At 35.2% G+C, this 72,089-nt stretch overlaps 5 protein-coding genes, 1 long non-coding RNA gene and 2 other non-coding genes across 8 annotated transcripts in view; 4 read left to right on the top strand and 4 right to left on the bottom strand.

Moving 5' to 3' along the window:
- Positions 1-5,976: 5,976 nt before the first annotated feature.
- Positions 5,977-7,607, bottom strand: LOC120083423 (flavonol synthase/flavanone 3-hydroxylase-like). Its single transcript, XM_039039181.1, has 3 exons — positions 7,040-7,607; positions 6,627-6,948; positions 5,977-6,549 (listed from the first exon to the last, which is right to left on the bottom strand). The coding sequence occupies exons 1-3, from the start codon at positions 7,489-7,491 to the stop codon at positions 6,283-6,285; spliced, it is 1,041 nt and encodes a 346-aa protein (XP_038895109.1). The 5' UTR covers positions 7,492-7,607; the 3' UTR covers positions 5,977-6,282.
- Positions 7,608-9,966: 2,359 nt separating this feature from the next.
- Positions 9,967-15,617, bottom strand: LOC120083718 (NAP1-related protein 2-like). Its single transcript, XM_039039567.1, has 10 exons — positions 15,377-15,617; positions 14,573-14,695; positions 14,388-14,438; positions 14,141-14,212; positions 13,879-13,992; positions 13,722-13,783; positions 10,980-11,037; positions 10,706-10,762; positions 10,547-10,591; positions 9,967-10,380 (listed from the first exon to the last, which is right to left on the bottom strand). The coding sequence occupies exons 1-10, from the start codon at positions 15,503-15,505 to the stop codon at positions 10,297-10,299; spliced, it is 795 nt and encodes a 264-aa protein (XP_038895495.1). The 5' UTR covers positions 15,506-15,617; the 3' UTR covers positions 9,967-10,296.
- Positions 15,618-20,291: 4,674 nt separating this feature from the next.
- On the bottom strand, positions 20,292-22,270 carry LOC120082468 (protein PHYTOCHROME KINASE SUBSTRATE 3-like). The gene has a single exon (XM_039037651.1). It carries the CDS (start codon positions 21,923-21,925, stop codon positions 20,630-20,632), a length of 1,296 nt encoding a protein of 431 aa, XP_038893579.1. The 5' UTR covers positions 21,926-22,270; the 3' UTR covers positions 20,292-20,629.
- Positions 22,271-22,898: 628 nt separating this feature from the next.
- LOC120082886 lies at positions 22,899-29,435 on the bottom strand. Its single transcript, XM_039038273.1, has 4 exons — positions 28,889-29,435; positions 23,933-24,613; positions 23,743-23,841; positions 22,899-23,498 (listed from the first exon to the last, which is right to left on the bottom strand). Exons 1-4 carry the CDS (start codon positions 29,036-29,038, stop codon positions 23,136-23,138), a joined length of 1,293 nt encoding a protein of 430 aa, XP_038894201.1. The 5' UTR covers positions 29,039-29,435; the 3' UTR covers positions 22,899-23,135.
- Positions 29,215-30,199, top strand: LOC120082887. Its single transcript, XR_005483328.1, has 2 exons — positions 29,215-29,353; positions 29,432-30,199. It is a non-coding gene; the product is annotated as an uncharacterized LOC120082887 (long non-coding RNA).
- Positions 30,200-30,964: 765 nt separating this feature from the next.
- On the top strand, positions 30,965-31,045 carry TRNAL-CAG. Its single transcript has one exon. It is a non-coding gene; the product is annotated as a tRNA-Leu (tRNA).
- A 5,800-nt stretch (positions 31,046-36,845) lies between these two features.
- On the top strand, positions 36,846-36,949 carry LOC120084286. Its single transcript, XR_005483651.1, has one exon. It is a non-coding gene; the product is annotated as a small nucleolar RNA R71 (small nucleolar RNA).
- A 34,964-nt stretch (positions 36,950-71,913) lies between these two features.
- Positions 71,914-72,089, top strand: part of LOC120082851 (tyrosine decarboxylase-like) — a 3,870-nt gene continuing 3,694 nt past the window's right edge. The window contains exon 1 of the mRNA XM_039038189.1: positions 71,914-72,089. This exon is cut by the window's right edge and continues 591 nt beyond it. Within this exon, the coding sequence (XP_038894117.1) occupies positions 72,041-72,089 (49 nt within the window). The 5' untranslated portion in view covers positions 71,914-72,040.

Below are 72,089 nucleotides of genomic sequence, written 5' to 3' on the forward strand. Positions count from 1 at the left end.
GGAACTAGTTTCCTAAGTTAAACATAGATACGATTAGCAACACCTGAATCTATTATCCAGGTCTTTTTTTATCATTTTTCCACTAAGCACGTTTTAATGACAAGCAAATCATATTTACTTTGTCATCCTACTTTCGTATCCTCATCTATGAAGTTCAAAACTTTTTGATTTGAAGATGAATTGGGAGATAGAGGACATTCCTCTGCTAAAACAAATTACAAATCATCGTCTGCTGGTATATTTGATTTCCATATTGAATAATTATTACCGTTAATTAAACTAGAATCGTGTAACTTTGAAGAATTCGGCATGTTGAAATTTTAAACAAATTCTAATTAGTAAATTGCTTTTAAACTCAATTCAAGTTTAGCAAAAGTAATAATGTACTAAAAATTCATTATTTATTTACAATGATACTATAGTGAGTTAGAATAAGTACTACCGAGGGGCAGTCAAATATTCCTTCATTAAAGCAAGACATTCTTGACTAAATACTATCTCCAGAATAACTCTTATTCCTATAGTCGTTTAGTTACTGTTTTCGGTCAAGAACTTACTAACACTTATTAATTCTATAAGTGTAACACTCCATTTTCAGACTTTAGAGGTCGGCCCCAATGATGGTACCGAATTGGAAAGTCAAGGTTGGGAATGGACCTAAGAAATCCTATCCATTTCTGAAGTTTGAGTTGTTCCGAATCCTATGTTACAACCCTCCAAGGTGATAGTCGTGGTTACCAGCTAATGCCGCTTAAAAAACGACAACAGACGTAACATAGTAATCTCACGGTCCAAACTAAAGGAAGAGACTGTAAGACACGTTGACACATATCCTTCACCCACTTACTATAAACTATTTCCCTCATCACCTTGCTTTTGACTTATACAAACACTTTCTAAATGAAGGTCACTCCCAATATGACACAAAGTTGAGCATGAATCTCATGGTGTGAATTCTTGAGGGATATGAGAGTTAAAGATCAATATATTGTATATATTTAATTTTACTATGAACTACTTCCCCTATTCACCTTGATATTGATCCATGCAAATGTTTTCCAATTGGAGGTCACTCCTAGGGTGACATGAAGCCAAACATGAATCTCACGGTATGAACTCTTAGGAACGTGAGAGCTAAGAACAACATATCATATATGTTATTAATCTCCCACTGAAGTGTTCTAATAACATATCATATATGTTATTCATCTCCCACTAAAGTGTTCTTCTTGTTTAGGTATACTTTTACTTAGGTTTATTCTGACTAAACAAACAATCTAAGTTTATGTGGTTTATCCAAGTATAACATTTATAATTGGATTTAACCTATGATGTCTAGATGAAAAACCAGCCTCACATCGCTCATGCATGCTCATAAAACCGGTTAACAATGCTCAATTATTCAGCCATAATCCTCAGGTAGGAGGTGTTCCATAGACCGCTAACTTAAGTGCCCCCAATCTTAGACAGAATTATATAACGATTGAGTTTGTAACTTATCTTTGTTGCGAATTTTAATGTCTAATCCTATTTTATAACAACTTATAAAATAATAGACATGCTTTGCATTCATAACATACATCAAAGGCACTCATACTTTAATATAACACCTATATTAAACTATAGAAACCCTAAACATGCATAATATATATTATAATACTTTATAATATATTCTCAATGCATGTAACATGCTTCCTATGGTGGGATTTTAAATCTACATGACATACATTATGCACATACATATTTCAATTTAAATATAACATACATCACATGTATAAATATTTAAACACCACTAATATAGTTCAACTTTGGCATCCTAAGCAAGCAAAAAATAATTAATTATTACAAATAATAATAATAACAGCTTAAAAAACAATTTGGACCGTTCGACCCGACCAAAATCGTCTGAATCGGCTCTCAAAGGCTCCAAATGAGGCTGAATCAGACCAAAGGAGGCTGAACCGGACCAGAAACCAACAAGATTAATCGAATCGGCTTCACCCGTGCGAATCGGCTCACGAACGCGGCTTTTTGGGTTGAGATGAATAGTGTCACGATGTTGCATCCTAGCGTTGCAAAGCCTCAGGCTCCAGAATGAACAGCGCCGCGACGCTGCGAGGGTAGTAGCTCTTTTCCAGTTTCTATAGCTGACCATGCTTGCTTCGATCTTCAATTACAACCTAATTTTACTCTATTGACTCCAACAAAATTACAGACTCTAGAGCACACATATAAGCTCGTCAACCAAGAGCCAATTACAAATTAAACTTCATAATCAAAGAGAAATCTAATGCCAAAGTTGAATTTCAACCATATCAGCCAACCAAACATGCATCCATAGAAATTCATCCAGCAAACTCAAATTAACGTTAATTGAGTACTTAAATCATGCTCTGATACCAAAGATAGAATGTACAAGCATACAACAGAAGTAATTAGAATCAATAAGCACTCTAATTATACTTAATTTGAGTTCTAAAAGCATGCATGAAAATATTATTCAAAGAAAACGGTTTCAAAACTAATACCTTTGAAGAAATCCACCAAATCTAAGATGCTCTCCACGAATTTGAGCTACCAATCAACAGTGGACCACCAAGAGATCTTTTCTACTATTCTCTAACTTGGATTTGAATGGTGGAACCCTAGATGGAGCTTAATTAAGAGAGGGAGTAGAGGGTTTTAGAGAGAGGATCAGAATTTCTGCAGAATTTCACAAATTCAACAGCCTCATTCTCTCATCTCAGAAAAATTAAAGGTTTTAATTATCTCATACATGCAAGCACTCAATGTGTCAGCCATATGACACTTCAAATGGTATTCACATGAAGAGCTAGGTGTTGATTTTGTGTTTAATCCACCAAGCAACAAAAAATTGTGGATTTTTCCACTAACCAAATCAATTTTCAATTTTTTCAATTGATTTAATTTAAAAAATTTAATTTATAAAAATTGAATTTAAAATTGAAAAGTAACTTGATTTTTAATTAATTAAAATTAAATAACAATCTAATATCAAATATTAAATTAATCAAACACCTAATTCATACATGAATCCTATTCATGTAATTTATATTTAAATCATCATTTAAATATTTTTAAACTCTCTAATTACGTTTAATTTCGAGAAATTAAATGTTAATTATATCGAATATAATTATCCAAACCCTAATTTGAAATTGAATACTTCAATTGAATTTGAACGCTTCAAATTCACTCAATATACTAATCCAAGATTTACGAACTAGTAAAGGGATCTTATGGACCTACAGATCATGAGCTCCAACAACTTGAGATTCATTGGCTAAACTTTTTAAATTGAATTAATCCATATTCGTTAACTACTGAGACACACCACTATAGTTCAGTAGTTGCACTCTCCTCACTATAGATATATTTTTGTCTACTTGTTTTAACCATAATCAGTAAACCGACCCTTCATAGATTGTTCGTCATAACGGTTGGTGTTTGTTGAATTTGTGATGCGAGCTTAGGAGTGTATAGAATAAGGTAATTGAAAAAAATAAGTGCAAATGTTAATGATGCGTTGATGCGTTAGTGATGTGTAAAGTAACGCGTGACACTCCTCTATATGCGTTCAAGTTTTTCTGAATCAGATCCAAGTATAAATCCAACTCAGGTTCCTAGTAAGTCCAGGGTCGAACTCAGGGATTCAGATTAAAGCTAACGTAGAGCTTGCATTGTAGCTGATGTAGAAGTATCCTAAGTGAATATGAAATGAGTTATTTACACTAAGTTTGCTGTGTGCATGCAAGAAGATACAAAAAGGATCAAGTAGAAAACAGGGGGGTCGTGTGAAAATGGAGTTTAGTGCAGGGGATATGCGTTGATCTAAGTGAGATGTACACGAACAAGAATATGATGCGGATGAAATGACTTGCTTATCTCTGTTTATGCGTTAGATTTCTGCTTACTTTCTATTCAGCATTTCTCAATGCGAATGTCATACAACTCCCTATCTCTAGAATGTATGTGTTAGTCACAGAATGCAATAAAACACTAGTGCGTCTATCTCTAAATGTACCAAGCGTTTCTAACTTAATGTTTGCTTACTTATTCTCTCAAATAATTCAAACTAAAGTGACTTTTACCAAGAGATTTAGTTGGCTTAAGCGTTTAGAAATGGATTTTGCATGAAGTTATAAATGCATCTAATATAAAGCAAGAAATAAACAGTGGCAAAGTGAAGTAGATCAAATATGTGAATTCATAAAGGAACTGATTGTCTTTACAAGATCAATACTCAATCAAATGAGTGAAGAGAATTATAATTCAGATGAAAAGAAAGGAGTCAAATCGCAGAGTACAATCTCTTGTCCTCTTTGGCTCAATTCTAATTCGTGTACAACCAATTTATAGAAGGAATGGAAGAAAATTCTCTCTCAAGCTCAGCTTTCTCTACTCCTTGATCAACGGTGGGGGCGGTTCTCTTCCCTCTTGTGTTCTTCTTGTCACAGTAGCACAGCTCTAAGTCTCTAAATTTCAGAATATACAATTGAGCTAAGATCCTCTCATTTGGTGGGATCTCTTCTATTTATAGGCGTCGTTCTTCACCAACTTGATGATAAGGCAACATTAAATTCCATACCCTAGTCAACTGCCTGACACTTGGATGCTTTTCAGACGCCGCCAACTGCAGATGGCCATGCTTGCAAATGGTGATTTCACACAAACAGCCTGAATCAATGAATCATCCTTGCGTTGAATCCCTCCGACGCATGCCTATGCGTTGACATAGCCTACGACACTTGGAATCTTTGTTGAAATCCTGTAATATTATGCGTTAGTGCCATAGTATTTTAGTAATAAATACTCTTTTGCATGAGTTTGATAGTGTTTGAGTAATTTCATGCGTTTTCTCTAAGAATGATGAGATTTTATCATTAAAGATCCTAATTGTTCCAACTTTTGAGTCATAATAACTTGTATTTCTACAAGTTATCAGCTGGATCAAATGTTGTTTTACCCAAAATTACATCTTGCTCCTTAAGTCCCACTGATTGGTTTGCGATCCAATCACTAAACCAAGTCCCTCTCGGGCCAATGAGAGGGTGGAACCCTTTTGTTCAAGACCTGGATTCAGTATTTAAAAAAACAACCTTTCTACTATCCTTAAATCAGGTAGGTGTGAGTTTCATTTGCACCCTATGTCCCTAGCTATCTACCCGATCTTACCCTTGAAATGGGAGGCTTATTGAGCCGGCTCTGTTGAGCCAATTCTCACCTATATAAATCTAGGGATAATCTCGAATAAACAGGAGTTCATAGTTAGCTCAGGACTAAGGTGAAATTACTTAGATCATCGATTTGAAACAATCAGTCTTAAACAATAAACAATTTTATAAAGTAAGAGTGACTTATTTCTTGGTCCGATCTTATGCAAACTCATTGCATAGGACACCCTTGCTCCTCATATCACTATATGAACGAATCAGGATCACTTTGTTTGTAGCACTTTACAACAAATTGTAACAACTACAGAGGGGTCGGATCCGATAGTGTTACTAGAATAAGACACCCAACCTTATTCATATACTATAGACCGTTTGGCTATTTACTCGAGCTTGATCCATCTTTATATCGCTACATAAAGTTCAAGTATTCATATAATAATCATGGATCTTAAGTTTATTGGATTTAGTCTTTACAAGTGTAGTTTACATATTCAACAATAGTTTTATTAAATAAACGTCAATAATATCTTTATTGACAATAGAAAAAGTTGTAACATTACACACTTCGAGTTTTAGGACATACAACCCAATAAGATGAATATAGATAACAACTATATTCAAGGAAAGAAAGGTTGAGAATGCAACAAAAACCCACATATTGGTATAAGTGGTCTCTTCTAACTTGAACTATAAAAAAAGTCATGACTTATGTCTAAAGGAACAATATCATATTATTGGATTGTTAAGATATGTGGAGGGATGATTGTAGACCCAGAAATCGTATTCGTGAATCTAAGGAAGTGGTGTCTAATTAAATTGACAAGAAAGCAGGGTGAAAGGATATAACAATTTAAACTTCTATTATTCTCTCTTCATACAATTGTGATACTAAGAGAGAATATGATGTAGGATGACGAAATGAAGACATTACAAAACAAAGTAAGCTTAAAGGACTCTCCCAAGTACACAAGACAGTAAAAGAAACAAACAGAGACCAACAAAAGCACTTAGCTAACTTGTACTACATTCTTTTTCCCTGTGGTTGAAACTGAAAGAAAGGGTTGGTATATATATTTACATATATATATCAACTGATCTCATAATGTGTGATGTGAATCTCATCCTCCACTCTAGAAGGTGGATGAGTTTTGTTCTTCAATCTCAAGGCTTGGTAATCTTTAAACTGAAATCCTCTGTATTTTGGTTTCTCTCCGATCTCTTCGGTGAACTGTGGTAATGGCTCAACCCATTTGTCTCCATGCAAGTTGTGGAAAAATGCATAAGAAAATCTCTCTTTTCCCTTTTGCCTCACAACTCTGTGTGTTGCACTCTTGAATTTCTTGTTGCTCAGCACCTAATTACATAAAAACCCCAATTGATTTCAATCATCCAAAAACAGATTTTGATTCAGAATAAAGTTTGAAAATTTACCTGAATAACATCTCCAATGTTAACTACTATAGCTCCTTCAACAGGAACCACTGGAATCCATTGTCCATCTTTCCTTACTTGAAGGCCTCCAGTATCATCCTGGATTACCAAAGTGATACAGTTTCCATCTTCATGGTGAGTGAGTCCATTTTCACCTTCTTCAGCTGCAGAGAAGTAATAAAGAGTAGTCATGAAATCCCAGCTTCTGTCATTGTTGTATTGTTTCAACAGATCAGGAGGAAGCCCCAAACTCTCATTCACAATGCTCTCTAGAAGCGAGCAAACCTTGCTTAGTTTCTTGAACATTTCTTCCAGCACTTCCCTATTAACCATACTCAAGATCGTGAATCAAAAAGGCTTAAAATCCAAAAGGGAAGGTAGAGAACTAGACGAAAATGAAACTACAAGCTTACTTGAATTGTGGTGGCTCTTGAGGGTAAATATTGAAGTTGGATCCAGGAGGAAACACAAGAACATACTCATTCTTGTCTACACAATTTTTCTTCTGCTTGTTGAAACCAGCAAGAAGAGGTGCTCCTGGCTTGGAGCTATATTTGAGTTTTATCTCATCAGGGTAATGGAAAAAAGTTCTCGACAGTTCCAAAGCTCCTTTAAGAAACTCAATGGGGATTCCATGGTTTACAATTTGGAAGAAGCCATAGCTGGAACAAGCTTGGAGTATGGTTTCAAAGGCCTCCTTTTTGGATTCAGATTCACCTTGGTTAGAGAACACAGAAAGATCCACAGTTGGGATGCCTGTGTTGTTGGCCATTTCAAAGTGAAGTGGGAGAGTTTTTCTTTTGATCCATTTTTTATACCAAACAAAAAGCTGTCCAATATGGAAATTCACACACTTGGAATACATGCTTTGGTCATTTCAGAGAGATTTATGAAGCGTTTGTTTCATCCTGCTATATTTGCTTCTACCTAATTTAGTTTCTTTCCCTGTAATTTTCAGTCTTTTAAGTTCATCACTTAAAATTCCTTCAAACTAAAAAAGGGAAAACAAGAAATGTTTGGTATACCTTCTTAATTTCCATATTCAAGTTGTGAGTAGGATAAAGATTCAAATTTCACTATCTTATTTACATAAAAATTTGCTTAATGAAATCATATTCAAATGAGAGGAATCGTAAGGATATGAAAATATGGTTAAAAAATGTTTAAAAGAATTGAAAATTACTAATTATACCAACAAGGTGCACTTTCCTTTTTGGTACCTTAATTATAGGAAGTCTAAAGTTAAGCCTACTTAGCTTAGAGTAATCCTATATTGGGTGACTTGTTGGAAAATTTCTTAGGAAGTACTGGCGCATTCAGTATAGGTCCAAGGGGGATCGAGCCTCCCTCTCAACTTTATGCTCTTAATATATATATAAACCAATATAGTAATGATTTCAGTATAGGTCCAAGGGGGATCGAGCCTCCCTCTCAACTTTATGCTCTTAATATATATATAAACCAATATAGTAATGATACCAGTAGAATATGACATTTAACCCTTTTCAGATTAGGTTCAAATCTCACTTCTTACATTTATTTTTTCAATTTTTCTTTTCTTGATAGTCCTTCGATTATAAAATCTCCGTCAACAAAATTTTTGGATCCGTCATTGTTAGGAAGCGTAAGAATGTAGATAAATCATATACTGAAAAGACTCATGTCGATTCGTGGGAGAATATTAAACGATAAACTTAGTATCCTTAATTTTTAAGGTAAGATAAGGCGTGGCAATCAAAGAGTAGAATAATAAACTAAAGTTGCATGGTATTTTAAAAGTAAAAGAGATTCTCCATACAAGTGTAAGAAGACATGGTTTTGTCAATTAGTAAGGGTTACATTTCCCATTAAAGAATGTAAAATAATAAAGTCTTCAAATTTGATTCTATAAAGTAAATAAACATACAGAAAAAGACATGAAATAAGAGTCGACACTTGGGTTCTCCTTCTCGAGGACTTAAATGATATTAAATGAATATTCAATCTGCTTTAACTTTCTATTTGTTTGTTTTCCCCTTTTTCTTTGTTTTTTTTTTTCTTGTGTAAACTTCATCATGAAATGAGATTTTAGACGCAGAATTTCTGATACAGAGACAACGATAAGAAAAAAAAAAAACAATAATATATACATTCATCCTCATCTCCAACTTTGTAAAGCATTTTCTATTCTATTTATATAATCTTTTGTTCGAGTTATTAAATATCGTATATAATTAATTATCAAAAACATAATATTTTGCGGACAAAATACATTTTTTGTCTTGGAAATTTGGTTTAAGTTGCATTTAGATTTGTGAGTTTTCAAAATAACAATTTTATTTCTCAAGATTAATCTTTGATAGCACATTTTATTTCTTTATCAAGTTTTCCATTAATTCTTAACAGAAAGCTAGCATACCACCGTTTATGTCGTCACTTCTTTTCTTCTTTATATATATATATATATATATATATATATATATAACAAGAAGGAAGAAAGGATGAGAAGAAGAAAAGGGAAAAAAAAAAAGAGGAAAAACAAGTCGACTAACGGATATTATTGAATTTGAAAACTCACACACCCAAATTCAACCTAAACCACACTTCAAGGAGTTCCATATCTATGCATGAACTCCATTACAAGATTTTTTTATACCATGAAAAATTATGTAGTTGACTTTTATTAGTAAATAAAGATATAAAGATTTAAACCTTAAACTTCAAATAAGGTTATATTTATTTATTATTGTTGACCAATTGCTCGCACTAGCCACATGTACCTGTGAAAATATCAAAACTGGTTAATAATTTCAATTTTAAAATTATCAAAAACTATAAATCCTAAAAAAAAACCTAAATATAAAAATAATAAAAGAAATAAAGTGCAATCCCCCTTTTTTTGGTAAGTTTTAAAATTTCACCGTGTATATCTCATTGATATTCACTTGTTATTTTCAAAAACATACACTTATTCTTTTTTTAAAAAAGAAACTTAATGACCAAACAGTCAAACATACATTCTTGAAAAATTGAGACTAACAAATGTAAGTTTGCCTTTTTTTTCTTTTTTCTTTTTTTTTTTTTTTCCCTGATACACTCGCTAGATCATGTCTTGTCTTGCAATGTGCATGCAAGTAGTTCGCATTGAGATTCAAAAGCTGATGGCTGAACTTTACAGTCTAAAGAAAATAATTTGGTAGATTGACATGACAGGAAAAAAAAAAAACATGGAAGCTGATTGTGTATGGATGAACACTTTAGATCCACAAATACTTGCTCTGGTTCATGTTCAGAAACAGCAGCCATGGCAAGAACAGAGCCAAGGTCACCTTTAGCAATGAAACTTTGGGAGGGATGGCAATAGAAACACAATTGATAACATATGCATTAAGAGGAAGTCCAAATAACTTTACACACCAAAATACTTTCTCCAATGTTAGCATTAGAACGAAACATAAGATTAAAAAAGCCATAAATATCCTCAACAATCTATATATTAGAGAGTAATTTAGGCAACAAAGAAAAAAGAAAAGGGCTCTTAGGGAGAAAGTAGATTCGAGTAGAAATGCCTGACCAACTGAACTTACAGACCGTTAGGGATCAACATTCTCCTTTACCAACTGATACTTGAGCAACTATTACAGAAACGAGCCATTTGGAGAGATGCATCAAACTTCACTAGTCATCTATCTTAGTCATCATCCTCATCATCAACGGCGTCATTGTCATCATCTTGGTCATCATCATCCTCATCAGAGTCATCGTCTTCCTTTCCCTGCAAAGAACAAATTCCAAAACACAACAATATAATCTCAGTGAAGAAAACACACAAAAGATTACGTAGCGCCATCTAGTGAACTATCCGACAACAATCAAGCACAACGAATTTAGCTGCGTTAATCAGGAGTCTAGTAATGGCCCGTAAATTTGTTTTTCTTCACCTCTTCATTAGATTCATCTTCCTCCAATTCATCTTCATCAGCCTCCTGTATCACAAGTACAGTAACTTTTAGAGAAAATAGTAATGTATCAAACATTAATTAAGTACAACTTCAGCTTGTGTGCTGAGAAGAAAACCTAGGAAGCAGAACGACACATACATTATTGAAGTAGGATAAAGGGTTAGGCCATAAGTCCTCCTTGATAATTTCTGCAACCTGCAACCAAGAAAGGATTTCAAAACATAGCTTTTATTTTGAAGTGAAAGGGGAATCGTCATAAAGATTATAGTATTCCTCTTTATTTAATTGAGAAAAAAATGTGTTTTGGTCAGTTATATAAGCGCCTGCCTCTGATGTAAACGCCATACTCAAAACAAGAACTTTTTGTGGGGGTCGGGGGTGTTATATGAATATGCAATATATTTTCATTTACCTCATCATGAAAGTCATCAATATCTTTCTGTTCTGTATCACTGAACCAGCTAAAAAAGCTGTACCCAAAACAGGTAAAAGTGTACAACCAGTTAGGTTATATGAATTATTTAAAAGAAAAAAACAAAACAAAACAAAAAGAGAGGAAGTTCTGTGCATTTTCTTCATTTCATGCACAGGGGGTATGTGTCACTTGGAAATGCATTCTTCGACAATAAGATTATATCTATGACTGTATGACATCAGACTAATACTAAAGATAGACAGATAGTGAATTGAGCAACAAAAACTTTTTGACATTTTCCTTCCATTTTGAAGTTTTCCAATGCAAAGTATAGCTAATCAATCGACCAGACTGATGTAGAATCACCAAACAAAAATAGTCTTTTCCCATTATCAGATGTTTCTATAATTGTCACAATTTTGCATAACATGGAAAGAAAATTGTGATCTTTGTCTTATTTTGCATTTGATACCTTAGCATTAATGCGAGATTAGTATTGAGGTACTAGAAAAAGATTTGAGGCATACGCTGAATATACTGCCTTGTTTTTCAGAGCTTAAATCTCTCTGGCCATTTGCCTTTTATTATCAACTCAAATCCTTGAATATCTTGATATCCATTGAATCTGAAGTCGGGTAAAAAAACAATTGGAAAGAGAAAGAAAGAAGAGAAGATGAGAGAAAATAGCACACCATCTAAATTGTAACTACAACATAGGTTGTGTCCCTCCCATTCTTTCCTCTCTCTCTCGGTTCCTTTTATAGCTCAGACCATGTTTTCCCGATCTCTGATTGAGTGTACTTCAGTTTTCAGTTATCTGCTCCTACCAGCAACAAGATATTTCTTTTCCTCTCTTTTTACCTCCTCTCAAGGTCTTAATCATTTAAATGGCATCAGGGTTTAACTTCTTTCTTTCATTCTATTTGCAGTCAACTTTCTCAGATAGATCTATGATATTGGGCTTTACCTTGTTAATAGGACTTTTGATAGAACCATATAGATCTAAAATGATATTGAAATATAGAAGGTAAAGAATTACAAGATACTAGGTAATTCAAAGTACTTGAACCCTCACTCTCTTTTGAACACTCATCCCTAAGCTAACTTAATCAACAGCTTCCTCCATTTCCACTCCCTCTATTTTTGACTAAATAGCATAACAATTTCCCTAACTAATTACTAATATATCTCCTAATAAACTTCCTATCGGCCTCCTAAGGTGTACAAAAAAACAAGGAAGGGTTTGTGAGGCACAGGAGAGGAGAGAGGGGGGCCCGCCTTTGGGCCCAAGTTAGTTATGTGGTAATGTTTTGGGAATAGCTGGTTACCGTTGCCCAACCCTGTACCATAGTCAGATGCAGTGAGGACGGTGGATTTTCAGCTAGTGATTAGCAAAGAGTAGAGAAGTAGGGAGCTCATGATCTCTCTTATTATTAATAATAGAAAGAGCTCTATCATTAGGTTGTTTTACTAAGCATTCTTCCCTTTTGTTTTTCCAAAGATTATATGCTTTCTGAAGTGATAAATTATTTTCACTATGGTTGATTGGATCGTGAGTAGAACAAAGGATAGCTTACAGTGGAAGTTGAGGGCTTCGGGCCATTTTTCTACCAAGTCTACTTTCCTAAAGCTGACTATGCGGGCCTCTAAAACTAATTTCCCTATGGTCAATCTTATTTGGAAATCGAAAATTCCTAAAAAAGTGTTGTTCTTCCTATGGTCCCTTGCTTATAGAAGCCTAAGTACTCCGGACAAACTTCGAAGGAAGTTTCCTATTTGGTCTCTCTCCCCTTCCCTCTGTTATCTTTGTCATAAGGAGGTTGAGACCACAGATCATCTATTTTTACACTGTGATTTCGCTTCCAAGGATGGAGTAGGATCTTTGATACTTTTGGGTTGGATGGTTGTCTCCCCAAGAAGATTGATGACCGGATGATGGATGACTTGAATGGTGGTAACTTTTGTGAAAAAGGAAAAAACCTATGGAGATGTGCTATTTGAGCACTTTTGTGGCATCTTTGGAATGAAAGGAATAGTAGGATGTTTGAAGATAAGTTCATTTTTTTTTATTCTTTTTGGGCTCTTGTGCAGCATACAACCTCTTGGTGGTGTACAAATTACACAAAGTTCTTTTGTAATTATAGCCTTCTCATGATTATTAACAATTGGAAGACTCTTCTTGTTTAATTTTGTGGGGGAGGACTTCTCAACCCCTCACCCTCAGGCTGTTCTCTCTTCTTTTAACACGAGTCTCTGTTTCTTATTTTAAAAAAAAAAAAAAAGAAATTATTTTCATGAAATGCTAGAAATCTAGTCTTGATATGCAATGCAATTCTGTCTATTGAATTCTAATAACGCCAAAAATTAGAAAATAAAGTCATATTAGACTTGGGAAGTTAACAAACAAATATAGACTAAGGAATTAACATTCTCTTGAATTTAGGCACATACCTCTTTTAACCGTAAGAGTTTTTCTCTGACTTTTTCACAATAAAAAGTCCCCCAAAAAAAAAAAACCAGCCTTTTATAACACTGACTATAATCTACCATTGCACGAGTTTTGACTCAAATGGCTAAACTGAATCACCGTTATTTCCTCATAAATTATTACAAATTTGTATAACTAACGAACTAGCATAATAAATTAGATAGTATAGTGACGGCACGTTCACGAATAACCATAAAAGGAATAATAACTACTCTAAATGATAATTACTGATAAACAGTTTAACAACCAACCTTTCCTCAGCCTGAGGTCGTTTGTTCCCTTTCTTCTCATGGTTAAACCCATTAGGTAAACCCTTCAGATATGTAGAGTACAGTAAACAGTTAGTGAAAATAAATTGACTGAGTAATACAAGCACTAATCTAGGAGAGGGGAAAAAAAGCCTCTCACCATTCCCTCTTTCCATTTTATCGATGTAGCATTAATTTTCCTTGTTCCTTCATCAAGAAAGGTGAAGGTCTTCGTCAGCTTTGTATCTTCAAAATAAGGGTTGGTGTTGAAGTTCTGAAGAAACAGAGAAACAAAATGAATACTCCTAAAGAAATAGAACGTAAGAAACACAAAGGGCAAGAAATCACTACAGAAAAAATAAAAGCAAAATGTAAGAACGGAACAGAAAAGGAGCAAGCTAGAGGGAATGATTCAAACTCACAAAAGTAATTGAGTAACCCGATTTGACATCTTTAAAATCTTCCACTTCCAGGGAGGTGAGATGTTTGAATATCTAACAAAGGCAAAACAACCAACAACAATTTCATGGGCATTTGGACAGAAGATACTAAAGCAAGATTATGAGATTTCAAAATCGGTTTCACTATTAAAATTCAGCATTTGATTTACAATTTCATTTACAACTTTGAAAACTTAAAAAAAAAAAAATGGAGAGAGACAAACCAAACCTTCTGGTCCTCTTCAGTCAAAAGTTCACAAAGAGCAGGATGACTCAAGAACTGCACGTTGCGGAAGAAACAGTTATTCTTGTACATAGTAAACAGGGAGGAAAAAACAATTATGAAACTCTTCAGCATGACAACAAGTTCAATAATCAATTCAAAGATGACATATTTAAGAAGATAATACTAACCGCTGTTAACCAGAAGTCAGGAATTGATTTGATAATCTCATTCCGCTTATCATAGACAGGCTTTCTTACTTCATTGTACTTCTGCTCCACTTCCAAGACTTTATCACTGGCCTCCTCGTTGATCTTGAAGATCAAACCAAATAAACAACATGATCATAAAGTAATCAACAGTATAGTATACGTCAATCTTAATCAAGCAGTGATTAAATATACACCCTATCAATAAGATACCAGCTTTCTACAGAACTTGGGAGTTAGAGGCAGACTTTATAACTGATTGGTCGCAGGAACAGTGAACTCGCAGGGTGTAACGTAATTCATTTTATCCAGGTATCATGGGATGTGTCGCTATATAAAGGCTAATTGTTAAGCTTTGGAATTAGAATATAAGTCACAACACACACAAAGAACAAAGCCACTCAACCTTAATGAGTTTAAGAACGAACAATCAGATTTCTGAACGTCGACATTGACATTCTTCAACAAAAGTACAAAAAAGCCTTGAGCTTTGGGTAACAATTGAAGTAGAATTAGAAGGCGTGACCCATAAGAGAAAATTCTGAAGCACCCAATTGAGTTAATGTGAACCCAATTCCGTTCAGTTCAATTGCAAGAAGGCACAATCTCAACTGAGCACTCAAAAAAAGGAAAAAGAAAAAAAAAACAAAATGATAGATCACAAGGAAACGCTTTAGTCTTGGGTTCATTGACCTCCTGGTAAACATTAAACAGAGGGGGACGCAAAAAGAAAAAATAGGCGATAGAATGATAGAGTGAGAGAGCATTGAAGCATTGAATCAGTACCTTCTCGAGCTCGTCTTGAATTTCCTGCAACTTCTCGATGGAAAAAACGAGTTTCTCATCGATGACCTCGGAATTGTCGTCTTCGGGCTTTTCCGAGAGCTTGGCCTTCTTGCCCTTATCATTAATCATCTTGCCGTTGTGGGGAAGAGGAAAACCCAGAAGAGAAGTGTCTAAAACCCTTGTGCTTTGCTTTCTCTTCGTTGGGGACTCCTTGAGATTATTGTCAAATGAGACAGAGCACACAAGTTAGGGTTTTTGGAGCTTAAATCTGCTCCAGTTACACAATCTTGCGTCCACTATCTCCACCAATCAGTTTCTGCCACCTAATCATTTGTACCACTAAATTAACGATTTTTTGTTGACCATGCTCCACGCTTCCTTTCCTTCTATTAGGTTGAGATGAGGAATTTTATAACTATTTTCAGTCTAACTTAATTTTTAGTAAAATCAATAACTAATTCAATCATGTAATTATTTAATCCCTTCTAACCCTTTAATTTTTGGTTGGTTTTTTTTAAAAAAAAATTAAGTCTATAGACACTATTTTCATATCTAATTTTTATTTTTATTATTTTTATCTATGATTTAAAAAACCAAGCCAAATTTTGAAAACTAAAAAAATAGCTTTTAAAAACTTATTTTTAGAATTTGAAATTTGACCAAGAATTCAAGCATTGTATTTAAGATAGATGCAAGTCATTGTAAGAAATGGATAAAGAATAGGCTTAATTTTTTTTTTTAAAAAAAAGAGAAACGATTACCAAAACAGGACCTTAATGTTCGGAATATTCGAGTCATTTATCTTTTAAAAAATGGTATAAGACAATGAAATGGTATTAATTAAGGATATATTACATTCTCACTCTACCAACATCCTTGCACAAGGAACTTTGTATGGTATATACAATTTGTCGACCACACTCAATATTTAAATAGTTATAAGTTCGGTATGTTCTTGAGGTGAGCATAGTATTTATCTACATATTGAGTATGATCAGTGAATCCCAATATTTATAGGAAACTAAAATGATTAGTTAGAACTTAGAACATTGAATCTGCTAGCATTTTTATCTTTAAAGAATATTACATTGGATATCCTTTTGTGGGGCATTGTATTCAATATTGTTAGGTCAAGTTTTAGACGCGGTGTTTAGTTTTATTTCGGGTTTGGTATGTCGAAGGACTTACCTTAGGCAATTGCATTACATGTTGCTTGCTCAATCTCATATATAAAAGGCCATAAGAATAACATTACAAATGTGAGGACAGAGATTTGAAGAATCGATTTCTATACACAATTTATTGGCATCTTAACTATTAAGTTATATTCAAATCAACTTCACATTTTATTAAAATGATGGTTCCAGTGAAATCTAGCATCCTAATAACTTAAACAACCCCTTATCTTTGCATTGGATCAATTGATATTTTTTTTTCCAAGTGAAATCCCCTAATATATGAAAGAGTGAAAAAGTGCTTTTGTTGTTGTGGAATAAGAAGCCTTCCTATTTTAATGCATGTATTTAATTTATTCGGAGCTATTAGAGCGAGATCCACCTTTTGTTCGATTATAAAATCATGTCATATGTGACTCCAGTTTTAATTGATGATATATACTTTTTTTAAGAACGACAAAACAATTTGTAATGCTCCAGGCCCAAGATTTGGACAAGGATTCGAAACCTATGGTTCTAACATTTTCCTACATCCTCAGTGACCTAGTAACGCCATTCTTGTTTGTCTTGAACTACTTCTAAGAGTGAATGCTTCTTAGGAAAATTTTCGGGAGATCATCCAATATAGAATTGCTCCAAGCTAAACATGCTTAACTTTGAAGTTCCTATAATTAAGCCACTGAAAAAGGAAGGTGCACCTTTGGTATAGGTAGTAACTTTCAATTCTTTCATGCTTTTCTTAACCATACTTTCATATTCTCAGGATCCCTTTCATTTGGATGTGATCTTGATTTATTCACATCTTCCTCCTAAACTCGGGACGTTACAAAAACCAACATGAAAATAAAAGTAAACAAACAAAGAAAATCTCTCCCTCAAGAGCATCCAATTGAACGACAACAAGCTTATTTGACATCAATCGTTGGTCACTTGCACAAGTTTTCCAATCTCCTAAAGAACTTTTTCCATCAAAATCAACTACATTTTTCATTTGTAATGTCCATGTTGGAACGCCTTGAATTTGTTAGGTGGTGCTCCGAACAACCAAGTACGATGGTCTCGTTGATCGGGACGACGTGCCCTGGCGGCAATTCGGGAGGATAGAATTCGTATTAACATATTTAATTGTTTATGGTTATTTACGATTATGGTCCTAGTATTTAGAAAAGTGTGCTATATAAACTCTCTAACCCTGGTGCCGTTTTGTATTCAGAAAACATTCTTTTTAATAATATTGTTCTCCCTCTGTCCCGTGGACATAGCTAATACACTGTTAATGAATCACGTATATCTGTATTTCAATCTTTCTTTACGTTTCTTTTATATTCTTTAATTGCGGATTTCGTAATAGCTCATTGAGTTGCTTCATAGGTCAATTAATTAGCTTGCACCAACGGTGGCAGAAAACAAAAGTCCAAAAATATGAGCTGTTTACTTGATCTAATGTTGATCAATTGAACCATAAGCTTGCTTTTATGAATAATCTGAAACAATATTGTAGACAACTTACGTTACGTCTCACTTTGTAGCATACTCTTTTTCTAGTCCAATAGTCTCGAGGGTGGAGGAGGATGAGACTAAGACTGAAAAATAGACATCAGAACCTATTGTCTCTCTCTTAAGCCCATGACTTTTCCAAGAGCCCAACTTCATTGTTTAGTGGATCAGACCCAATTGATTGATATCAGTGCATTATATATTTGAGTTCAGCTACTAATCCATTGCATTTATAGGTCTTTGTTTCTTGAAATTTTAAATTCAAACTTTATTAGTTGAACATTTATTAATGAGCCACTTAGAAGGTAGATATAGCTGATAAGTTGGTTTCCAAACAGAGACCACTCTTTATTCCTTATTCTTCTAACTATACAAATAATTGTATAAACTCATAAAATAAAATCAGATTGAGATATATAATAATAGAATGGAGATTTAACCATGAAGGGGAAAGGGAGGTAGAGGCTTCAACATCCTTCCATTTTAAATGGTTCAAGTGAGGCCACTAATCACTATCTGCAATTCTTTTTAGCTTACAGATGTGATATTAATCTAACCTTCAATTTAGTCCCCTTCACAACATTCCTCCCTGGACCATGGCCTTCAATTTTGTTATTCAATAACAAGAGGCTCAAATTTTCTCTTTCTTTTTAATTTAAATTAATTTAATGCTCTCTCTCTCTCTCTCTCTGTCTCTCTTTCATGTGCATTTATAACTTATTTTACCTACTTCTTTGTATTACTTCTTTGTCACATCATGCACATGGGTTTATAAACTCTCATCTCCATGTACAAGTTTTATTTTATAGATGAAATTTGAAGTTATGTGACATATTCTTGCTTGGAAAGTGTGTTAGCATCCAAACATGTGAAATTCATATTTTTTGTATACAGTAAACTTGCTCCTTCAGTGGCAAACATGACATATTCTCTATGGACCAATCCCAAGTTCCTAATTTTGTTTCACTAAGTGTTGTCATTCATCTATAAACAATGCTTCTGCAATAGCTTTCCCCACTAATAGTCTTTTTCAACAGAACCCTTCTCAAAAAGGCCTCGTCTTTTTTACTTAGACCTCAAATAAATTCACTTCCCATATGTCAAAATCGCTGCTTTTTCCTCATCAAAGTTGGATGGATGGTATTGATTGATTGAATTGGAGGAACATGAGCAAAAATGGCTAGAGATGAAGTAAGCTTTTAATGTGTTAGAAAGTGGTGGAAGGGCTGTTAGATGAATGTTCTGTTATCCAAACAAGTCAGCAATAGAGCAATCTTGTCATGCCTGCCATATGCTTTGATCATATAGCTTTTCAGGTATATGCTTGTGAAGTTGTACAGTATTATGTTTAGTAATTATCCAATAGTTTGATTTGCTGGTGTTGATTACGAATTTGCTACAATCTTGTGGATGCAGTGTTTACTAGATTTCCAACCCAGTTTCTGTGGAGTGAAAGGGGAGGAAAAGACCAATGGGATCCACCATAGCAGTAAGATGGTTGCAGAATTTAATGCTGCCAACCCAACTTGTTCCAGCTTATATTTTTCTCTGTACCATCACTTAATTACATGAAAATGGCCACTCCACTACCCATTTTGAAATTTTCTCACCCTCCAAATACAAGTACAGGGTTGTTTTTTACTTGAATTTTGATGTTACAAGTCACGAGGGTCTTGTCCCTAAACTCTATATTTGTCACTTAAACAGGATCTCACAAGTTTTTCCAACTGGGATTCTTCATTTGTTCAAGAATTTGTGAGAGTTTAAAGATCAGTTAACAACTCACTTAAGAATTTGATTACTTAGTACCATGCTTGTAGTTCTGATCCATTTTAACTGCTATTTCATATGGTGCTTGTTCTCAATCTCTCATAAGATTTTTTATAGAGCAAAAAGATCTCAAGGGATTTCATTTTTCCACTTGGACATAAAGTCTGAACCAGATTTACTGCTGAAATATATTGTAATTGCCATATCATACAGACATAACAATTCTGTCATGTCGGATGTGTCTATATAAAGCTTAACGACACATATCTTGAAGTAACAGGCAGTAGTTAGGGACATAATTTCAACGATATGTTGCTTTGTTAGGCAGGTATAACCTGTAGGGCCTTCACTTTCCTTTTTTTTTTTTTTTTTCGTTTTTGGAAAAATAATGAAGCTACATGGCCACCTTAAAAGGCCATGGCTTTGTTCCAAAAGTATCTCTGAAACTAAGAAACGAAACATTGAAGACCAAGTGGCTGTGAATCAATGAATCATAAACAAAAACCAGAACAGCAACTAAGAAATTTGTTGCCAAGTAAATGTTCCTCTTTGACCTTGCTGACTTTGCAAATCAAGATTGTCTCAATTTCAAAGGCTAGATCATGTGCTTATCCATTATGCATAAAACTAAAAGGTTGTAAACCAGAAAGCATCATTTGATGGACAAATCCCACTCTTCCATCCACATGTTTCAATTTTACTGGAAATTCAGAGAAATAATAGTGCTATTAAACACTGAGATAATGGCAGTTTTGTGTAAGCAGAACATAATTTTGATAGGGGAATCATAATCTTCCACAATAATCTCAGCTCAGCCCGTTGCATTAGTGGCGATCATGGTTGAGTCCAACCTTGGGAAACGTCTAGAATCAGAATTCAACTTCTCAATATTTCTGTATGCAGTTTCAGCTATGTTGACTGCCTTGTGACTTTTACAGCCTAACAGTCCACTAGGGTGACTTTTCTGCAAATCCTTGTCCAGTACTGTGGTTTTAGTCCTGGCTGTGACTTTCTTTTCATCGTAATCTGCAACAGATGAGAAATCAGCTGCACTGGCAGTGACTGCACTCCATTCAATACTGGCTTCACTTGGCTCATAAGCTGTCAGGGAGCTTGCTATAACATCCGAAGTATGTCTTGTGAATGGCTTTCCATTCATTCCAGATATGTTTTCAATCTCGAACAGATCGGAACTTGCATCGCTCCCTATATCTTCAATCATTTGATCGCTTCTTGGAGCAGTTTGAGTGGCCTTGGCTTTTGGAATGGCATCCCATTTTAGAACAGATAACTTCCGCTCTAGATTCTTAGCCACCAAGTCTTTCTTATCCAACTTGTTTGAGCCGAATACTTCAATCGATTTTCTCGGATCTTCATCCTTGATCTTTGCAAAATTTTGCAACTGAGAGTTTGAAATTGGAAATACCAACTCTTCTTCTCTAGTTGTCCCACCAGATATTGAACTTTTTGGTTTGTGTTTCACCAGAGTAGCTGTTTGAAATTTCATTCTACCATCCATGATGACAGGAATTTGTTCATTCCTCGTAGCTTCCTTTCTGACATCATTCCCTTGCAATCCTTTTTGCTCATGCAAATTTCTATGGACAAGAATAGACTTTTTATCAGAACAAGACCTGTTGCAGGTAAGGTTGACCAACAGGCTTCTTCCTTTTGTCTTGTTTTGGATGTTCTGAGATGAATTTCTCAAGAAACTTGGAAATAAAGCAGCTTGGCTATTCCAACTTGATTCAGAAGTCACACTTGAAGTTCCTGATCTGCTCTTTTGTCTCCTATATTGCACATCAGGTCGTTGTTCTTTCTTCTTTGCCTGGTTGCTACCACAATTCTCAACAACTCTTGTGTTGTCATCTTCCAGTTTCATGCCATAGTACCTTTCAGCTCTGAACACTCCAATCTCCTCTTCTGCACTTGTCGTCTTCTTCATGTTTTTGGAACACGAAGCCTTTTGGTTTGAACTGATAGCCGAAGGAAGTTGCTGCTGTTCAGATTTCACAGGAGGATTCTTCTGTACAAATTTGTCTTCATTTGGTGCAAGATATGAAGAGATCAAAACATTGGGAAGGTGGGTTTTGCATTCAGTTTCCATAGTTCACACAAAAACAGGAAACTGTAAGAACTTGAAGGATTTAGATGGCTCAAGGAGTTGAAAAAACACTATCTGAGGGGAAGAAGAGAACACAGCACACAGAATGAAGGGGAGAGAAGCTGGTGGGAAGCACAGAAACAAACAAGAAACAAGTACAGAATGGACAAAGATCAGTGTTGATGATGTACAGGAGTTTATATAGAGGCTTCAAAGCAAAGACAAGCTTTTAAGAAATAAAAAGATGGGATATGAAAGAAACTGATTAAGGCAAAGAAGGTTGCAGGTAGCGTGGCAAGTTTGGAAACCCCTTCCCATCTTAAGTAGGCTTCAAAGGATTGGATCATAGACATCAAAAAAGTAAATTTAAAAGAAAAAAGATGAAGGGCCCTACTATACTACTTGATTTGACTTTCATCAAACACCCATTAATCATTAATTATAGTAGATATGGTTGTGTAAACTAAAAGATTTCTTCAACTGTTTCAGATGAGCTTTTATAAACAGAAACACTATAATGCATGGAAATCCATATCATTGTTGAAATTATAGACTTGGAAACTGAAAAGTTTGTTGTCTTCAATTTTATGCTTTTAAAAGCCACATGGTACATGCTCTTTTATTTTTCAAGAATTGCAGAGGCATTAAATTTTTCCCTATTGTTTTCCACATTTTATTCTTCTGGAAAAATATGGAAAGACCATATGGAAATAGAGAAGTATTACCTCTAGTTTATGACTCTCCTTTTTGAATCACCTGCGTATAGGCGTTGGAAAAATAACAGAAATAAATGTTTAATTTTGTCAAATGACAAAAAAGACAAACTAGCTTTTGACGGTATTACCATCATGTTGATGCTATTATAGAGTACTATAAACGGCAAATTCCAAAACCTTGAAACTAGCTGATTAATGAGAGATGGGAAGAAGAAAATTTGAACATTAAAAAAAAATGTGGAGTCTTACCGCAGGTTATATTTTTTCAACAGAAGCTTCAAATGCTGTTGGGAGAATATATAATTTAATTAACAAAAAACTGTCGGCTGGAACGTAAAATGTGGAACAAAGGTAAAAAAGAAGGGGGGGAAAAACACAACATGATGAAGCCTAAAGAATTACAAAAGAAAAATTCTGTTGTGAAAAGTTCTACACAGATCAGGCTAGTAGTATGTATAATTGAACACAAGTCTAGAAGTCCGCTAAGTTATTATGCTTCAACAAGCATCTAAAGAACATTCATAATTGTCCTGCAATTGCTGCCTGTGATTCACAGAAGGCCCTTGCCAAGCTTTCTTATTGAATGACGTTTCCAAATCATTTTCCATCATAAAATGCTTCAATTCATTGCTATCATGCTGCACCCTTCCAGTAATTTCCAGACAAATGCCTTTTTTGCTTACGGCTTTGTTTGAGTTTGTGTCTTTGGTGGATTTCTCTCTGGGGCCTGGATCTAAAAAGACAGGATGTATTTGAAGAGATGGGTTTGGTTTAATCCTGTTCACTTCTCTTTCATCTGGTGTCCGCAAGATATTGTTGTGTGATTCAAGTTCAGAAGCATCATCTTCATTCAAAAGAACCTACAGAAGAATAAATTTAATTAGCCAACAACAAGAAGATAAAGATAAAAACGAAGGTGGAGGATGGGATTAAATATTTCCAAAAAGAATCAAACATCAAATCATCCAAAATCCTACGCAATAACAAAATGCAGAGGGATCCTGGAGAAGCTAACTTTCCAATATTATATTTCAGGGCAGGGGATGGTGGTCTATCCATATGTTGTTGGTTAGAACTAAAACATAGTTAAATAAAGATGATTACCTTGCGACCAACCAAGTCAAAGGTTACAACCACTTTGTTTCGTTTAGCTCGTTCCGCCTCTTCAATCTCCTCTTGTTTCTTTCTCAAAAGTTCCTTTTCCTTAAACCAAAAAAGATAAATTTGTCAGTCAAATTTGTCGTACTAAATTAGACAATTTACCATTTACTGATGCTGCACAAAATTGACATACCTCGTTAGACAACCAGCTATTACCCTCAATCTGGTAATAATCACTTTGATCATCGATTACAGATGTTCTTGCAGCAGAGTTTCTGTCATATTCAACTAATCTTTTTGCATAAGCTTCGGCTGCTGCTTCAGCATCTGAAAGTGGGGTAAAACCTTCATCCATACCAGCATACGTGCTCCCTTCTCTTAGCACAAGGGAACCGCAAAAACTGCATGGCCCTTCTCCCTCTTGTTCACATACAATCTTGCCACATGATAAACAATTGCTCACTAGTCTATGACGACGAGCTTGGCATGAACATGGTTTTCCTTGCTGGAACACAATCGATCCTTTGGCAGCTTCAGCCAGAGAAACAACTTTGGTAGCCTTCTTCTTTCTAGAAGAACTTTGATTACCTCTGCCAGACAATGAATTGTGAGTGTCCGATGAAACCTGATTTTCCACATTACTAGAGCTAGTAGTCTTCTTTGGTTCTATCTCTTTACTGGAGATAGAAATAATTTTTGGTGTTTTAACAGGTTTCTTGGATCTGCCAAAAGAACCTTCATGGGAGGGTGGCTTCACATACGCATGTAAGGTTGAAGTTGGAACATCCAACGTTTTGCTGCATAGGTCAGAGTGACCTCGCAGCCGCAAATACTCATCTATCACATTCTTCCCAACTTCCTGACCTATGATGTTCTGCAGAAAAGTAAATTAGAAGATTGGGCACCAATGGATGTTAAAAGAGAAGTCATACGATCCAATAAACAGATAATCAACTTGCATCTTTCCTTTTCCTTAACCAGATTTTGATTGGAACAAGTAACTAATACTCTTATGTTTACAAGAAAGCCCTCAATTTATTTACTAAAGAAAGAATAGTGCTCAGCCAAAGAAGTCAATCTTATAACGAAGAGTTAATATTATTTTATTTTATCTTTTTCAAAATAAGAATCTTGTAATTACCAATTATTACACATATATCTTCACACATCATGAATGAACGAAGTGAGCGGAGCTAATACCTCAAATTCTCAAATATCAAGAACATATATTTCTTCAACATCATCATGGTTGAAAAACAAAGGACAAAATTTGTTTTTCTCCATGATACAATTCCAAAACCAAACAAAGCGCAGAAAATTGACTTCCAGTGAAGCAGTTCATTCTTCTGGGAAACCATAAAATGCCAATTCAATAGAAAGCCAAGGATTGTTGAAAACCTTCATTTAGGAATTCAAGCATGAATTGAGATGAATTGTCTAACCGTCAATATTTCACTTTCTGATCTAAATGCAACAATTTTGCATCAACAAAAATAAGAATCCATAATGTTCTCAAAGTGATAATGTGAAGGCTCCTAATACAACAACAATATCTAAGTCTTCAACTAAAATGCTACAGTATGATCCTAAGTTGTTTCATTCCTTACTAGAAATACAATGATCACCTGACAGAGAAGTGGCGATGAAGCTGAACAAAGTAACAAAAAGCAGTGAAGCCTTTCCTCTGAGAGTAGGAAAATAAAGAATAAGGCACAGGTAAATTCAGGTAAAGACCAGCTTTATTTCCCCATTGGTTAATTATCTATAAAAAGGTATGTCGAACAGTGCCTTGAGCTAAAGTAATAAAGATTAGAGGAGAAAAAGGTAAAAATTTTTAGAAATTACATCTTTAGGCAATCTGAGTTGCTTTCGACATCCAGGGGGTCAGTAAATCATGATGATTGTTTGATTGTCAACCCTTTACTTAGGGAATGGCACCTTCAACTTCTCGAACTTCTATCACTTGAATTCCTATCTTGCTGATGTATGGATCAAAGATGAGGTATAGAGGTAGATAAAGAACAAAAAGACTTCCTCTCTTTCACTATATTCCAAAGCTGGAATGAGCGTTCCTTATTAGCTCAGCTTGTCTCGTAAGTTCTGAGGTCTGTCATAATGATCAAAACTTCCAGAATAGAACATGGGACGAAATCAGAATCAATAAGGTCAGCACAAAGCATCTTTTGATGTTTTCTCAGCTCTTCAAGCATTTAAACTACAGTTCATTGGTATTAGCCAAGGACTTTCTAGAATAAAATTAAGACATGCAAACAAAAAAAATGGAAAATCCTTAGCTATACGGACTAACCAACTATCATAATAGCATCTCACAGAAAGCTCCAACCAGGTTCTTTCGTCACTCCAGCTCCCTTCATTAGGCTTCTAACATTCAGAACTTCTTCCCACAAGCCCACATCAGCATAAATGTTTGAAAGCCAGACATGGCACCAGCATCATTTGGCTTCAACTCCACCACCTTTCTTGCTGCTAGTTTTCCAAGTTCAATATCTCCATGTACTTTACAAGCAGCAAGAAGTGTTCGCCAAACGAGAGCGTCAGGTTCAATAAGCATATGGTTAATAAGTTCTTCTGCCTCTTTCAGTTTCCCACACCGCCCAAGAAGATCTACCATACAGGCATAATGCTGATAGCCTGGTTGTATACCATAGTCTTTCATCATTGACTTAAGGTGAAAATAGGCTTCATCAATCAAACCATTATGGCTACAAGCAGACAAAACCCCAACAAAGGTGACTGGATCAGGCTGGAGTCCTTTCTTCATAAGTTCATAGACACATAAAGCTTCAGCACCTTTCCCATGTTGGGCATAACTGACAATCATGGATGTCCAGCCTATCAAATCAGGCTTTCCAATCTGCCCAAATGCTTTGTAGCAGTCTTCTATACTCTCCACATTTGGAGTATACCATTTCTAGCGAACTCCCAACAGTTTCTCCAAACCTACTTTCATAATGAGTGCATGGATTTGAGTCCCAATTGCAGGCCTATTTAAAAGTGCAATAGCTCCCAGTATGGATGAGAATGAGAAGGGATCAATGGCTTCTAAGCCAGCCACCAGCAGACTGCGAAATAGCAAAAGAGCCTCTTCATTGCACTTTTGTTGGCATATCCTGAAACCAATGAAGAGCATGCAGTATGATCTTTCTGGGGCAATGTATCAAACACCCTTCTAGCCAATTCCAGGTTGCCACAGTTTGAGTACATAGTCACAAGTGAACTTCCAACAGCCACATCTTTGCCAAGTCCCACACGAACAGAGTAACCATGAATTTCTCTGCCTATTTGAATAGAATGAAGGACATAACATGCAGCTAGGACTGCACTTAAAGTCGTATGACCAGGTACATATTCTTCAAACGGCATTTCTCTAAATAATTGATTGGCATCTTTTGCATAGCCATGTTCTAAAAAACAGAAATCATTGATGCCCACGAAACATTGTCTTTCTCTAGCATGTTTTCAAAAACTTGAAAGTTTCCTTTAGATGGCCACATTTGGAATATATTGTAAAAAGAGAACTACCAACAGAAACATCAAATATTAATCCAGTTTTAAGTGTGTAGCAGTGTATCTGCCTCCCAAAAGTAATATAGCCAGTCACACTCAAGACGCTGGAAGTACAAAATGTATCTAGTCCCACACTTTCCCTCAACATTTTTCGGAACAATTCAATTGCTTTCTCTTTATCATTATTCTGTGCAAACGAAGTTATCATAGCTGTCCAAGAACTGAGATTCCTTTGGTTGTCCATCTCTCTAAAAACCATCCATGAAAGATCAATTGCTCCTGTTTTAGAATACATATTAATTAAAGTAGCTGCCACCACTGCATGTGAAGAAAAACCAGCTTTTAGAATCCAGGAGTGAAGTTGGGTTGCTTCTTTTGTCATAGTTGAATTAACACATGCAGTTAACACGCTAGTAATTGTGTAGCTATTAATTTCCTCTCCCACTTTTCTCATATCTTCGAAAAACTTGAGGGCCATTAAACAGCTTCATCCATGTCTCCACACAGCGTACAAATCAATAAGGGCTGTCTCAACAAAAACATCTTCTCCACCACATTTAATCACTCTCCTGGATCTCTTTTCCCAAATTCAAGATCTTCAACTGCAGCACACGCAGTTAAAACACTGGGAAAGGTGAAACTATTAGGCTCCAGATACCCACTACCCATTGTGTTGAAAAGATCCAAAGCCATCAAATTCTCCCCACTTCTTACAGCTGTGGAGACAATAGCATTCCGACACACCACATTCTCACAATCAACATCATGAAACACCCTTGGAGCATCCAGAAAAATAGAATTTTTTGCAAATAAATCAATCATTCCAGCTCAAACATAACCATTAACAAAGAACCCATTTCTCACCGCAACTGAATAAACCTACTTACCAAACATCGGGATTTGAATGGCAACACAAGCAGATAAAGCACTCCCATATGTTATCTCACTAGGTTCAAAACCCAGGAAATGCATCCTACAAAATGTTCTCCACGAGTCCAAATGTAAGAACTTGTGGTTGAACCCAGAGATCAATATTCCAAGAAATGACATTCGGGTGGAGCAATGTAACAAACAGTTTGAGTGCATGGCCCATAGCGTAAGACTTTGAGTAACAATCTAGCAAAGAATTTGAAACATAGATATTGGAATGAAAAAGGGTTGCTCGGAGTAACTTTGAGTGTAAAACTTTCGTGTTTCTCAAAGAGCATATTCTCGATTTTACAAAACCATTTAGCAACTGTAAAGGATCAAAAAGAAAGAGAGTTCCCATTGTGGTGAAGGAACAATTGGACGCATTGTCTACAGTCGCGACAGAGGAAACCAATGTACGTGGGGATAATAGTGTTTTGTTTGCGAAGGTTTGAATTGCAATAAAATTCGTTAGATTCATTTGAAGAAGGGGAAGGAGTCTTGGAATTTTGCCTAGAGCGGGAAAATAACGGAAGAAAATGGTCGGTGAATGAATTAGAAATATAAGTTCTCAAACCGACGATGCAAAAACTCTAATACATCGATAATATATAAAGCCAGAGGCAAAGTTCATAGATAGAAACATATCAATCATTCAAATTATTGCCAAAAAAAAAAAAAAAGAAGAAAGAAGCGGAGAGAAGAAATTTACATCAAGATACTCTTTAGCGTCTTGGGGCTGGGCGAGCTCACAGTACGAGACCAAGCCCGAAATCATATCCTTATCAAGACCCCAACCAGTTTCCATCTTCTTGCAGAGATCATCCAACGCCTTCTCCAGCCACTGTCCTGACGTCGCCATTCTTCTCTCTCTCCCCGACGACAACCCAATCGACTGATCGCTAAGCTTCAATCCTCGAAACTATGAGAACGATGATTCGTAATCGAGTGTTACGCGCACCACATTTCATTTTGATACACACGCCTTTAAGATCTTGCCACGTGCAAGGAAAGTCTCGCGAGACGGCCCATTCATCTCGAGAATCGAGCGTGGGGCTTGAAGACCTCTCTTTCATCGGCCTCCTCCTGTTGAAACCCTAAACCCCAACTATGATTCATTTAACCTAATGCTCATTTCGGCTACCGTCTGCTGAGAAAACTCGACTGGAGCTTCGAGGTAACTAACTTTTTTCTTCCTCTTAAAACTTATTGGCGCAATCTTGTCAATTTGGATCTTTATGAATGATTAATCTAGGAAGAAGATGAAAATTGAGACAGAGATACGACAACAACGTGTCCTTTCCTCGATTGCAAAGTTTTTCAGAAACTAATGGAGTTTGTTGGATACTGTTCTATACGGTGCATAAGCCTCAACTGTTGGAATTCCTGAAGATTTGTGAGATAACAATATTTAAGAGCTTTGCGTTCATATATTAATTAAATTCCTTTGTTGAGAATGAATCGAGCTTCGCAGCCGAAACATGTAGCTGCTGTTATAAGATATCAAAATGATCCCCTAAAAGCTCTCAAGGTGTTCAACCAAGTGAAAACCGAAGATGGTTTGAAGCACACATTGGCAACGTATAAGTGCATGACTGAGAAGCTTGTGACTTCATGGAGAATTTGAAGCAATGGAGGATGTGCTTGCTGAAATGAGGAAGAATGCCGACAGCAAAATGCTTGAAGGAGTGCATATTGGAATTACGAGGGACTATGGAAGGAAAGGGAAGGTCCAAGAAGCTGTTAATGTGTTTGAAAGGATGGATCTTTATTTATGATTGTGGTGGGCACTTTTAAAGCAAATGCTTTAGAAGCAGACACAATTACATACAACATATTGATTGAAAGTTTATGTAAGGATCAAAGCAATGTTTGAGGAGATGAGAACCAGAGGTTTGACTCCAGATATTGTTACTCTTTGCACCTTTATTTTGTGGGTTATGCAGTAACAAAAAGCTGGATAAAGCTTATCAACTATTTTTGCCACTAGAAAAAGAATACAAATTCTCATATTCAACATTATGATCATTGCCTTGCTGTGAAAAACTAAGCTTTTCCATAAGATGGGTGGATGCGACTGTGCTCCCGACAATTACACCTATCGTGTCATAGACCTATCTAAAAGATCATAATGTAAAGTAGAAAGATCTCATATACACTACCAAAAAGATGCTACTAAGTAGTGTTTCATGCATATCAACCATATTATTGATATGACCATTTTCTGAAATTTTTTTAAATACCCTGCATTATTCTCTTTTATTTTAATAAATGAATGAGTCTTTGAGTAAATCCAACTCAACTCAATACAATATAATATGGTTTGAAGTGAATCAATTCAAATATTTTTCAAACCAAACAAATGGTTACAATAAATTGTTATCGCTACTTATTAGAAAACTTTACTAAAAGATAAAGCACGTGAGTAACAAGTTGAGACCAAGGTATAAGACCATTGTTTCCTGCACTTGTTTGCACCCATCAAAAAATTATTCGAGCCATGATTAAATGAGAATACTTTTTCAATTTTACATAATCATTGAGAAATTGAATGCATTGTCTACTATCACAATCACAGAGGAAATCAATTTACATGGGGGATAATAGTGTTTATTTACGAAGGTTTGAGTTGCAATAAAATTTAATTGGGTTCATTTGAAGAAGGGGATGGAGTCTTGGGATTTTGCCCAAGGAGGGAAGAAAACGGTTGGAGAAAGTGTAGGTAAAATTTATGACTACGATAAGATATTTAAATTAGATAAAATATGTTGGTTTTATTCGACAAACTGTCAAGATGGCCGAGTTGGTCTAAGGCGCCAGTTTCAGGTACTGGTCCGAAAGGGCATGGGTTCGAATCCCATTCTTGACATTTTTTTTTGTTTGTGTTTAATTTTACATCTACTAAATAAAAAATTTAAAGTTAAAATTCAAATCTCTTATTTCTCATTTGATAATCTTTACATTTTTCTTTTTATTTTTTAAAAATTAAACCTATTGATACTATTTTCACATTCAAATTTCTTTCTTTGTTATCTATTTTTAACTATGGTTTTAGAAAAACTACGTCAAAATTTGAAAACCTAAAAAATAACTTCTAAAAAGTTGTTTTTTGTTTTTAGAATTTGACTAAAAATTCAACCATTATAATTAAGAAAAATATAAATTATTAAAAGAAATGAGGAGGATGTAGATTTAATTTTAAAAAATAAAAAACAAAAAACAAAATGTTTACCAAACGTGATCTTAATTATTAACACATATTATATGTAACTATGCTTACTTCGACAACTAAAATTAATAATTTAAGTTTTTCCTAGATAATATATGGGGTGAGGAAAATAAATCTCTGATGATTTCGTAGTTAATGAGACAAACATGCGATTTTTTTTTTTTTAAAGAAAATTCATTTTAAAAAAATAAAAAAAAATAGTGTTTTGATACCCATCTCAAACTCAATAATATCATAAAGCCAAAGAGAGGGCACCCTATTACAACATCTTGACACATAACTAAGACCCACTATTCTTAGCTAGCCATCAAAGAAAGAGCTTCAACATAAATGACCCCATAAAGAGAAGAAGCAAAAGACATCGAATGGAACTTCTTCACAACACCTTTAGCATCCTTCTCCACCCAGACCTCAGCAATACCACGCTCTTTCGCAAGCCTCAAACCCTCAAGCAGAACCATCACTTCACCCGTTTCAGCCACCATGGACCCAGAATGGAATATTGCCTGAGCTGCAACCAACCTTCCCCAGTCGTTTCTGACAACAGTGCCCACCTCATAGTTTTGTTTTTCGGGGTGGCAAACCATATCGACATTCAATTTCAGGATGCCTCTCGCTGGAGGACTCCATCGCAACGGCCTCAAAGAAGCTCCATCCGAACTTCGACGCCCAGTAGATCTTCTTTGCACCCCACCCGAAACACAACCATGGGAAAAATATGTCTTCGAGACTCCATTCACATAGTCCAAAATCTATTCAACCTTACTCACCATTGGTGCAAGAGAACTATTGATTCTAATTTTATTTCGATCCTCCCACCTAGCCTAGTTGTTCGGTTTCGAAAAATTGATGTCATTAATTTGACTTCAACACGAAACAAAAAACATTTATAATTCACCAAAAAATACTACTGGATAGCACAAGTGGCAAGTATCGGATCGAACTAGAGAGACCAAGAATTAGATTTCCCCTAAAGCTAAATTTGACTGTGGAAAGCAGTAAAAACAGGGGTTTTGGTTTAAAACTAAATGCGGAATAGATTGAGAAAGAAAAAAATCGAACACAAGATTACCTTTGTCGGTTAAGAGATCAAAGGTTTTTATGAATCTAATCATCAATTAGTTATGATAAAATGCTTGAATTAACTATTTCTTAAGCCTAATCGAATGTAGGGACAACTCAAATAAACTACCTAATTGTTGGGATTGGTGTCCTAATTCTCTCGGAGTCTCGTTGTTTATAATTATACACATTATTTAATGAATAAAATAATTGTTATTTCATTCTGGCATTTACTCATATCCAATAAACAAAGCTCCATGGTTATCTTATGTAAACTTAAGCATATATATGTGATATACAAGTGAATCATACCTTAAGTGATAACCAAAATAGATCTGTAGTATAAGGATTAAGGTGGGATATCTAATCCTAGTCACACTACGAATATGGCCCGCTTTGTAGAGATTTGCAAGTATTGTAAACTATTACAGATGGTAGATCTTGACCATTCATGTGAGACATGCGAGCGTGGGCATCCTATACAAAGAGTTTGTATAATACTGGACCACGAGATGACTAGACTCTATATATAATGCCGTTGATACTGGAGACTTACATCTCACCTAAACGACCATAGGTGACACGACCTCAATCCTGAGTGTTTTGGGAACTCCTGCCTTTGAGGGCGGTTCTTTGATTAGTATGGGTGAGAGTGGCCAGATTGCCAACTCAACATGCCTACCTTTTTGGGGACTTGTCTGATCTGGGAGCTAGAAACTCAATTATACAAGATGGAATTCAGTCCTTCCCCGAAGTAGGATAAGTAGATAGATTGCTCCCTTAAGGGCTGATTCCGAGGCTTGAACATAATGGCCACAACTTCTCTTTGGAAGAGGGGACTCAATCAACTGACTATGACTTATGTTCATTAGAGGATTCAGTGGTACTTAAGGAGTTAGATGTAACTACAGGGACATAACGGTTATTGGCCGAGCTGTACTTACGAGTGATCTGTGAAGGTTTTCGCACTGTTGATTGGTTAAAATGGACACATAATATATATGTGGTAAGGAGAGTTCAACCATCGATCTTTAGTGGAGTGCCTGGAAGTTAACGGATGGTGGATCCCATGATTAAAGAGTTTAGTCAGTTTTTCACGTACCATTTGAGCTTTAAGCTACAGGTTCATAAGGTCCCCTTAGTAGCTCAATGGATTCAAGTTGAGGATTAGTTCTTGGTGTTGATTTGAAATGTTCAAATTGACAAGAGGTAATTCGATTATATGTGATATGATCGGTATGGTATATGAGATACATCAAGTGGAGGAATCATGTAAATGAGATTTACATTAAGTGCAACAGAATAGAAAAAGAGCTTGGTTTATATGTTTCCTGAGATGAAATATTAAAACTATAGGTTATAAATATATTATGGTAAGTTAGTTATCATTTATATTTATAATAATATTAATTATTAGATAATTATCTCTTTTTCTCTAATAATCAATTGAGTGGGAGGTTATTGGTGGTTTCATGATAACCGTGAGATAAAAGGAAAAATATTTTCCTAATTTTAGTAATGTTGTTTTGAGATTTCCAATCTCGAAAATTACTCATGGAGAAGTTGTCAAGTAAATCAGATTTACTAAGCGATAGCTTGGAGTTAGCTAAACAATCATGGAGTGTTAGTACACAATAAACACTCAGCTAGACGATGAGCTAAATGATCGCATAGCTTTTGCTAGACGATCGTATAACTTTTTCTAAATGATTGGGCATCGACCTATGCGATAGGTATGTTCCATCTCCCACTTGCTCAATCGTTTACACGATTGTGGTTCCTCCAGTTTTCTATCTCTAACCAAGTCCAAACAAAGTCCACCCTCTGGATTCTTACACCAAGAATACTAAGGTAACCTTCTTGGTGGTGTCATACTCAACTCAACATAGTCGAGGTTCTGTGGAAGCCATTCGCGGTGTCGAGGTGTTCGTGACTGTTCGTCGCTATCGTGATTTTCTCTAGGAGTGTATTGTATAAACTAAATAGGAAGAATAAGTTCTAAGTGTAAGTGATGCATTTATGCTTTGATGCGTTTAAGTAAATGTAACGCGTTGGGGCGTCAGATATATGCAACAGAACGCACACAACTTCTTTTAACGACGTTCAAGTTTTCCTAAACTAGACCCAAGTATAAATCTAATTTAGGTTCCTGGTAAGTCCAGGGTCGAACTCAGGGATTCAGTTAACCAAACGCAGACATTGCATTGTATCTACTGTAGGGGTTTTCCTAAATAAATGTGAGAAATGTGTTATTTACACTAAATTGTTGTGCCTGTGCAAGAGATGCAGAAGAGTTGAGTAGTTAATGATGGATCATGTGAGAATGGAGTTTAATGTAAGTGGAGGCGTCGGTCTAAGATAAATGTACACAAACCAGGATGTGATGTGGATGAGATGGATTGATTTGCTTATCTTTTGTTCATGCGTTAGACTTCATTTAACATTTTTCAATGTGAATAACATACAAAACCTATCTCTAGGCTCATTAGGCTCTGTAAGATTTGCGGAAATGATCACAGGTAAAGTGTTGTTGGTTCCAAGGAATGCATATTTCAAGTGTCCAGGTAACTGTTTCAACTCGAGTTCTGGTGGTCCTTCAAGTGATGGACGCGTTGGTTTTGTCCGCCGCTCACTCAGACTTAACGGCTCTGATTCTTTCAAGTTCTCCTCCAACACAAGGACCTCACATACATGAGTCTCTTCTTCAGGCAACTCAATACTATTTAGTTGACAATCTTCACTATCTGGGAACTTTAATGCATTGAGCACATTAAACTTCACCTCTTCATTGTCCACGCGCATAGTTAATTCGCCTTTATGCACGTCAATTAAAACTTTCCCAGTAGCTAAGAAGGGGCATCCAAGGATAATTGGTACCTCCTTATCTGCTTCATAGTTCAAGATAATAAAGTCTGCTGGGAATATGAGATTGTCAACTTTCACCAGAACATCTTCAATCTTCCATTCTGGGTACTTAATTGTTCTGTTAGTGAGCTGAAGAGTAACAGAAGTAGGTTGTGCTTTGCCAATCCCCAATTTCTTAAAAATTGAAAGTGGCATGAGATTAATGCTGGCTTCTAGATCGCACAACGCATGACCCACATCCAATCCTCCTATCGAATAAGGAATTGTGAAGCTCCCAGGGTCCTTCTGCTTCTTTGGTAGACTATTGCTTACTAACTTGTTACACTCTTGCGTTAGCGCTATTACTTCCTTATAACTGACTCTTCTCTTCTTCGTCAAAATGTCCTTAAAAAATTTGACATATGTTGGCATCTGCTCCAAAGCCTTTATAAGTGGAATGTTGATATGCAGCTGCTTTAGAAGCTCAAGAAAGCACTTGAATTGTTGTTCATCATTCTTCTTCATCAGACGCCTAGGGAATGGTGCGTTCAAAGTCACCTCAGGATTTCCCACGTTAGATGTACTAGGTTCTGAATGGCTTGTAGTCTCAGGCGTTATTTCTTTATGATCCATTGAATGTGTGATGCGTTCTTTCAAAGGACTGCTATTTCTTTGATTCATTTTTCTTTCTTCAAGAGCTCTTCCACTTCGCAACGTCACCGCGTGACATTGCTCCTTTCCATTATTGTTCCCAGGTGTTTCAATATTGCTAGGTAGAACTCCAAGTTGCCTGCTTTTCAACTCGCTCACTATCTGCCCTACTTGGATTTCCAGGTTTCTGATAGATGACGCTTGGCTTTTCAGCAATGCGTCATTCTGGGCTATGTACTTCTTCAGTAGGTTTTCAAGTAGAGATTCTGAGCTCGATGCCTGTCTTCGTTTATTAAAGGGTTGTTGATGTTGCTGATGCGTTTGTTGAAATGCAGGCGGCGGTTCTTTCCTTTGTTGATGGTTCGCCCCTGGGTAGTGCTTCTAATGATTTCCTCCTGTCCAAGAAAAATTCGGATGGTTTCTCCATCCAGGGTTATATGTATTAGAGAATGAGTTGTTTTTTATGAAGCATACTGACTGAGGGTTTTATGGACATTCAGCATAGGAGTGAGGATCTCCACTGCCCACACAGCTAACCATGGGCTGCCCAAACGCCTCTACCTGATTCACCTTCTGCTGATTTGATGTGTGTCCCAGCGTTGTGTTCTGTAGAAGGCTGGTCATCGTAACCACTTGAGCAGAAAGTGTGGCTAATGTGTTGGAATTGATAGAATTAACGTTCTGAGATCTCTTCTTCCTGTCAGCTCTTCCATCATACGTATCATCCACCCATTCCATATTATGTTTCGCAATGCGGTCTAATATCTCTTTAGCCTTAGTGTAAGATCTGTCCATAAGTCCACCAGCTGCTGCTGCGTCTGCTGCCATCTACGATGCTCTATTCACTCCTCCATAAAACGTCTCCATTTGGATTGTTAGTGGTAGTCCATGGTTTGGGCAATTCTTGACCAAGCCCTTAAAATGCTCCTATGCGGCGCTCAAGGTCTCAGCATCTTCTTGCTCAAAATTCATAATCTCTCGACGCCTCCTCGCGTTGGTGGTAGGTGGGAAGTATTTTTGCATAAATTTTTCCACCAACTTCTCCCAGGTGGTGATTTCACCAGGCTCCAATGAGCTCACCCATTGTTTTGCGTCATCACGCAAAGAATAGGGAAACAAGGACAGCCTAATCGCCTCTGGGGTGATTCCAGGAATCACATATGAATTACACATTTCCAGGAAACGCTTCATGTGGGCGTGAGGATCTTCACCACGACCCCCCCTAAATTGTCCAGCAGTCTGGAGCATTTGGAGCATAACAGATTTCATCTTGAACCTGGTTCCATCTGGCATTGGGAATATGATTCCTGGAGAGAAATCATACAGTACAGGAGACGCGTGCTCCCTCATGGGACGCATGCTACTATTCGCCATCAGGATTGGATTCTGTGCAGCATGAGCTAGTTGTTGATTTGCCTATTCTTCTGCTATTGCTCGTTGTCTGTTCTGTTGTCTGAGAAATTGCTGCCTCAACCTTTAACGACGGTTGGATCGGTTCCTACGCCAGAAGATCCATTCAATCTTGGGGACGTATCTGAGTTCAAAAGTGCTCTCCCTGTTCATAAACGTTCACAAGCTTAGGCTTAAATTGTAATACTCCCTCGACCGAAGTGTTCCTACAACAGATACAAACGAAATTTCTTGTTAGTTTTGTTTCTGAATCCTCAGTAATGGCACTAAAAACTTGTTCGTCACTATTGTGATTCGCTCTAGGAGTGTATTGTATAAACTAAATAGGAAGAATAAGTTCTAAGTGTAAGTGCTACATATATGCTTTGATGAGTTTAAATAAATGTAATGGGTTGGGGTGTCAGATATATGCAACGGAACGCACACAACTCCTTCTAATGACATTCAAGTTTTCTTAAACCAGACCCAAGTATAAATCTAATTTAGGTTCCTGGTAAGTTCAGGGTCGAACTCAAGAATTCAGTTAACCAAACGCAGACCTTGCGTTGTATCTACTGTAGGGGTTTTCCTAAATAAATGTGAGAAATGTGTTATTTACACTAAATTGTTGTGCCTGTGCAAGAAATGCAGAAGAGTTGAGTAGTTAGTGATGGATCATGTCGGTCTAAGATGAATGTACACAAACCAGGATGTGATGTGGATGAGATGGATTGATTTTCTTATCTTTTGTTCGTGCGTTAGACTTCATTCAACATTTCTCAATGCGAATATCATACAAAACCTATTTTTAGGATGCATGCATCTAACAGAGAATGCAATAGACACCAGTAAGTCTATCTCTAGCTGTACTAGACGTCCTACTTGATGCAGCTTAGTTATTCTTTCGAACAATCTAAGTTAAAGATACTTTTTACCAATTTTTCAAGTTGGCTTGAGCGTTAGAATGAAGTTTGGCATAAGATATTAATGCATTCAACATAAACAAGAAATAAACAATGACAAGTATGATGGATCAAATATATGAATTTTATAAAGAAACAGAGAGTCTTTACAAAAGCAATATTTAATCAAATGAAATAAAAGCGATAAATGAGATGAAGGAAACTGAGTCAAGCCAAAGAATACAATCTCTTGTATTTCTTTGGCTCAATCTCGTTGTGTATAATCACTTGTATAGGAATTAGATGAAGTGTCTTTCTCAAGAGTGGCTTCCTTCGCTCCCTGACCGGCGGTGGTGGTGGTTCTCAACCCTTCTGATCGTCTGGCACCACAGCACAGCTTCTAAGAACTAAAACTATGACTATAATATACAGAGAGTAAGGATCTTGATAATTTTTGAACTTCTTGTCTCTGGAGCGACTTCATAGGTGTTGGTCACGTCCACTTGGTGAATGGGCAGCATTAAAATCCATGCCCTGATCAGCATTAAAGTCCATGACCTAGTTAACCGCCTGACTCTCGGAAGCTTTTCAGACGCCATCTGCTGCTTGGAAGCTGTTTAGATGTCGCCTGTTGCAGATGCCCATACTTGCAAGTGGTGATGTGACACAATCAGCCTGAAGTAATGAATCTTCTCTGTTTGAACTCCCTTCGACGCATGGCCCATACGTTAAAGCTTTTCCTGCGGCACTTGTCTAATGCGTTAGCGTTAATCCTTGCGTTGAAATCCTGCAATACAATGCGTTAGTGCCCCGATATTTAGTAATAAAACTTCTTTTGCATGAGTTTGCTAATGTTTGAATAAATCCATGTGTTTCTTCTAAAAATGAGGAGAATTTATCATTAAAAACCTTAGTTGTTCCAACTTAAGAGCAAAAATAAATTGTATTTTTACAAGTTATCACCACCCCCAAATTTGAACCATGCTTATCCTCAAGCATTCCAAAATAATTCTTTGTTATCTCTTTTGTCTTAAGTGTGAAGAGTTCGCCTCTCATCATATTCAGTCATAAGTTTGAGCTAAGAGTTTGGAAAATATAACTCAGATTGACCCTTTTCTAAAAGGACTAATGTTTAGTTTCAGGTGCAACAGTCCTTTTATGACAACTCCTTTCATTTCTCAAAACATTCCCTTTTTTTTCTAAACCAGCAATACGTTAGATGTATTTTTTAAAATAAATGCCGGATAAAAAGAAAAAAAAATTATGAACTCACTTACCCATGCGTTGTTCCAGGTATCCCACTTTCGTTTTGGCTTGCCCCCACGGGTGTCATGCGAGCATCCAACTACGGGTGAGAACCCTTCACAACTAAACTCATATCTAATATTCATGCGTTTCAAGATATAGTTTCTTCAGACTAGATAGAGGAGTTATATGGGATGCGTTGGTCTAGGAGACTTAACTTCGTTTTGGCTTGCCCCCACGGGTGTCATGCGAGCATCCAACTACGGCTAAGTGCCCGTTCCAACTAAACTCATGCCATTTTAAGGTTTTTCTTTTGACAGAGAAGTTGCATTTAACATTTTTCTTATTTTGTTCCCTTTTCTTTGTGATGTACCCGTTTGATGCATCTTAACTCGGATTTTCCTCATCCCCAAATTTGGAGATGAGCTATACTCATCCCAAATTTGGAGACGAGCTAAATCCTCATTGTTAAAAGAGAAAAAAAATTTCAAAAAGGCTTTGAGAGTCTGAAAGGAGTTTAAGACTTAAAGCTTGCACGCGTTAAAAGGTAAACATAACCTTTTTAGAGAAGTTCAAGCCTTGTTGATTTTCCTAATGCCTACTCTATACTTTTAGATTTCATATAGTTGATATCATTAAATTCAAGCAAAGCACAAGACTTAGAAAATATCTAAAGAACAAAAATCAAGTATGCCAAGGTCAAACGCAAGAAACAAAATGATAGAAATTTCTCATTCATTTTCATAAATTCACATGAAGTAAACAAATACGGGTGTGCCCAATGCAGAACTGATTCCACCTCAATGCATTTATTATTTCTGTTATGTATATTGGCAGTGGGTGGCGCTCGGGAAAGAATTCCTTTTCTATGAGTATGTCACTAAATTGACGCTTTCTTCCCGAGGTCTTCTTAGGTAACACGTCGGTTGCCTTGCATTTTCCGGCCGCGTGCTCTTTGGCTTCCCTTGCCAGCTCTCTCAGTTCATTCTCCAATTCCCTTTGGAGAGCTGTCTTCCTTCGCCCTTGCCTTGCGGGCTGATATTCTTCCAAGTCCTGCTCTAGTGCGTCAGGCCTTGAGCTACTTCCATGCATTGCATCCTCAGGTCCTGACCACCTGGATTTTAGTTTCCCTGGAAACAAACGCAGGCGTGAATTGAACAATAGAACTTTTTGGCCAACAACAAGTTCTTTCTTACCGATGTGTTGGTCATGCCAACGTTTTGTCTTTTCTTTGTACAACTTGTTGTTCTCGTATGCGTTCAATCGCCATTCCTCGAGCTCATTGAGCTGAAGTTGCATTGAGCACCCGCGTTGTAATGTTGATTAGCAGCTAATACGTGTTTGCATGAATAAAGTTTATAAATAAGCTGAATTTCAACTTTTATTGATTCATGCGGTTGGAAAATCTGAAACCCTCTCTCCATCTCTCAAATCCTCTCCAACTCTTCACATAATTAGCTCCAATTATGAGTTCCACTTCTCAAATCCAATTTTGATGGAACGAACACATGCGTAGCAGAAGGAACAATGGATCTAAAGTATTCTAATTAGGTTAATTTCAAAGGATAAGCATGCAATTAAATAAATTACAAAGGGACAGAAAAAATACAACCTTTGTAGATTCAAGTCTTCTCCAAATCAACTCCAATCTCCTCATTAACGATTTGTATACTACCACGAGAGTCTTCTCAACTATTCTCGGCCTTAAAACGGGATTGTGGGATCTTGTGAATGACTAATTTGGAGAGGAAAAAACTAAGTATTTGAGAGAAAATAAGGATTGAGATTATCAAATAATCTCATCAAATCCAACATGGCCAAAACTTTTTAAAAAAACATAAATCTCTTCTTTTTAAAGGTTATTTCATGCAAAACATCCAATATTGAGTTTGATGAGAATTTGACACTAAAAAATTCACTAACTCAAAGTGGAATTAGTGAGACAAGTATCTTCAAATGAAGACAACACTTAACAATGCAAATGTTGACATTTCCCACTCACTATTATTGGATCTTTCCACTAACTTGGTAAAAGGTTAAAGTTTGACTCTCAAAGTCCAAAGTCAACAAATTTGACTTTTTTTACTTTCAAAGTCAAAAGTCAACATTTTGACTTTCATTGCATTTCTGACCTAGTCAACAAATTTGATCTTTAATGCAATTTTGACCAATTTCATTTGATTTCAAAATTCTAATAATTAATTTTAAAATTAAATTAATATTAATTAATTAAATTTAATATTAAATCCAACACTAATCCCGATTAATATGAATCCTTATCCATAATCTTGATATTTAAATCTTATTTAAATATCTCCTATTATCTCTCTTTTTATGTTTAATTCATAATTAAACATTAGGTTAAATATATCGTATATATTTAACGCTTTGCTCAAAAAACCGAACTTGAATACTTTAAATTCGTTCGTTACATTATTTTAATGTTTAGTTCGATATGAGCTAGTAAGGGGACCTCATTGACCTACAAATCATGGACTCCAACGATCCAAGATTAACCGGCCAAACTCTTTAACCTAATTAACCACCATTTGTTAACTATCAGGTCACTCCACTAAAGCCTAATAGTTGCACTCATCTCATTGTAAATATATTATGGTCAATCAATATAACCATGATTAGTAAGTCAACCCTTCATAGGTTGTTCGTAATAACGGCTGGGTCAAAAGCTATTTTACCCCTGAGATTACATCTTACTCCTTAAGTCCCACTGATCCTCTAATGAACAATTGGTTTGTGATCCAATCACTAAATTGAGTCCCTCTCGAGCTAATGAGAGGGTGGAGCCTCTTGTTCAAGACCTAGAGTCAGCACTTAAGGGAACATCCTCTCTTCTATCCCTAAAAGGGGATAGAAGTGAATTCCGTCTTGCACCTTATATCCCCACCTATCTACCCAATATTGCCCCTGAAATGTGAGGCTTATTGAGCTGCCGCTATTGAGCCAACTCTCACCCATGAAAATCTAAGGATAATCCCAAATAAACAGGAGTTCATAGTTAACTCAGGATTAAGGTCAAGTTACCTAGGTCATCGTTTTGAAATAGTCAGTCTTAAACAGTAAACATCATTATAAAGTAAGAGTGACTTATTTCTTGGTCTGATCTTATGCAAACTCATTGAACAGGATGCCCCTACTCCTCATGTCATTATATGAACAAATCAGGACCACTTCGTTTGTAGCACTTTATAACAAATTGTAACAACAACAGAGTGGGCCGCATCCGATAATGTTACCAGAATAAGGCACCCAACCTTATTCATATACTATAGACCGTTTTGGTTATTTACTCGAACTTGATCCATCTTTATGTCACCACATAAAGTTCAAGTATTCATATAATAATCATTGATCTTTAGTTTATTAGAGTTAGGTTCTTTCTAAAATGAAATGAGCTATTCATATATTCAATAACAACTTTATTGAATAAGCCTCTATAACATCTTTGTTGATAACAAAATAAGTTTGTTGTTTACAAATCATGAGTTTTAGGACATAAAACCCAACAAATTCCTGATTTCAATATTGAACCACGTATAGAACAAGATAACATTGAAGTCCCCATTATTGAACCTGAAGTTCAAACTCAACAGCCTCAAGAAGGGCCACTAAAGAGATCTACTAGAGAGAGAAGAAGTGTAATTCTAGATGATTATATTATGTTTCTTCAAGAACATCAGGATGATGTGGGCATAATGGAAGATGATCCAATCAACTTCCAATAAACTCTACAAAGTCCTCACTCTTAAAAATGGATAAATTCTATGGAAGAGGAAATAAAATCCATGAAAGATAATGAGGTTTGGGAACTTGTCGAATTGACATCAGGAGTGAAACCCATAGGTTGTAAATGGATATTTAAAACCAAAAGGGATTCACATGGCAATATCAAAAGATATAAAGCTCGTCTTTTTGCAAAGGGTTTTACTCAAAAGGAAGACATTGATTACAAAGAGGCTTTCTCTCCGATTTCAACGAAAGACTCTTTTAGGGTAATCATGGCACTAGTAGCTCACTTTGATTTAGAACCACACCATAAGGATATAAAAATTGTGTTTCTCAATGGGAACATTGATGAGCTGATTTATATGTTGTAACCATAAAACTTTGCGTGTAATTCAAAGATTGTGGTGTGCAAATTGAAGAAATTCATCTACGATCTCAAGCAAGCCTCTCGTCAATGGTATCACACATTCCATGAAGTGATAACCTCATTTAGTTTGAAGGTAAATATAGTGGAAGATTGTGTATATAACAAGTTCAGTGGGAGTAAATCAATCTTTCTGGTGTTATATGTGTTGGGTGTTGATGCCCTAAAGTCTCGTGTCCTGTAGTTTGTAAACAGTTTGTATGAACGCTTGTGATGTATAATATATGATATTTACTTCACTTCTTGATTTTGCTCATTTGAATGTTTTATTTGCTTTACCATAAACCAATAAACTAAAATCCCTGGTCATTTTTATGTAACTTAAGCATGTATGTGGTGACATACAAGTGGATCATGTCTTAAGTGATAACCAAAATGGTTTATAATATATGGATATAGGAGGGAAACCTTATCCTTGTAACACTACGAATGCAACCTGCTTTGTGGAATAGTTACAAGTGTTGTGACTTGTCACAGATGGTCTGATCCTGATCATTCGTGTAAAGGACATGTGAGTGGGGGCGTCCTATACAAAGAGTTTGTAAAGACCTAACCATGAAGTGTTAACGTCTTGTTATATAACACCGTTCATGACATAGAATTCACTTCACTAGGATGACCATAGGTAACATGACCTCAATCTTGAGTGAGTTGGGAATTCCGACTATTAAGGGCGGTTCTTTGATTTTCATGGGTGCGAGTGGCCAGGCCGCCAACTCAAACCTACTATTTTGAGGATTTATCTGATTTGGGAGCTGGGAACTCAGCTACACAAGATGAAATTCACTCATTCCCCGAAGCAGGGGCAAGTAGATAGATAGCTCCCTTAAGGGTTGATTCCAGGGCTTGAACGATGTGGCGCACACCTTCTCATGGCCCGAGAGGTGTTCATACATAGTTGGACTATGTTGTATTATTCATTAGAGGGATCAGTGGTACTTAAGAATTGAGATGTAACTATCGGGACAAAACGGTAAATTGGCCCAGCTGTACTTACGAGCATATATGAAAGGTTATCGTACTCATGATTGGTTATATCCGATGGACACAAAAATATATCTGTGGTAAGAAGAGTCCAGCTATCGATCTTTACTGAAATGTCTGGCAGTTAACGGATGGTGGATCTCATAGCTAAAGAGTTTAGTCAGCTATTCACATACCATTGAAGCTTCGAGCCATAGGTTCATAAGGTCCCCTTGGTAGCTTGGACACAAGTTGAGAATAAGTTTTTGGGTCAGTTTGAAATGTTCAAATTGACAAGAGGGAGTTCGATTATATATGATATAACTGAACTAGTTAATTATATATGATATGATTGACTAAATGTATGAGATACATTATTTTGGAGGAAATTGAATATAAATATGATTTATTTCAAGTAAAGATGAGATACATTATTTTGAAGAAAATTAGATATAAATATTATTTATATCAAGTAAAGGAGAAAACACTATAGTTGATATATGATATCAAACTATAGGTTAAGAATATAATATGATTATATTCATTATTTAATTAATTGGGTGGTATGAGATAATTGGCTGAAGTTTTCTCCGGATTCCTGTGAAAGTGGAAAGTTCAATTCAGTTCTAGTAACTGAAGAATAAAATGAAAATTGTTTTCATTTTGCTAAAATATACAAAAAATCGCTCACGATGTGAAAAGTTTCTATCGTTAGTTGTTAAGAGCCTATGCGATAGTGCTCGTCTAACTAAACGATCGCACACCTGCGTTTCTAAACGATTGCCTGCGATTTCTTAAACGATCGCTTAACACGCCGAGCGTAACTAAATGATCGCTTAGATTTTACTGCACGATCGTGTACCTTGCTCTAAACGATCAAGCACACCAGACTATATGATAGTCTTCCCTTTTCTCCCACTTGCTTGTTCGTAGTACACGATTACTTTTCCTCCTCTCTTCTACAAATTCCATCAAAGTCTATACTTTGGATTCTCACTCCGAGAATACTGAGGGCTTCGAGTAGTGGTATCATCCCCCGTTGCCTTGAGTTCGTACGCTATTATTCGTGTAGACGACTGTGGTGGTGCTAGGCGATTGCTTGCTGGACGAGTAAGAACGAGAGGAGTTCACTCATGTTGAACCGAGTTCTTGTGAAGAAAGTCTTCAACTGGTAAGTCTCTTGGTCTTTAGTATTTATCTTTTAAAGCATGCTAGTAATTAGTGTTTACAATGCATATCTGTATGTTAGAATGTATGTGTGGAAATTCTGTCACAATGAAATCGGAAAGATTCACTTCTGCTCATAGGTACTCTAGTATAAGAGTTCCTTCAATATGTCGATGATACACTCATAGCAAGTAATGATGTAGGTTTATTGCATGACATTAAGAGATTTCTAAAAAAGAATCTTGATATGAAGGATTTTGGTGATGCTTCTTTTGTATTAGGAATTGAAATACTGTGAGATCGATCTCAAGGTATTTTGAGATTGTCACAAAGGAACTACATTGAAAAGATTTTGAGTAGATTTGGCATGAAAGATTATGCACTAGGAGATACCCCAGTCGCTAAAGGTGATAAATTTCATTTAGGTCAATGCCCCAAGACCACACTCGAGACTAAGGAGATGTAGAGGGTTCCCTATGCATTAACTGCTGGAAGTCTAATGTACGCTCAAGTATGTACGCGTCCAGATATTGCGTTCATAGTTGGAGTGTTAGACAGATATTTGAGCAACCTGGTGATGAAGCATTGAAAAGAAGCCTGATGAAATTTACAAGCATACAGTGGAAAAAATCAGAATCAATAAGCACTCTAATTATATTTAATTTGAGTTCGAAAAGCATGCAAAATCAGAATTTCAGAAAAGAAGGTTTCATGAACTTATACCTTTGAAGAATTCATCCAAATCCAAGCTGCTCTCCATAAACTTGAGCTTCAAATCAACAGCGAACCACCAAGAGATCTTCTCTACCATTCTCCAACTTATATTTGAGTAGTGGAACTCAAAATTGATGGAAATTGGGTAAGAGAAGATGAGGGTTTGGAGAGATATTTGAGAGAGAAGATAGAATTTTGCAAATCTCCCAAATCCAACATTCATCTCACCTTCAATTTCCAAAATTGAAGCTTTTATTCTTTCAACTCATGCAAGCACTAAGCCATAATGCTGATTGACACTTCAAGGAGCAACATGGAAGTCGGCTAAGTGTTGGATTTACCAAGTAACTAAAAAATCTTGGAAATTTCCACTATCAAAATTGATTTTCAAATTTTTAATTGATTTAATTTAAAAAATTAATCAAATACAAAATTCAATTTCTAAAAATTGAAAATTAATTTGATTTTAATTAATTAAACAAATTTAATTAATTAAATAATACTTTAATATCAAATATTAAATTAATCAAACATTTAATTCATACATAAATCCTATCCATGTAATTAATATTTAAATCATCATTTAAATATTATTAGACTCTCAAATTACGTTTAGTTTTGATAAATTAAACTTTAAATTATACACCGAATATAATTAAATAATAATTTAATATCAAATATTAAATTCATCAAACACTTAATTCATACATAAATCCTATCCATGTAATTAATATTTAAATCACCATTTAAATATTATTAGACTCTCAAATTATGTTTAGTTTTGATAAATTAAACTTTAATTATACACCGAATATAATTATCTAAACCCTAATTTGAAATTGAACAATTCAAATTCAAATCCTAATTTAAAATTTGAACACTTCAAGTTGAATTCCCAAATTGAATTTGAACATTGCAAATTCACTCAATATACTAATCCAAGATTTATGAGCTAGTAGAGGGACCTCATGGACCTACGGATCATGAGGTCTAACGATTTGAGATTAAATGGCTAAACTCTTTAAACCGAATTAATCAATATTCGTTAACTAACATTGTGTCTGGTAATTCATTTCTTAATGGGAACATTGATGAGCTGATTTATATGTTGCAACCATAAAACTTTGTGTCTGGTAATTCAAAGACTGTGGTGTGCAAATTGAAGAAATTCATCTACGGTCTCAAGCAAGCCTCTCGTTAATGGTATCACACATTCCATGAAGTTATAACCTCATTTGGTTTTGAGGTAAATTTAGTGGAAGATTATGTATAAAACAAGTTCAGTAGGAGTAAATCAATCTTTTCGGTGTTATATGTCGATGACATACTCATAGCAAGTAATAATGTAGGTTTATTGCATGACACTAAGAGATTTATCAAAAAGAATCTTGATATGAAGGATTTTGGTGATGCTTCTTTTGTATTAAGAATTGAAATATTGTGAGATCGATCTCAAGGTGTTTTGAGATTATCACAAAAGAACTACATTGAAAAGATTTTAAGTAGATTTGGCATGAAAAATTGTTCACCAGGAGATATCCCAGTTTCTAAAGGTGATAAATTTCATTTAGGTCAATGTCCCAAGACCACACTCGAGACTAAGGAGATGTAGAGGGTTCCCTATGCATCAACTGCTAGAAGTCTAATGTACGCTCATGTATGTACGCGTCTAGATATTGCGTTCATAGTTGGAGTGTTAGACAGATATTTAAGCAACCTAGGGATGGATCATTGAAAAGAAGCCTGATGAAATGTACAAGCATATAGTGGAAGAAATCGAAATCAATAAGCACTCTAATTATATTTAATTTGAGTTCTAAAAGCATGCAAAATCAGAATTTCAGAAAAGAGGGTTTCATGAACTTATACCTTTTAAGAATTCCTCCAAATCCAAGCTGCTCTCCACAAATTTGAGCTTCAAATCAACAGTGAACCACCAAAAGATCTTCTCTACTATTCTCCACTTGGGTGGTGGATATCAGAATTGATGGAAATTGAGCAAGAGAAGATGGGGGGTTTGGAGAGATATTTGAGAGAGAAGATATAATTTTGCAAATTTCCCAAATCCAACATTCATATCACCTTCAATTTCCAAAATTGAAGCTTTTATTCTTTCAACTCATGTAAGCACTAAGCCATAATGCTGATTGACACTTCAAGGAGCAACATGGAAGTCGGCTAAGTGTTGGATTTACCAAGCAACTAAAAAATCTTGGAAATTTCCACTATCAAAATTGATTTTCAAAATTTTAATTGATTTAATTTAAAAAATTAATCAAATACAAAATTCAATTTCTAATTATTAAATTTAAAATTGAAAATTAATTTAATTTTAATTAATTAAACAATAATTTAATATCAAATATTAAATTCATCAAACACTTAATTCATACATAAATCCTATCCATGTAATTAATATTTAAATCATCATTTAAATATTATTAGACTCTCCAATTACGTTTAGTTTTGATAAAGTAAATGTTAATTATACCGAATATAATTATCCAAACTCTAATTTGAAATTGAACAATTCAAATTCAAATCCTAATTTAAAATTTGAACACTTCAAGTTGAATTCCCAAATTGAATTTGAACACTGCAAATTCACTCAATATACTAATCCAAGATTTACGAGCTAGTAGAGGGATCTTATGGACCTTCAGATCATGAGCTCTAATGATTTGTGATTAAATGGCTAAACCCTTAAAACTGAATTAATCAATATTCGTTAAATACTGAGGCACACCACTATAGCTCAGTAGTTGCACTCTTCTCACTGTAGATATATTTCGGTCCACTTGGTTGAATCATAATCAGTAAGTCAAATGCTGTTTTACCCCTGAAATTACATCTTTTTCCTTAAGTCCCATTGATCTTCTAGTGAACAATTGATTTGTGATCCAATTATTAAACCGAGTCCATCTCAGGCCAATGAGAGGGTCGGGCCCCTTGTTCAAGACTTGGATTCAGTATTTAAGAGAAAAACCTTTCTACTATACCTAAATCGGGTAGGTGTGAATTCCATCTTATACCCTATATTCCCAGCTATCTACCTGGCCTTACCCCTGAAATGGGAGGCTTATTGAGCTAGCGCCGTTGAGCCAATCCTAACTTATGCAAATCTAAGGATAATCCCGATTAAACAGGAGTTCATAGTTAGCTTAAGATTATGGTCGAGTTATCTAGGTCATCGATTTGAAACAGTCAATCTTAAACAATAAACAACGTTATAAAGTAAAAGTGACTTATTTCTTAGTCTGATCTTATTCAAACTCATTGCATAGGACGCCCCCGCTTAATGTGATCAGTTCTTGGAGCTTACAAGATCCACGAAGAAGTTTTGGGGGTCAAAATTATAGATGAAAAAGAGACCCCAGGCGTGTGCTCATGGCTCAACAAGCTCATAAACCACCCAATTGCCAATGACATTTTACCTTCAAAAGAAAAGGTTATGGGACTTATTTTAGACATATTTAAATAATAACATGTTTAATTAAAAGATGGACTATGTATTATTATTAAAAGTATGGGATATGTATGTGGATTAATAATTTATCACATTGGATTATTTTATTAGATTGAGGCATATTATGTCATCTAATTAATTAAGGCTCTAGATTTCTAATTGAGTATGGACTTAATAGATAGAAGCCAATTCCTAATGGGAACCATAATTGAACTAGTATAAAAAGAGACCTTAGGGCTATGGTCTCCAATATGCCAAAACAATAAGCACTCGATATTTCTTGAATCCCATTTAGAGATGAGAACCAAATAAAGGAATTTGGCATTTTGGTTGAGGAAGACTATAGTCATCTATTATCAATCTCAATGGAATCCGTTATGTTATTTATTCTTGACAATTTGACATGAATGATTCTAAGGTTAATCTATTCACTATAAATTTAAAGTAATTATGCTCACAAGTGGTATCAAAGACTGAATTTCATGTTAAATTGTAGGATTTTTAATTCGTTTACTATTCATCTTGATTTTTTTTTTTTTTTTTTTTTGGTAAGAAGTTTAAAGAATTAAAAACAAATAAATAAATACACTGCACCGATTTTCAGACCTCAATCGGAGATAGCGAAAATTAATTTGACCCTACGGTGATTTAGTGCCACAATTTGGAGATATGTGTTTAAGAAAAAAAGGATTTCTGCACACGACCAAAGAAATCCATTACCGGCCAATTCAATTTTTTGAGTTCTGATTTTGGTACACCATCTTGCAGTCGAGCATTAACTTCAATTTTTTAGTTCTAATTTTGGTACACCATCGTCTTGCTGTCATGCATTAACTTAATAACGGGAGTTACTGGTTTTAGTTTGATGAATTTGATTGGTTTTCAATCAAAATTAGGCTGCATGCGTTGGTTTCTAAGTTTACTTTGATCTTTTTGATAAAGTTGAATTAGTTGATAATTGAGTAAATTTAAATTTAATTTTTAAATTAATTACTTTGTGAATTTAGAACTAAAGTTTGATTGATGATTCAGTTTTAATTAGATTAAATATATTGTGAATTTAAGTTAAATTTAATTAATCATGTTGTGGATTCAAGATTAATTGATATTTTGGTGAATTTAAATTTAAATTTGATTATTGATATTGGTGATATTCATATATTTATATTGCTTTAATTGTATCATGTGTATGCAATTATGAGGTGAATTTTGATAAAGATTATGTGGTGTTCTTTTCCCATTATTTTTGTACAATAATTTTGTTATATTATTGTGTCTTAAATTTTAGATTGGATTGGTGAAAATAATATGTTACCATAGTAACATCTGTTATCTAGATTAATTTAATTATGAAATATAAGATGTGCATGTTCATGAATTTATGTGGATAATTACCAGTCCAAAGGAAGATAATTATTTAGTCAAATTGTGGGTATGCATGTGGTAACGAGTATGTGACAATTATAAAATTGCTCATATGAAAAATAGCGGGTCCAAAAAAAGACTATTTTTTTTACAGAGTTTATTATCAGTACTTTGACTATTGCATTGGGAGTACCATTTATAGTTTTGTCCAAAGGTTGGACATCAATGTTGTGCTAGGTATCCTATTAAAAGGGCTCACCACATATGTGAAATTATTTTATTATATTTTAATTATGAGTATACGTTTTCTTGTTTTTTGTTTCAGTTGGTCTTACTCAAATATTTGAAAATATGAGTTCAATCCCTAAGTTGAATGGAACAAACTTCAAGATTTAGAAGGAAAACCTAGAGATACTTCTTGGGTGTATGGATTTAGACCTTGCATTAAAGACCGATAAACCCACTTCTATTGAAGAACACCCAAATACGGCTAAGCTAGAGAAGTGGAAACGGTCAAATCGCATGTGTCTGATGACCATTAAGCACTCCATTTCAGAGTCTTTTCAGGACTCTATCACAGAAAGTGAAAATGCCAATAAGTTTCTTGCTCAAATTGAGAAATATTTTACTAAAAAATAAAAAATGGGAAACAAGTAGTCTTTTGACTTTTTTTTTTAAACTTCTGTGAGGTATAAGGGCAATGAAAACATAAGGGATTACATTATGGAAATGTTCAATCTTACTGGTAAATTAAAGGCACTTGGTATCGAGATAAATAAAAATTTATTCGTACATATGATACTTATCTCTCTTCCTGCACAATTCACTCAGTTTAAGATTAGTTATAATACTCAAAAGGATAAATGAAGTATTAATGAGCTTATCTCACAATGTGTGCAAGAAGAAGATAGGATTAAGAGAGAAAGGACAAAAAGTGATCATTTGGTAACTGACTCTCGTGATAAGAAGAAAAGGAAATCTATAGGTGATGTAGAAGGGACATCTTGCTAAAATAAGAATAAGGAACGTGCTACTAAAAAACATTGTTTTTTCTGGAAAAAGAAAGGTCATTTCAAGAAATATTGTCCCAAATATGCCAAGGGGCATGTAAAGAAGGATAAACTTCTTACTTTTGTTTGTTCTGAAGTTAATTTAGCTTCTGTACCTACATATATTTGGTGGGTAGATTCTGGTGCTACTACTCACATAAGTATATCGATGTAGAGTTGCCTATGGCGTCGGCCGCTAAGTGATAATAAAAGATTCATCTATATGGGCGATGGAAAAGTAGTTCTAGTTGAAGCTATCGGGAATTTTATATTACTTTTAAAAGCTGGTTGTTACTTGGATTTGAATTAGACTTTTGTTGTACTTATTGGCATTGGTGTCCTAATTCTCCCAGAGTCTCGTAGTTTGTAAACTATACACATTGTTATGAATAAAATAAGAGTTATTTTATTTAGCATTTACTCATATCCAATAAGCAAAGCTCCATGGTTATTGTATGTTAGGCATGTATATGATATATACAGGTGGATCATGCCTTAAGTGATAATCTAAAAAGGTCTGTTGTATAAGAATTAAGGAGGGATACCTGATCCTGGTGACACTACGGATACGACTTGCTCTATAGAGGTTTGCAAGTGTTGTGAATTACTATAAATGGTAGATCCTGACCATTCATGTGGAGAAATGCGAGTGGGGGTGTCCTATATAAAGAGTTTGTATAAGATCAGACCACGAGATGACTAGTCTCTTTATATAATGCCGTTGATACGTGAGACTTACAACTCACCTAAATGACCATAGGTGACATGACCTCAATCCTGAGTATTTTGGAAACTCTTACCTTTGAGGGCAGTCCTTTGATTAGTATGGGTGAGAGTGTCCAGATTGCCAACTCAACATGCCTACCTTTTTGGGGATTTTTCTGATTTGGGAGCTAGGAACTTAGTTACACAAGATGGAATTCACTCCTTTCGTGAAGCAGGGGTAAGTAGATAAATTTCTACCTTAAGGGCTGATTCCAGGTCTTGAACATAGTGGCCATAACTTCTCTTTGGAAGAGAGGACTCAGTCATAGTAGGACTATAACTTATGTTCATTAGAGGGATCAGTGGTACTTAAGGAGTTAGATGTAACTACAGGGGTATAACGGTTATTGGCCTAGCTGTACTTACGAGTAATCTGTGAAGGGTTATCGTGCTGCTAATTGGTTGATATGGACACAAAATATATCTGTAGTAAGGAGAGTGTAGTTGTCAGTCTTTAGTGGAGTGACTGGAAGTTAACAGATTGTGGATCCCATGACTAAAGAGTTTAGTCAGTTATTCACGTACCGTTTGACCTTCAAGCTACAGGTCCATAAGATCCTCTTGGTAGCTCAATGGATTCAAGTTAAGAATCGGTTCTTAGTGTTCATTTGAAATGTTCAAATTGACAAGAGGAAATTTGATTATATATGATATGATCAGTGTGATGTATGAGATACATCGGGTGGAGGATTAATATAAATGAGATTTACATTAAGGACTATGAAATAGAAAAAGAAATATGGTTTATATGTTTCATGAGATGAAATATTAAAACTATAGGTTAAAAATATAGTATGGTAAGTTGGTTATCATCTACATTTATAATAATATTAATTATTGGATAATTATGTCTTTTTCTCTAATAACCAATTGAGTAGGAGGTTATTGGTAGTTTCACGGTAGCCGTGTGATAAAAGGAAAAATGTTTTCCGAAATTTAGTAGGAATTTTGATATTTGCTATTCTCGGCAAGTTCTCACGGTTTGCTGTCAAGTGAATAGGATTCACTAAACGATAGCTGAAGAGAGACTAAACGATCGTAGAGTGACACTACACGATAGTTCACTATGCTGACCATTAGCCAAACGATCGCGAGCATTTGTTAAATGATTAGGCATTCGTCTATACGACAGACCTTTGTCATCTTCTACTTGCTCAATCGTTTATATGATTGTTATTCCTCTGGTCTCTTCCTCAAACCAAGTCTACACAGAGCCCACACTTCTGGATTCTTACACCGAGAATACCAAGGTAGCCATTGTGGTGGTGTCGTACTCAACTCGATTGAAGTCGAGGTTTTTGGAGGTTGTACGTTGTGTTTGTGGTGTTTGTGTGGTGGTTGCTGATTGATCGTGCTGTGTTGCGGTCGTAGTGTTCGAGCATTTGGGATTGCAATCTTGGAGATTGCACGAGTGTTTGTGATCAAGGGAGTTTGAAGATGAGTCTTCAAAGGTATGTATAAACTTTCCTTTGATCTCTTATGTAAGCATTCTGTAATTTCATATTGTGCATAGCCTGTAAGTTTCTGTTTCTTGATTGTAATTGTGTATGTTCAAATAAGAATGAAATTTGGGACGATCATTCTGCTGATCATGAAAATCCTCATGTTCGATTTCCTTCAATTGGTATCAGAGCCAGGTTGTTCCGATATTCCAAATTTCACTTCTGTTTTGAACTTCTTTTATAGTCATGGTGGGCTTTCTACATTGTGTTTAATTGTTAAATGCGTTTGTGGATGGCGTTGATGAATGTTTACGGGTTAATTGCCTCTTTTAAAGCTTTCTTTTGATTACAAAGTGTTAATTCATAAGGGCCCTTGTGTTGCTGGGCATAATTAACAAGCAATTGAGTTTGTAATTCAAAGTATTTGAGTTTGTCGAGTCGTTCGTGATGAAGTTTCGAAGCATGGAGATGCGGTTCTCAGCGAGGAAGAAGACCAAGAGTTGGTCGTGTCGTATAGCCTCAGATAAATGATCGTTGGGATTTAACTAAACGATCGTGTAGATTTTTTCTATGTGATCGTTTAGTAATGCTAAACGATAGGGTAAAGTGTTTGCTCTATCGCGTAGCGTTGGTTGCCCGATCATGTAGACACTGGAGGTAAACAATTGAGTGGAAGCATTTGATGCTCTTTGTTTAGAAGAAGACGCGCGCACTAAACGGTCGTGTAGTTAGCATGCTCATCGCATTGTTATTGACTACACGATCACGCGATATACGATACTTAGGTGCTCGTTCGATGATCATTTAGACTATAGTACTTCACCACATCGTTGTTGTTTAGACGATCGTATAAGGCTTGCGTAAGGCATTGCATGCTGCACGATCACGTACCTCATGCTTCATCGCATAGTAAAAGGTATATGATCATTGCGAAATGATCGTTTAGCTCTAGAAGCGAAGATAAACGATTGCGTAAAGTGTTTGCTCTTTCTTGTAGATGATCACTTGGGTTTTGGTACACGATCAGTGGAGACGTGAACTTCGACCGGACGGTTCAAAACCCAGTTCGCCTGTTTGAATTGGAGACTCTTTGCATTTGTAATAGTTAGCTTTTAGTTTTGAGGATTTGAGGCTAATTATCCCGGTTCATCAACGTTTGGCCTATATACATGAGATGTATGTGGTTTATGTGGCATAGTGTATGACATATAGAGTTGAAAACCCACCTTAGGTTGTGCAATTATTCATGCATCATGTATTATAAGTGTTATAATATGGCATGATGAAACAAGAAAACATGCGCATGCATCATGAAATATAAGAGTTATATTTATGCATGTAGTATGCATATTCATGCATCATCTTTATATTATAAGCGTTATAGTATAAGGGTGAATGGAAGCATGTTTGCTTGGTTTGTTGCTTTTTTGTATAAGTGTTATATAAAAAGTAGCAATGAATGAACAATGCATGGAGCATGACACTTAGGCTGTTTGTAAATGTTACAAATGCTTTGTATGTGTTTTCTTTGCATTGTGAATGGTTTTGATTGTTTTTGTCATAAGCGTTATAATAGAAATTAGAACTAAAATCGATAAGAAAGAGTTGCATGCGGACTTAGGGTGAACTCATGTTTTAAAAGGGTTTTAAAATTGGATTGAGATAGACTTTAGTTCAAAGTTCTAATTGGATTAGCAACCTAGTTTAATCTTTTTAAATCGGTTTAATAGGATTAAATTAATTGACATAAAAGATTAAAATTGTATTAAATCTATCTATTAGGGACCTTTTGTCTAAGGCAGGTTCTATCTAGGCTGGGGTACTTAAGCTGATGGAAACAGAACACACCTACTTGGGAACCTACTTGGAAAGGTGAATTAGATAGATTTTCTACAAGCATGCGACCGTTGGTTAAAGACTCCATTAAAGAGTTTAATGGATGATGATAAAAAGTTGTTTAACTATCCAAGGTAAAAGTTACTCTTGGGAAAACCTAAAAAGTCACTTAGTTAAAATTCTTAGTCGTGTTTTTTCTAAGTCAACTAAACTCTAGGTTATAAAATACTAAGAGGGAGGAAGAGATGTATCTGATATGTCAATGATATCACTCACGTTTTCATCTGAATGTTCATGCCGTGAGATTCATGCTTGGCCCCGTGGTGCCCTAGGAGCATCCAACTTCGGATGGTGTTTGCATGAGTCAATATCAAGGTGGACGGAGAGAGTTTTTATAGTAAGTGGGTGAAGGGTGTGTGTCAACATGTCTTATGGTATTTTTCATTGGTTCGCACCGTGAGATCATTCTGTACTCCCTCGTGGCGCCCTGAGAGCATCCCCTTCGAATGGGTTTTGTGAAATTGGTCAATAATCAAGGTGAACTCCAGAAATAGATAAGGTCACTTTAGTTTTTGCCCCACTCGGATTTTTCCCCTTTGGATTGGCTGCTTGGGGCGGAACTCTAGGGCCTAAAATGATGAATCACATTTACGAAAAATTATTAAGTAAGTTAATGATTTCTTGACCAAATCAATGATGGTTAGTTGTTATAGGAGCAAGAGTTTTTCTGATATTAATGGTTGGTTGAGAATTTCTCAATTCAGAGGAGGGATGAATTGACCACCATTCAGCGGCTTTTGTCCTAAACCTTTGAAGCGTCATTGCGAAACTAGATGTCACACGGGGTTCATGTTAGTTTTGCTAAACCGTATTGGATGTTGTATGTTTTTTCAACAGGCATTTGCTTAAAACTTAACTTAGGTCAATGTGTTTTTGTTTTCAACAACATGTTTGATTTTTCGTTTAATGCCTCTAGTTTGACCGGTTACATACAGTGAAAAGAGTCTTGTAAAATGTATTTCGTGGTAAACAACCTCGAGTTTGTCATGGTTGAGGAATGTCCTCAAGTCCCAACCCTTGATGCACCGCAAAGTGTTCATAATGCATATGAGGTATGGATGAAGGCCAATTCATTGGCCCAATTTCACATATTGGCTAGCATACCTAATATTTTGGCCAAAATGGTTGAGAACATGGTCATTGCACGTGAGATCATGGACTCGTTGCAAGATTGGTTTGAACATTAGTTCTTACTTTTTGAGCACAAAGGGATGGATGAAAAAACCAGTAGTGTCAGTTCCCAAGTTAAACTCCAAGAAGAGAAAGCAATTGTTGCTGACTCTGTTGATGTTCATAGAAGAGAAGTGTTCTCTGACATGGAACTTGGAGCTTATTTAGGTTCTGATACTGATCCCACTACTCTCCAAAAGAGAAGGATGTCTAAAGACAGTAAATATAATTTATTGGTCTTGGAGACATGTTTGGTAGAGAATGATGATTTTACTTGGATCCTAGATTCGGGTGCTACTAATCACATCAGTTCCTCTTACCAAAGATTCAGTTCCAAGCAAACATTGCCACATAGAGAGATGGCTCTTCGAGTCGGTACTGGTGAGGTTGTTTCCGCTATTACTGTAGGCAGGCTAAAGCTATTTTTGGACAAGAAACGTTATCTGTTACAGGATAATGTCTTCGTAATTCCTCATATCAAGAGGAACTTAATCTCGGTTTCTTGTCTCATTGAACAAGGATACACCGTCTCATTTTCTGAAAATAAATTGTTTATTTTCAAGAATGGAATGGAGATTGGTTTTGGTTCAATGGAAAGTAACTTATATGTACTAAGGTCATTAGTAAAAAAAGCCTCGTTTAATATTGAAATGTTCAATACAGCGACAACAGCTAAAATACCAAAGGATTCTCCTATGGAAAACACCCATCTTTGGCATCTAAGGTTAGGTCATATCAACCTCAACAAGATTTAGCAGTTAGTGAAAAGTGGACTTCTAAAGAGTTTAGAAGAAAACTCCTTGTTGATGTGTGAATCATGCCTCGAAGGCAAGTTGACCAAACAACCTTTTTGAAGGAAATCAGATTCACGATTTCCATGAGCAACGGAAGAAAGATAATTCCAAATCATAGTCATGAATGAACAATACATTATAGTCGACTTCAAACAAGCGGTTATGCAATTCTTACAGAAATTACAGCATGAAAAACTCAAATGAACAAAGAGAGAAACTCTATGAACATTTAAAGTTGCGTCTCCACGCTCCGTTGTGCACGATCGCTCGAACAATAGCAACCTCGAACGCTTGATCTACACGACCTCAACACAGCACGAACTCTTCGCACTCGTCCTCAACGATTGCCTCGATCATGAATTCCTCTACAACAACACAAACGGCCTCCAGAAAACCTCGACGATGTTGAGTTGAGTAAGACACCACCAACAAGGCTACCATGGCATTCTCGGTGTGATAATCCAGAGGGTGGGCTTTTTTTGGACTTGGTATGAGGTAAATGAAGGAAGAAACACCGATCGTGTACTTGACTGGGCAAGTGAGAGATGGCGGAGACCTATCGTATAGGTCGATGCCTAATCGTTTAGATAAACCTATGCGATCATCTAGCAAAAGCTATGCGACCATTTAGCTCATCGTTTAGCTCGGATTGTCGCCTACAGACTCTACATGATCGTCTAGAAAACTATGCAATCGTTTGGTAAATATTGCACAATCATTTAGCTCACCACAGCACGATCGTTTAGCTTGCCCAGTCGTTGTTTAGTAAATCTGAATTTACTTGATGACTACCGTGAGATCCATTTTGCCGAGAGAGAAATCTCCAAAACTTTTTCTGAAAAACTTTTCAATCGTTTGTAAAATCTTACTAAAATTAAGAAAACCATTTTCCTTTTAAACTCATGGTTACCATGAATCCAATAACCACCCACTCATTTAGTTATTGAAGAAAAAGAATTAATTATCCAATAATAAATATTATTATAAATATAAATGATAACCAACTTATCATACTATATTTATAACCTATATTTATAACCAACTCATTTGGTTATTAAGAGGTTATAAATATAGTTCTTTTTCTATTCCATCGTACTTAATATAAATCTAATTTATATCAATCCTCCACTAGATGTATCTCATACATCATACCGATTATATCATATATAATCAAAATACCTCTTGTCAATTTGAACATTTCAAATCAACACCAAGAACTGATCCTCAACTGAATCCATTGAGCTACCAAGAGAACCTTATAGACCTGTAGCTTGAAGCTCAACGGTACGTGAATAACTAACTAAACTCTTTAGTCACGGGATCCACCATTCGTTAACTGCCAGGTACTCCACTAAAGACCGACAACTGGACTCTCTTTACTATAGATATATTATGTATCCATCTTAACCAATCAGCAGTGCGACAACTCTTCACAAATCGCTCGTAAGTACAGCTGGGCTAATAACCGTTATGCCCCTGTAGTTACATCTGTCTCCTTAAGTACCATTGATTCCTCTAATGAACATAAGTTATAGTCCTACTATGACTGAGTCTTTCTTCCAAATAAAAGCTGTGGCCACTATGTTCAAGCCCCGGAATCAGCCCTTAAGGGAGCAATCTCTCTACATATCCCTACTTTGGGAAAGGAGTGAATTCCATCTTGTGGATTGAGTTCCCAGCTCCCAGATCAGACAAGTCCCCAAAAAGGTAGGCATTTGAGTTGGAAATCTGACCACTCTCACCCATACTAATCAAAGGACCTCCTTCAAAGACAGAAGTTTCCAAAACACTCAGAATTGAGGTTATGTCACCTATAGTCGTTTAGGTGAGATGTAAGTTTCTAGTATCAACGGTGTTATATACAGAGTCTAGTCATCTCGTGGTTCAGGTCTTATATAAACTCTTTGTATAGGACACCCCCGCTCGCACATCTCCACATGAATGGTTAAGATCTACCATCTATAGTAGTTTACAACACTTGCAAACCTCTACAAAGCGGGCCACATCCGTGGTGTTACTAGGATCAGGTATCCTACCTTAATCCTTATACTACAGACCTATTTAGGTTATCACTTAATGCATGATCCACTTGTATATCACATACACATGCTTAAGTTTACATAAGATAACCAAGGAGCTTTGTTTATTGGATATGAATAAATGCCAGAATTAAATAAAACTTATTTTATTCATTAAACAATGTGTATCTTTACACTTATTTTATTCTAGTGAGACTAAGACTACTAAGGGTTCAATAAGAGTTGTTGAACAGATTGACAGGTCAATAAGAGTTGTTGAGGTTGGTGCATCTAGTCAACCAGCTCAAGAGTTGAGACTACCTCAACGTAGTGGGAGGGTTGTGAACCCACCGAATCGCTACATGGATTTGACTAAAGCCCAAAACATAATTTCAAATGATGGGGTCGAAGATCCATTGTTTTTAAGTAAGCAATGAAGGATGTTGACAAGGAGAAGTGGATTAAAGCCATGAACCAGAAAATGGAGTCTATGTACTTCAATCAAGTCTGGGAGCTTGTGGATCAGCCTTATGGGGGTAAAACCAACTTGGCCAAAAGTTTCTAAAATACATAAATCTCTTCTTTTTAAAGGAGACTGTTGGGATTGGTATCCTAATTCTCCCCGAGTCTCGTAGTTTGTAAACTGTACACATTGTTATGAATAAAATAAGAGTTATTTTATTTGACATTTAATCATATCCAATAAACAAAGCTCCATGGTTATTGTATGTAAACTTAAGCATGTATATGAGATATACAAGTGGATCATGCCTTAAGTGATAACCTAAATAGGTCTATAGTATAAGGATTAAGGAGGGATACCTGATCCTGGCGACACTACGGATATGGCTCGCTTTGTAGAGGTTTAAATTGTTGTGAACTACTGCAAATGGTAGATCCTGACCATTCATGCAAAGACATGTGAGCGGGGGTGTCCTATACAAAGAGTTTGTATAAGACCAGACCATGAGATGACTAATCTCTTTATATAACGCTGTTGATACTTGAGACTTACATCTCACCTAAACGACCATAGGTGACATGACTTTAATCATGAGTGTTTTGGGAACTCTTGCCTTTGAGGGCGATCCTTTGATTAGTATGGGTGAGAGTGGCCAGATTGTTAACACAACAAGCCTACCTTTTTGGGGATTTGTCTGATTTGGGAGCTGGGAACTCAGTTACTCAAGATGGAATTTACTTCTTCCCTGAAGCAGGGGTAAGTAGATAGATTGCTCCCTTAAGGGCTGATTACGAGTCTTGAACATAGTGGCCACAACTTCTCTTTGGAAGAGAGGACTCAGTCATAATAGGACTATGATTTATGTTCATTAGAGGGATCAGTGGTACTTAAGGAGTTAGATGTAACTACATGGGCATAACGGTATATTGGCCCTACTGTACTTATGAGCGATTTGTGAAGGGTTATCACACTATTGATTGGTTGATATGGACACAAAATATATCTGTAGTAAGGAGAGTGCAACTGTCGGTCTTTAGTGGAATACCCTGCAATTAATGGATGGTGGATCCCTTGACTAAAGAGTTTAGTTAGTTATTCATGTACTATTGAAGCTTCAAGCTACAGGTCCATAAGGTCCCCTTGGTAGCTCAATGGATTCAAGTTGAGAATCAGTTCTTGGTGTTGATTTGAAAAGTTTAAATTGACAAGAGGAATTTCGATTATATATGATATGATTGGTGTGATGTATGAGATACATCAAGTGGATGATTAATGTAAATGAGATTTACATTAAGTACCATGAAATAGAAAAAGAACTATGGTTTATATGTTTCATGAGATGAAATATTAAAACTATAAGTTATAAATATAATATGGCAAGTTGGTTATCATATATATTTATAATAATATTAATTATTGGATAATTATCTCTTTTTCTCTAATAACCAATTGAATGGGAGGTTATTGGTGGTTTTATGGTAACTGTGAGATAAAATGAAAAAGGTTTTCCTAAATTTAAGAGAGTTGTTATTCTCGAAAAGAACTCACAGATTGCTGTCAAGTGAATTGGTTTTTCACTAAAACAATAGCTGAAAGAGAGACTAAACAATCGTGGAGTGACACTATCTGATAGTTCACTCAACTGGTCGTAGCTAAACGATCACAGGGCATTTATCTATACGATAGGTTGCCTTCGTCTACACGATTGAGCATTCCTCTATATGATAGACTCTTCTAGTCTCCCACTTGCTTAATCGCCTACACGATTGTTATTCCTCCAGTCTCTTCCTCTAACCAAGTCCACATAGAGCCCACACTTTTGGATTCTCACACCTAAAATACCAAGGTAACCATTATGGTGGCGTCCTCACTCAACTCGACTGAGTTCGAGGTTTTGCAGGCCGTTCGTTGGGTTCGTGATCATGGAGATCGTTGAGTTCGAGTTTGCTGTTGATCGTGCTGTGTTGTAGTCGTTGTAGTCGTAGTGTTCGAGCATTCATGTGTTACTATCTTGGAGACTGAATGAGCATTCGTGATCAAAGGAGTTTGAAGAATGAGTCTTCAAAGGTATGATACTTTATCCCTTGATCTTATTATAAAGCATGTCATAATTTTGTATTGTGCATGACCTGTAAGTTTCCGTTTCTTGACTGTAATTGTTTACATTCAATTTTGAATGGAATTTGGAACGATCATTCAGTTGCTCATGGAAATCCTCTAGTTTGATTTCCTTTATAAACATCTTTATATTTAAAACAACTTTTACCTTAGTCGGTTTTAACACGTATAAGTTATTTTCCAAATTTGCAGAACATATCTTAAGACCTTTCGAAAGAATGAACACTTTATTATTTTCAAAAGAAACTTTATAATTATGTTCTAGCAAACATGAGACTGAAATTAAATTCCTTTTCATAGAAGGAATATAATAAATATTTTCAAGTAAAATGTAAGCATCTCTGAAATATAACTTGATGTCTCCCACTGCTTATGCTGAAATGACTTCACCCGTTCCCACCTTGAAAGTCATTTTATTTTTTGATAGCTGCATCTACAAACTAGTTTCTTGAAGAAAAGTACAAATATGGTTAGCCGCTCCTGAATCTACTATCCAGGTTAAGTGAGAATTTCCACTCAACATGTTTCTACCACAAGTAAATCGGATTTACCTTGGTTTTCCTTTTCAGCTCTCTTTTCAACAAGATATTGCGGGCAATTACATTTCCAACGTCCATCTTCATTGCAATGGAAACATTTTCCTTTTGGTGCTTTATTCTTGCTTTTCTTTGTACGGGCTTTCTTCTTCCCTTTTCCTATCTTCTTCATCTGGATACTCTTATCCTTTGAAGAAGAAATAGACTTCTTTTTATCTGAGGGTTTCGTTCTAGACGAAGATCCCTTAAGAGATTTCTTCTGTGAAACAATATTTGCTTCACTTTCCTTTTTTTTTATCAAGAATTGATAAGTCTGTAGTTCATTCAGAAGAGTGGTGAAATTGTAATCAATCTTATTCATTACAATATTAGTATGAAATGTTAGAAAGCTCTTCGGAAGAGATTTCATTATCATACTAACTTAACTTCTCTCATCTCTGACAGTGCCATTAGCTTCCGTAATATTGAAATGGACCATCATGTCCAGGACATGTTCCGTAACAGAGGTCCCCTCTTTCATGCGGGAGTTATAGACGTACTTAATAGCATCATGTCGTACCAAAGAAGACAGTTGTCGGAACATCTCTTACAATGACGCCATGATCTCACGTGCAGTGACCATGGCTTCATGCTTCTTAGTAAGCACATCAGATATGCTTGTTAAGATATAGGTTTTGACTTTATCGTTAGCCCGAACCCATCTTTCATAGGCTGCCCAAACATTTCGGTTAGCGTTTGAACTGGGAAGAGGAGGACATTCCTCCAGTAAAACGAACCTCAAGTCGTCAACCACTAGTATTGTATTTATGTTTGATTTCCAGTTTAAAAGCCCTTCACCATTAAATTTATTGAAAGCTAATAGTTGGATAATCGAGTTCGACATTGTTGAAAAATAAACAAATTCTATCAAACTTATGCATCTAAATCCAATTTTAACAAAAAGTAGTAAAGTATTCATATCTTCTTTATTTATTTGCAACGAGACAATAGTGAGTCAGAATAGATGCTACTGAGGGGTAGTTAAATATTCCTTCACTAAGCAAGATAATCTTGACCAAATACTCTCTCTAGAATAACTCTTATTCTTGTAGTTATTTAGTTATCGTTTTCGGCCAAGAACTTATTAACACTTAGTAACTCTTGTAAGTGTGACCCTCCAATTTCAGATTTCATAGAATGTATGAATATGCCCTTGAATTGGAAGACAATTTTCAAGATGGAACTATAAAACCCTATTTATTTATGAAGCTTGGGTTGTTTCGAATCCTAATCTTACAACCCTCCGAGGGGATTGTCGTGGTTAATGTCTAGCTAGTGCCACATAAAAATGACAGCAGGTGTAACATAGAAATCTCACGGTTCAAACTAATGGAAGAGACCATAGGATATGCTGACACATTTCTTTCACTCACTTACTATGAACTACTTCCCCTATTCACCTTGTTATTGACCCATGAAAACACTTTCCAAATGGAGCAGTCGAAGTAAAATCGACAAGAAGCCGAGCATGGATCTCACATTGTGAACTCTTAGGGACATGAAAGCTAAAAATGATATATTATATATATTGTTAATCTCCCGTTGAAGTGTTCTAAATGTTTGGGTATACTTTTACTTAGGTATGTTTCGGCTAAAAAACATCCTAAGTCTATGTGATTTTCCAAAACTCTTATATTTGGGTTTAACCTACGACGTCTAGGTGATAAAACCATTTTATTACCTTACACCGCTCATGCAAGCTCATAAAACTGGTTAACAATGCTCAATTATTCGGCCATAATCCCCAGGTAGGAGGTGTTTCGTAGATCGTCAACTTAAATACCTCCAGCCTTGGACAAGATTATATACCGATTAATTTTGTAACTGTATTTTATAAGATAACGACATATTTTAACTATTAAAACAAGTTGTTAACCTAAATGAGCATGCAACTTACCTTTGTTATGGATTCTAATCTCTAATCCAATTTTATAACAACTTATAAAACAATAGACATGCTTTGCATCCATAACAATCATCAAAGGCATTCAAACTTTAATATAACTCTTATATTAAACATTAGAAACCCTAAACATGCATATAATGTATTATAGTTCTTTATAATATACTTTTAATGCATGTAACATGCATGTAACAGGCGTTGAGCTCTGACAAGCAGATTTAGGAAGACGACTTTGAGCTCAACCGTCCCTTCTCACCAGTTGAAGAAGAAAGAGAATTTATACCTTATTCTCCTTAGTTAAAATAGCGAAATAAGACCCCTCCACTTGAAGATCAAATAGAAAAGTCTCTCTCCTTGCAACATGAAAATCTAAGGGAGAAAACTCCTTCTTTGTATGAAGACCATGAAAGAATCCTTTCTCCTATGCCTGAACGAGAAAACACTCCGCCTTCTACTCCAGAAGGAGAGCATGAAAATACTTCTCCCTTTATGCTAAACCTAGAAAAAAAAAAGGACTCCAAATTCCAATGAATCAACATATCAACCCACTCTCTAGCCTCCAACTCTTGTTAATGACCCAATAGGCCAAGACACCAACACTTTACATAATTTGCCTGGGCCAAGTATGGTGAGACAAACAGGCGCTCGTCACATGATATTGAAGAACTTAGACACAACTTTCCTCATGAACCTATCATTGAGTATTTTTATCTGGACATGTACGAACTCTACTCTGCAACTTATATCGAAGGTAGTTGATATCATGGCCAGTCAACAAGTTGCTCTTATACGTCAACACAAGGCATTCATGCATTAACAAAATGAGTCGAGGGAAGTTCTTCAATGCCAAGCACAACAAAAGATCAGTTGATGCAACAACAAAAAAAGTTGAGGGAATTTGTTCAATGCCAAGCTCAAACGTAAGATGAGTAATTTCGTGCACTAATGAATTATATTCATGATTTTTGTTCAATGCATTCCAACTCCCATCATTCCTCCTTCTCTTTAGTAACTCTTAAGATTTCCAGATGAAAATGCTCATCCCCTGCACCCAACGATGAGACGAAGCTGGGGGAAGCTAAAATTTAGGATGTGTTGTTTGTTCTTGACGTTTCTTTTCATTCATTGTTTTATAATATTTGAATGCCTTGTACTTCCTTTATATACAATGAATGAAATATTATGTTAATACAACTTCTTAATCAATTTCCCTTGCATTTGTCTCTTGTACTTATTTTCTATTACATTCGCATTTCTTCTCATTTTTGTGTGTTTGCATTATGACGTCAATGATAATACTTATATTGACCAACCTTTAGATCCATTAAGATAGGTGTTTTAGAGCAAACTATTGGGATCTTTTCTTTAGAAAACACTTCTTGAATTTACTATGCATGCAAACTTTATCTCAAACCTCCTTTGCATTTTTTTTTCTAAGGCAATCTCATAACTTGATTTCAGCAATGATGACCTTGATGACTTCAAAATTTGGGGATGGGAGAGATTTGATCTAATGCATTCAAACTTGTAAAAATCTCTTAATTACTTATAAATTTCCTTCATTTCTCATCCATCCATGTTTTTATATCTCTCCATTACGAGCAACTATTTCTTAATGGGCTAGGAAGTATGAAGTAGCATTCTCATAAGTTTTGTGTATAGTTCCTATCCATTTAGGTAAGTTCTATCTTGTTTGATGTGTGCATAATCAATTTCTTGAATCCATGTGACAAATCGGTTTAAGTGGAAATAGCTAACTGCTTGAGAGAGCAAGTAGTTGTGGAACTCATTAAACAAGAAAAGAAATAGCTTTAAAGATAAAGCTAACTCTCTTTTGTCAAATTAACTTAAGAACGTGTCCTAGATATAGGATAAATGTGGCTTAAAACACTGAGAGGTGAGTTCATCATTATAAAAGTTAAAAGATATGGATAGATATTTATGCATCACTTAAAAGAATGTTAGTGACCTTCTCAACTCTACTTCATCAACTGATTTTCAATCCCTTTTAATGTACGCTGCTTCATTTGTGTTGCATTTCTATCACCATCACCCAATGCATCACCATGACACACTTACCTTGAATGTATCATATCTCCACTACCAATTTCACCGTGTGTGTGTACGTGCGCATGTGTATGCACGTGTGCATGTGTGTGTGCGTGCGTGCGCATGCACGTGCGTGTATGTGTGTGTGTTGTGAATATGTAAATAGATACTTGATGTGTGTGTGTATTGTGAATATGTAAATGGATACTTGATGACAACCCTATTTTTTGTGTATTGTTAACTCATATATTCCATGATATTTAAAGGTTGTTGTAGAGTTGTTGATTATATAAATAGTATTTTTTGTCCACATTAAGTGCAATAGTTACCTGGAGAAAACTATAAAAATATTTTTTTTATTTATTGAGTCCATATCTTAAATGAGTGTTAAGAATTTGGAAAAATTCGTGTCTAGTTTGAAGAGTGGAATAAAAAGTTAAGCAAAAGAAAAAAAAAAAAAAACAATAACAATAACAATAACAAAAAAACCCACAAAAATACGTCTTTTTAGGTTACAAAAAACAACATCAAATATCTATAACTCAATTCAACTAAACTCTTCACTATATTGTTAGGATTTGCCTCTTTTTCTGGATGAAGTATCTTTTCAAAAAGGTAGTTTTAGAACTAAGGGTATAAGAAACTCATCATCATATTGTTAGAATTTTCATCCTTTTATGGATGAGATGTTAAAAAAAATCTGGTTTTGGAATTCTTTGTTATTCATCGAAAAATTAGTTTTGTAATTAATTTGATGAGATATTAGTTATAAAAAAAATCCATCTGGCCATTGTAAATTTTATTATTAACACAACAGGCTACTTTCCATTATCATTTTTACTTTCATGTATTCGTTAGGTTTAGGACATTAATTAGAATTCTCAACTATAAGAGTACCATGCCCATTAAAGCTTAATAAAAGGACCATACATAATTAAATACCAATTGACATAATTGTGTTAGAAATATGTTAAGTAGTTAGGCATATGCAACACTAAAGAGATCAAAGCGTTTTTTTTATTAGCATTTATCTTTGCACCGTCCAACCAATTGTCGATAAAAAAAGCTTTTCTTATTTCATTTTCAAAATATTATTATTATCTTTTTAATGTATGTGATTAGAGTTGGATGCACTTCATTATTGTTCTAGGAAAATAAGAACCGTTGGACGTGAAAAATGCTATAACTAATTTAAGTAAAATAATATTATGGTTGTATGTATTCATGAGAAATAATTATCGTATGCTAGAAAAATTTTATGAATGCTAAGGAAAAGAACACCCAAAAATAAATGTTGTAAGGAAAATTATTGATGTAGTAATTTATGAGGGGGTATAATAATGATAATTTTACATTTTTCTTTTTTGCCTTATATAATTTCACTTCATATATAGTCTCAATCAATGAGATTAAAATATTTATCACAAATTAGGCAACGCATTTAGAAAATTATTGATTCATCACATGAATACTTAAAAGGAACTTTATTGTATGTCTCAATTTGTTTGGTCACATGTCAGCTGTAATAATGTAACTGAATCGAAATTTAAGATACTCGACTATAGGGATGAAAAAGAAAATAAATGCTTTAAAAAAAAAAAATTAACAGGACGAAAAAGAGAGAAGAGAAAATAATAAAGGAGATGAGTTGAATATAAATTTAATCCTAAATTTTCAAGTTATATGAAAGGTTGGTTTTAAATAATCTTATTTATAAATATAACAAAATGTCACTATTTATTAGTGATAGACTATGATAAACATATATAAGTACCAGTGATAGAAATCTATTGCGATCTATCGCTGTTAGATAGTGACATTTTGCTATACTTAAAAATATTTTTCGCAGATTTATCATTTAAAACAATTACCCTTATATTATCAATTTAACTTCAAATCAATAATAGTATGAATTTAATTTCTAAACTTTTTTTTAGAAAATCAATTTAGACTATTTGTTAGTGAAAAAATATATAAAAAGACGAGAAGATGAAAGACCCTGCAATCAATTTGATTAAAAAATTATCAAATCGAGCATAACTCAATTTGTTGTGAGTGTCTAGCCAACTTGTTACACAAGCAAGACTTTATTTTAAACTTGTGTTTCGTGAGCCTAATTGGGCTAATTTTTAGATTGGCCCATCTTGTAAGTCTTAGGTTTTCTTTTATGTGATATGAGGATGACCTGAGGGAAAAAAGAGTGAAAAAGAGGCAGAAAATCGGAGAGAACGACAATAGTTCGATTTTGTAGAGATAACTTTCACAAGTTGTCGATTTCCAGAGTTTGAACCGTTAGATTATGTTGCAATTTTGTCAGCCTGTTTGGGACATATAGAGTTTTGTTTTGATCGGTTGGATCGTTGTTTGAAGCTCTAGTTTGTCCATAATTGCTGCCGAACAGAACCTGTAAAACTGGGTGATTTTCATTTTTTATGTCTCAAATGTTGATCTTTTATGTATGATGTATTGGTGGATAGTAAATCTTTGTATGACTAATTTGAATTCTTTTTCCCTCAATTTTATTAGTAAGAGAAGTTAATAAGAGTGGACTCCTCATAAGTTCCGTGGTTTTTGCTCTTCATATTGAAGAGTCACGTATAATTCGTGTGTGCACTTTACTTTAAGTCTTCCAGAATTTTGTGGTTTATTGATGTCCATTGTTGGTTGATTGCTTGGTGATTATTTGTTGATTTATATGTGGTGTTTTGGAGATTAATTATTTGATTGTTTGTCTTTGGAGGAGATTCTAGTGGGTCGTTGTTATATTGTTTGGTTCCTATCAGTTGATATCAGTGCGGGTTTTAATTTAATCATTGTTATGGAGTCTACTAGTAATGGTGGAGGTAGTTCAATGAGAAAATTGACATCAATAAATTATTCTATCTAAAGACCAATGATGGAGGATTTGTTATATTGCAAAGATTTGTTTGATCCAATTGAAATAACTACAAAAGCAGATGTTACAATTTCAAAACCTACAAAACCAGAGAAAATTGAAGAAAAAGATTGGGGAAAGTTAAAGAGAAAAACTTTGGCGACTATTAGACAATGGGTTGATATTAGCATTTTCAGCCATGTGTCTAAGGAGTCTGATCCATATAAGTTGTGGAAGAAATTAGAAGGCCTTTATGAAAGGAAGACCACACATAACCAAGCTTCTTTAATCAAGCAACTTGTTAATTTAAAATTAAAGAACGGGAAGTCTATTTCTAAGCATTTGAGTGACTTTTAGGATTTTACTAATAAGTTGACTATTATGAAGATTTATTTTGAAGATGAAGTGTGCAGCTTTGTTCTTGTTGAGTTCTTTGTTGGACAGTTGGAAAACCTTGGTTGTAACTATTAGTAACTTTGCTCTAGAAAGTATTTTGTTTTTTGGATGTTATCAAACCTTGGTTGTATTTATGATGTTTCTGGAAATGTTGTATTATCATGTATAGTAAGTTATGTCGTGTGTTAGTCAACCTTTATTTCACAAATTGTAAAAGAAAATGATAGGAAATAGGGAAAACTAAAAATAAGAAAAAAAAAAAAAATAGAAAGCATGAAACAATATGCTCTCCCTATCATGAAAATTACATTGTTTCACCTAAATAGTTGTAACTTTTTGAAGAGAAAAGACAAAGTAAAAAATTATGAAAATTTAAAGACAAAAAACGTGATCGTTCTTTCAAATATACCTTCAATGTTAGATATTGACGATTCATGTCGATAGTCTAAATCATACCCATCTATGAGATATACTATTTCGACCTGAATAGTTGTAGTAAATGATGTGACTTTTTGTTCAAACATATCTCCATTGTTAGGTTGTGGTTTCACATTCATACACGAAAAATCTACCACTTCAATTCAAATATTTGTAGTTGAAAAATGATGTAGCTGTCATTTAAATATATTTCTACTTTAGATCATGATATTTCATATTTTAGGTCTAAATTACACCTGTACATGAAAAAATAACTACTTTATATGTAACCACTTGATTTAAATAGTTGTGATGCAGGACCAAATATGAATTATGAAAAGTTGTAACAGCAAAATGGGAAAGTATAAATTCTCCCCTCATATCTCATTTTAGGAATATTGTACGGTTCTCTCTAAATATTATTTACTTTCTATTTTTTAAAAAATATTAAATTGAAACTTTAGACCACATCATCCATTAAATATGAATATAATAAAACATAGTTAACACAAATTCCACCCTAAATAATTGTTGGTAACGATGTAGGTAGATGTGTAAACTACTTCAAAAAAATCAAAAGCAAATAATTTTTCAATTACATCTGCTTTTTTTTCTTTTTTTTCTTTTTTTTTTTTTTTTTCCTATCAAACGCTCTCTTTCCAACTCCCTCTTATATAATATCAAGCTTTTGAGTAAAATGGACATAAAAAACCACCACATTACAATTTTTTTTCCCAAATCCTTAAACTTTTAGTATTCCATTTTTCAAATGGGAAGTATTAATAACGAAATTGACGACATCAGTTTTCATGTCGTCA

Source organism: Benincasa hispida, chromosome 8 (genome assembly GCF_009727055.1).
Source record: "Benincasa hispida cultivar B227 chromosome 8, ASM972705v1, whole genome shotgun sequence".
In the NCBI taxonomy this organism is placed as follows: Eukaryota; Viridiplantae; Streptophyta; class Magnoliopsida; order Cucurbitales; family Cucurbitaceae; genus Benincasa; species Benincasa hispida.

Bases quoted from the DNA above. Each gene is read 5' to 3' on its own strand.
- LOC120082468 (XM_039037651.1), bottom strand. From the start codon at position 21,925: ATGGAAACTGAATGCAAAACCCACCTTCCCAATGTTTTGATCTCTTCA.
- LOC120083718 (XM_039039567.1), bottom strand. From the start codon at position 15,505: ATGATTAATGATAAGGGCAAGAAGGCCAAGCTCTCGGAAAAGCCCGAA. The intron at 10,763-10,979 runs GTAAATGAAAAT...TCTTGGTTGCAG, and splicing joins TTGATGACTTTCATGATGAG to GTTGCAGAAATTATCAAGGA. The intron at 10,592-10,705 runs GTATGTGTCGTT...CTTGTGATACAG, and splicing joins CTTTATCCTACTTCAATAAT to GAGGCTGATGAAGATGAATT.
- LOC120083423 (XM_039039181.1), bottom strand. From the start codon at position 7,491: ATGTATTCCAAGTGTGTGAATTTCCATATTGGACAGCTTTTTGTTTGG. The intron at 6,949-7,039 runs GTAAGCTTGTAG...TATGGTTAATAG, and splicing joins CAAGAGCCACCACAATTCAA to GGAAGTGCTGGAAGAAATGT. The intron at 6,550-6,626 runs GTAAATTTTCAA...TTATGTAATTAG, and splicing joins ACATTGGAGATGTTATTCAG to GTGCTGAGCAACAAGAAATT.
- LOC120082886 (XM_039038273.1), bottom strand. From the start codon at position 29,038: ATGGCGACGTCAGGACAGTGGCTGGAGAAGGCGTTGGATGATCTCTGC. The intron at 24,614-28,888 runs GTAAATTTCTTC...ACTTTTCTGCAG, and splicing joins ACGCTAAAGAGTATCTTGAT to AACATCATAGGTCAGGAAGT. The intron at 23,842-23,932 runs GTATGTCAATTT...TTTTGGTTTAAG, and splicing joins ATAGCTGGTTGTCTAACGAG to GAAAAGGAACTTTTGAGAAA.